This window comes from Myotis nattereri (genome assembly GCF_964212035.1).
Source record: "Myotis nattereri genome assembly, chromosome: 5".
NCBI classification, from domain to species: Eukaryota; Metazoa; Chordata; class Mammalia; order Chiroptera; family Vespertilionidae; genus Myotis; species Myotis nattereri.
Window position 1 is genome coordinate 14,583,196 of NC_138080.1, and position 72,089 is coordinate 14,655,284.

A 72,089-nucleotide genomic window follows, 5' to 3' on the forward strand; every position below is an offset into this window, starting at 1 on the left:
CTTGTTAATAGCAGTGATTTTGTCCCCTTTTAAAAGAATACTTATTGCGCTTGCTCTCACTCCTTGTTTCATTCCATTGGCTGGAACGGAAGCGATGGGAAAGGATGGTACCAAGTGCACAAACAAAGGGGCCTAGAGAGGAACGCCTCTTCCCATGGGTGCAAGAGGGAAAGACAAACGGGTCAGCGTAGTGGGAAGTGGGAAGGTGGAACACTGAAGGCCTTCCCATCGGATGGCTCATGTCTCTGCGGAGTGGGAGGCACGGTTGTCCTCTTAGGGATGTGGGTGTTGAGGTGGAGGAGGAGGCAATGGATGAGCAGCTTCCTCTGGGGAGGACTGCACGGGACTGTGTCCCCAGGATAAGAACCAGGCTTCAGCTAAGGTGAGAGGGTAAAAGGAACATCGTGAGAGAGGCTGGGTGTAGGGAGTGTGTTCTAAGAGGGCACTGTGGGAGTGTTTAGGAGCGAAGGGAGCCGGAGAAGTTTGGGTCATGGAGAGAAGGCTCGGAGCATTGTGGGCAGGAGAGCATTGGAGGGGCTAAGTGGTCAGGGAAGCGTCCACCTGGGGTCTGGCCGAGGATGACCGAGCTGTGAGGATGACTTTGTTGGTGCAAAGCTCCTGAAAGGAGGGGTGCCAGCGTCCTGTGACCCAGGCAAGTGTGGAGCTGAGAGTTGCCACAGTGAGAATTGATTGTCCTTCTAAGAGGGTCCTAATCCAGGAGAGTAGACAAATGGACCCCTCAGCACATGGTCAAGCTCAGCCGTGCCAGGGCGTCCAGTGCTGGCCAATGGGTGCGCTCACTACAGCCTGTCTCTGCTGTTGATCACAGCCCAAGTTCTAGACAAAATAGGAAAATCAAATACCCAAGAGCTCTGAGAAGTAAAGGGTAGCAGGTAGATTGGGAGGGAAGTCCAGAACTAAATGACTAGTATTACAATGTGTTTCTTAGGTTTTTTTTTCTGCCTTTAACCCCTGGTTTTGGCCTGAGGGTGGCCTGAGTGGCCAAACTGCACAGCAGGTCCCATTAGCAAAAACTGAGAAGAAAAAAAACCCACACCTTTTTCTGGCCATAAGACCAGGTAAAAGGCCACGTTCTGTGAGCCGGAATGTGTGGAAGAAACCCTCATGGTTTTCTCTTTTTCCCACCACTGCAGTGACAGCAGAGGCACAGACACAGAAAACTGAAGAAAGAAGCTGCTGTGATCCTAAGGTCAGAGCAAAAAGAAAGTGAGAAAAATCCCAGGTACTTTTTTGTCTTTTCTCCTGTCGGTTTGCCCCGAGGGCGGTCCAATCACTTGACGCACAGGAGTGGGTAGGTACCAAAACTCTCTGAGAAACCTATATTTCTGGGCAGAGGAAGAAGAACCAGAAGCTCATAGAGTCAGAGAGTGAGGGGTGGGTAATTCTGAAGAGCAGAGACCAGGAGAAGCGGCCACAATAATTTTGTGTATGAACCAACACAGATCCCACGATCGCCATTAAACCCCATGAGTGTGGAACAGACCCAAAGAAGTCCAGTAAAGTCTGTGAGAACAGAACTATGATATAAACTGCTGACCAAGTCCCAGGCTACACCCTGTCTGGAGCCAATTTACACAGCATAGCCAAGGTTTTGGACACCCAACTGCCACTGGACCAGCCTACCCATAGTAGGTGAAATAGAACTTGCAAGCTGAACATAATCAGGTTGCTTGCCTGCTGAAACAAAAATAAATAAATAAATAAATAAATACACTTTGTCCAGTGGATTTTAATAGGACTTAGATTCTCACAACATAATATTCAAAGTGTTCAGGATACAAACTAAAATTACTCAGCATTCCAACAACTAGGAAAATGCGGCCAATTCTTTTTTTTATGTTTTTATTGATTTCAGAGAGAGGAAAGGAGGGAGAGATAGAAACATCAATGAGGAGAGAGAACCATCAATCGGCTGTCTCCTGCATGCCCCCTACTGGGGACCAATTCCACAACCCTGGTATATGCCCTGATGGGGAATGGAACCATGATCTCCTAGTTCATGGGTTGATGCTCAACCACTGAGCCACACCAGCTGGACAAATGTAGCCAAATCTTTAAAAATAGACATTTAAAAGATGCCAACCCTGTGATAACCTAGATGTTGAAATGATTAGACAAAGACTTTAAAAGAGTATTATAACCAAACTCCATGAGATATAGGTATACATTTTTGACAAGAATGTAAAGATAGACATTCTCATAAGAGAGAAATGATTTTATAAAAGGTGAAAAATATAGAACTAAAAAATATGATATCTGAAATAAAGATTTCACTGGATGTGTTCAAAAGAAGAATGACAATGACAAAAAGAAAAGAAAGTGAGTGAACCTGAAGGTAGATCAATAGTAATTTTCCAATCTGAAAAACAGAGAGAAAAAGAACAAATAAATTAAGTTTTAGGGACTTCTGGGATGATATCAAAAGTTCTAACATTTGCCGAAACTGGTTTGGCTCAGTGGATAGAGCGTCGGCCTGTTGACTGAAAGGTCCCAGGTTTGATTCCAGTCGAGGGCATGTACCTTGGTTGTGGGCACATCCCCAGTGGGAGATGTGCAGGAGGCAGCTGATCGATGTTTCTCTCTCATCAATGTTTCTAACTCTCGATCTCTCTCCCTTCCTCTCTGTAAAAAATCAATAAAATATATTAAAAAAAAAAAGTTCTAACATTCATGTCATTGAAGTCCCTGATTGAGAGGAGATTGGTACGGAAACAATATTTGAAGAAATAAAGGTGAAAAACTTCCAAATTTTATGAAAGACATAGATTTACAAACTTAAAAATATTGGTGAGCCCCAGGCAAGAAAAACTCAACAAATCATAATCAAAATGACAAAAATCTTGAAAACATCTAGAGAAAAATGGCACATGACATATATGAGACACTAGTCCAATGACGGCAGACTTCTCATCAGGAACCATGGAGGCCAGAAGACAATGGACAGAACCTCTAAGATGCTGAAAGAGAATTTTCACCCCAAGCTTTATATCCTTTGAATATAGTCCCGGCAAAATAGAGACATTTTCAGATTAAGAAACGCTAATAATTTTTCACCAGAGGATCTGCTCTAAAGGAAATTTTAAAGGAAGCTCCTTAAGCTGAAGGGAAATGACAGCAAAGGGAAACCTAGGACTTCAGAATAAAGAAAGATGATGAGTAATAGAAAATAAAAAATCTGGATTAAAATAATAGATCATTTTTCTTGTCTCAAGTTCTTTAAAATATGTATGGTCACTGAGAGCAGAAAGTATTTTATATTGGTTAGTGCAACTGGAATTATCATACATTGCTGGTAGGAATGCAAAATGACAGCCATTTTAGAAAACTATTTGGCAGGTTCTTATAAAGTTAAACATTTACTTGCCATATAACCCAGCAATCCCATTTCTAAACATATATCCCTAGATCAATGAAAACTTAAGGTTACACAAAACTTGTATGCAGATGTTTAGAGAAGCTTTATTCATAATCATCAAAAGTTAGAAGCAACCTAAATGCCCTTCAATTGATGAATGGATAAACAAACTGTGGTACATCCATACAAAAGACAATCATCTACAAGTTATATGACATTCTGAAAAAGGCAAAACTATAGAGATAGACAACAATTTGTCAGGGATTAAGGGTGGAAAGATTACAAAAAGGCAACACAAGGAAATTTGGGGGAGGGATGTATATTCATAATGGTGATTGCATGACTAAGCGTTTCTCCAAACTCAGAACTAAACACCAAAAAAGCTCATTATTCTCTATGTAAATTTATAAATAAGATTTTTTTAAATTTAGCCATCTGTTCATTTTCTCAATTTAACATGTCCCTCCCTTAAGTCACTGTACATATTTCTAAAAACTGAATGCAAGTTAAACTCTCTTAAATTTAAATATTTAAAAATTCACCAAGGGAGCTTGCTTTTAAAAAGAATATTACTGTGAATTCTTTTGCAAAGTAAACTTGGTTAGTGCAGCTGACACTTGCTATTGTCCATGTAACCTGGAGTTTTGAATTTCATCTGTCTAAGGTAAAGTAAATATGCAACTCTGATGATTTTTCAGGATATTCTTTTTTGTTTTTTTGTTTGTTTGTTGACAGCTCTGACCAAGAGTAGGTAGGGTAAGTTATTCTCCCAACCTTTCCCAGTGCCATGACTGGAAGACAAAGAGTCAGAGATTCCTGGGCAGTTTGAGTGCCCAGAACCTGCCAGTGGGGAAAGTTCCCTGATTCAGAGAGAAGAGGACAATGGGAGGCGGGGCTGGGGCAACCGAGTGCACAAGGACATGCCCTTGGTTAGGCTGTGCAGGCAGCTAAAGGTCACTGGGGCCCCAGCCCTGTGGAGCCCCTGGCCATGTGCCTCCTCCCACCCTACCAGCCCCAGAACTCCCTGATGTCACGGCAAACAGCAGCGCCACGAGAAGGAGGAAGTTGCCTTTGTCTCCGCTTCGTGCTCAGTGATGTATGTCAGAGATGACACCTGTTCAACAAACCAGGCGAACGCTGTGTACCTTGTTCTGGCTGCTGTCTGGCTGCAGTTAGCTCAGGTGCTCTGCCCGCCAGTTTGCACATCCTGGTCACCTCTCCTCACGCCTCGCTTTCCCAAGCTGTGTTTCAGGGTCAGTAGTCTTTCAACAAAATCAGACAGCTCTGCTTTGCCCCTCCTAGGGAGGTGTTCCTCCTTTGCTCAGTAGCTTCCTGAAAACACAATGGGTGCAAATCTCATTGTTATCAGTCACGGAGCATAATAATAAATGCCTAGGGGACTCTCCTATAAAGCAAGCCCCTTGGACAAACTGCAGTTTTCTTTTGTAAAGGCGTTAATCCTCCCGCCTCATCTCACACTCACACACACACACACACACACACACACACACACACATTTGCCAGTTTCTCCAGCTACTAACGCCTCGCTGTACATGGTTGGTTTTGCTGGGGAGCGGTGAGGGGTCACTCTCCTGGCTCCTGCAATCGCCTGGGCTGTCCTGCAGGGATTCCAGGAGACACGACTGGAACTTAGGTGCTGGATAGCAAAACCACATCTGGGAGCTCCGTGCTCCTGGCAGGGAATGTCCTCTTCTTTCTGTGGCTCTTACTGCAGCTCCGCCCAGCAGCCGCACAGAAAAGGGCGGTGCCATAATTCCACATGAGGGGGATAGACTTGGAAAAGCATGCATTTGGTAAATCAGAAGAAATAGTTAGATTGCAATATGAAGGTCCTCTCATATTGCCCAAATACACCTTTCCTCTGGGCTCTCACTTCAACTGGAAGGGATCTATTAATACTGCTAGAAGTTCAAAGCCAAATGTAAGTCAAACTGAAATTGTTAACTGCCTTATTGCCGACCAGCCAAAGAGTGTCACTAATAAGGAAGAGCCCACGGCACCGGGCTCAGTCCCTCCCTCCTTCTCCCCGGAGCTCTCCCGGTGCTGCCTGACCTGCCTGCAGAGGAGCCGCAGGCCAGCGGGCTGATAACTAGCCCAGACCTGCCCCACCTGGCAGGCCCAGCGGCTCGGCCTCGAGGACTCCACAAAGGCACCAGCCACAGGAGCAGAACTGCTTCACAACTGTACAGGTCCGAGTCCCTATGCCCTCCTCCCGCAGCAAATCAAAAACGTTCAGTTTACCCACATCCATTAGGTCTACTGCTCAGAACCGCGGGCTGCCCCTCCGCAGGCAGACACGCTCTGGAGCTGACCAACGAGGCCAGGGGGGGCCATGGGAGGAGAAGCCTCTCCGAAGGGCCAGGAACCTCCCACGCTGAGCTCCTTCTCCAGCGTCACCCCTCAGTGTCCCCTCCTCCCCTGGGCAGTGCCCTGCCTGAACCGGCGGCTGGGCGTCTGGACACGCAGTCCTGCCCCATGGGTTAGGGTTGCCGGGGGTAGGGGGGGGCGGGGGAGGAGTGGAGGGGGGACCTTGACTTTCAGGTCACACCTGACACAGCCCAGTGACCTTCAGCTTCAGAGAAAGCCCCGACGAAGCAAGGGCCGCTGCTTTGATGAAACGCACACGAATCACAAGGCCTGGGCTGTGAGCACCTGTGCGCTTTCTCTGCAAATAGACGAAGCGCCTTCAGTGCAAAGATCGCAAAAGAAGAAAAAAAAGAGCAGTGCGAACGGTTTCCATTGTACTTTAGCATGATTTTGACTAAAACCTTGAGATCCCCTGCCCTGTGTTGTTTTAACTTGATGGCATTTTATCCATCCCTTCCCCCGATGCTCTCGTTGAAAGCTAAAACCCTCAGACCAGTTACATGGAAAAAACATCAGATGAGGAAATGACACACGAAGAACAACTGTCTTCCTTTGCTCACTGGGGCCGCAGCTGCGCCTGTCACATCTCTGGGCTGCAACAATAGAAGTGTTGGGGGGGGGGGGGTTCTTCCTTTTGTCCATTAGGTCCTTCAACAAGCAGGGCCAGACCAGAGGGTACCCTCTCTGCGCCCCCACCCCCCAATCTAGAAAGCAGAGATAGTAACGGTGCTGACACCACAAACGTGCTGCTGTTTGAAAAGATGCTTGGTAAACAGTAAAAAGCTACTCAGACGCCAGCCATGATTACAGCCGGCCTGGCTACGGCGGCCTCGCCTGCGGCCAGCCCTGGTGTGCGCAGCCAGACAGATCCTTCCCTTCTCTAAAATTCAGCTGAGGTTTTACACCTCTAAGGGCAGGTGTCCCGTATCGTCCTGTATCATTACTTACTGGTACATAGACACCGTGTGTCTTTTCTGCTGCCCCCCGTGACTCCAGCGCCTTGCCCTTCGCACTGTTACGGTTCACCGAGGCTGTTCTCAACGTTTCCCTGGAGAGAGCACGGGTTCCTGGGCTCGGCACTCAGGGCCCGGCCTGGTTGCGACCTGGCCCTACCCGCACTGACCCGCTGCCCTCCCTCTCCGCCCCCCTGGCCTGCGCACACGGCTCCCCGCACCCTCTGAGTGCTGTCCCCCCCCGGTTGGAACACACGCCCAATTTGACTTTCTCCATCTAACTCGCGCCATCACTTAGGGCCAGCTTCACTCCGCTCTCCTGTGAAACCCTCCGCAGGCCCCTTCCCACAGGCATCCCATAAGCGGCGCTGGTCCTGGGCGTCTGCTAGTGCCGCAGCACTGTGCACCGTGCAGGGGCCACAGTGGTGAGCCCACCGGAGCTGAGCCCCTCCCTCACAGAACCAGGGTCTCCCTGGAAATAATGGTCTGGAATGGAGACAGTTTGCCATGTGAGTTTTCCCTTTATTTCACCCACACACCTGGCTTGTCGCAGCTCGAAAGCTAAACCTTTGAGTGAGGCTCTTCGCACCCGCCAACTCACGAGCTAAATAACACGTGGCACATAATAAGCTTATGTCAAAACAGTGTGCGCCTCCACTCTTGGCTGTAGGACAAAAAAAAAGTGAGGAAGGTTCCAAAACTATGAAGGATATTCAACAAAATGATCAACTTAAAAATTAAAAATGCACCATCATATGCACCTTGATGACTGACAGGTACAAGAGGTTTAGTTCAAGGCTCCTAGACAAACACAAGTTAATGCACATTATTCTGGAAACATTTCCAACTGAGAAAAAAACAATCTGGTACCATAAGGGTCCAGAAGCTGAGGCGGACGTGGGCTTCCAGTTTGAAGGGTGAGAGATGAGGTGTGTGACTTGTGTATTCATGAAAATCAGATGCCACCTTGTGGCCAGACGTAGAAATACAGGAATTTCGCTGGCAAAAGAATTTATTGCTCTGGGAATCACTTACAGAATTACATTCCACGAAAACCATGCTCCATCCTAGTGGGGACAGTGCATTTCCACATTTACTCTCAGGACACTTCTTTTCTTTAACTTATGATGTCCTTACAGACATAATCCTTGATTCACACACATGCCACTTACAAGCCTCCTAAAGCCCGCCTTGTCTAATCCATAGGATTGGCTATCGCCTCACCCTAAATCCAGTGATTATTAACCTCTGAAAAACTCTCAGAAAAAAAATAACTTTTTGTTAAGCCTCACCCGATGGTATTTTTCCATTGATTTTTATGGTGAATAGAAGGGAGAGAGGGAGGAGAGAGAAAGAGAGAGAAATATCGATATGACAGACACATCACTTGGTTGCCTCCTGAGCAGGGCCGGGGATTGAACCTGCAACTCAGGCACATACCCTGGACCGGGAATTGAACCCATGACCTACTGAGCCACACCAGCCATGGCACTCTCAGAAACATTTTGACCTCTGAAGAGTGAAGATGGCATCACAGATATTTTCAAGGATATTAGGTGAAACACAATTTCTTTGCAGAAGCAAATAAATTTTCAGAGACAAGTGAATGCTAAAAGTTGTCTATATGAAGTAATTTAAAAATCTTTTATAATTTGTAATATTTATATTTTGTGAGAGCCTATGAATTAAACATTTCTATTTTACAATGTTTTAAAGCTGTTTACATTTCATAAAAATAATAATTAATTTTGAGAGTACTGGAAAGTTCAGAATTTCCCTCAGACTGAGACTTATTCAACCGGAAAAGTCAATAGAAACATAATCATGCCTTCCTGCAGATATTATCTATTTGGATTGACAGGTGACAAACATACATCCCAAGATTCATACTTTCAGCTGAATGCAACCAGGTGAGCCAACGTGGCAGCAAATCCTCTCCCTGATTGCATCTGTGTGAAATGTGGAGTAAAATAATGTGAAAATGTTCATGCGGCACTAGGCTTCTCAAGGCTCTAATGGGCACAGCTTTTTTTTTTTTTTTAAATATATTTTATTGATTTTTTTTTTTTTTTAAGAGAGAGGAAGGTAGAGGGACAGAGAGTTAGAAACATCGATGAGAGAGAAACATCCATCAGCTACCTCCTGCACACCCCCCACCGGGAACGTGCCCGCAACCCAGGTACCTTGACTGGTATCGAACCTGGGACCCTTCAGTCCCCAGGCCGACGCTCTATCCATTGAGCCAAACCGGCCAGGGCATGGGCACAGCTTTGTGGTGAGCATTTTCTATAATGAAAGTCCTCGACAACAGAAATCCCCAAGGACTCGGGGCAAGGTCCAAATTTCAACAGCCTGGGGCCCAAGACTGAAAACACCAGCAGCAGCCAGGTAGCCGAAGACCCAAGGGCTGGCAGCTTCCTGCGGTTCTTTCTTATCCTCTAGCACAGTGGCTCTCAACCTTCCTCATGCCGCGGCCCTTTAAGACAGTTCCTCATGTTGTGGTGACCCCCAACCATAAAATTATTTTCGTTGCTACTTCATAACTGTCATGTTGCTACTGTTATGAATCGTCATGTAAATATCTGATATGCAGGATGTATTTTCAGAGGCCTCCACCCACAGTAGCACATCTAGTCATCTTATCCATAGTTTCGTTTGTGAGCATAATAATGAAACTCTGTGGTCAGTTCACAATCTTTAGGCAGGGTAAGGGTCTGAGGGACAATTGTCCTGTATGACTCCCTCTCAAGCTCATGATATGAGTAAAACCTGGGTAAATTACACATTAAGGGGGTTCTTTAATGGAATTGAGTAGGCAGTGCTACTGGGAGGAGCAGCCAGGAAAAAAAAAATGATCTGGCCTGGCTGGTGTGGCTCAGTGGTTGAGCACCCACCTGTGAACAAGGAGGCCATGATTCAATTCCCAGTCAGGCCACATGCCCAGGTTGTGGGTTCGATCCCCAGTGGTGGATGTGCAGGAGGCCGCTGATCAATGATTCTCTGTCATCATTGATGTTTCTATCTCTCTCTCCCTCTCCCTCCCTCTCTCTGAAATCAATAAAAAATATATTTTAAAAAATAATGTTCTGAATGGAAAGACTGGACCAAATCCTGAGCCTATTATTCATTGTGGACGAAAAAATTCCTTCACACAAAACGGAACATGAGGTTGTAAGGCTCATGGTGTCCAGTGGAAGGTGACCAAAAGCACGGATTCATTTGTAAATGTTCTTCCTTTCTTACTGTCAAAATGGGTCTATTCCAACTTTCTATGTTGAAGAGATTATTTTGACATTGACTTAGATAAATAACAATCTGTTTATTGATGCTATCTTGAATTTTCACCTTGGCCTCTATAACAACTCTTTTAAGATCAGCCAGTTTCTGAAAGGCCAGTTTGCAAAGCATACCTTCTGTGAATACCAACACAAGGATCAGCTTTTTGTTGTTGGTTTAATGGTAATTTTTCTCTGGTCCATTTTACGCACTGAGCACACAGTGGATAAGTCAGCATGCCCAGGGGCCGGAGCACTAGCCCTGCAGGCCACCAGCTGGTTGGGTGGTCCTGAATGGTCTTGGGCATATCTTTTCACCTCTCTGGTCTATGTTTCCTCAACTGTGAAATGAAAGGGTTGGGCCAGAGGGCCTGTGCTAGTCCCTCCAGCTGGAACACCGATGATAATGTCCTATCCAGTCTCTAAGTCAGTCACGAAGGTAGCTTACATGCTTTGAACATGAGGTTAGGGAGAGAATCTTCACAGCCTTTCAGCCTGCCCGCCACAAAGAATCACTCATTGTGCTTTACTCCTCACTTCCTAAACTACTCTACAAATCCTGTATAATAAAAGCCTAATATGCTAAGTGTCCGGTCAGCCAGTAGGCCGTTCAACCAATCAAAGTGTAATATGCTAATAATATGCTAAGGCCACTCAACTGCTCACTATGATGTGCACTGACCACCAGGGGCAGATGCTCCGACCTATAGGTTAGCTTGCTGCTGGGGTCCGGCTGATCGGTGGGGTCCCTCGGCCTGGCCTGCGCCCTCTCGCAATCCAGGACCCCTCAGGGGATGTCAGAGAGCCAGTTTCGGCCCAAACCCGCAGGCCAGGCCAAGGGACCCCACTGGTGCATGAATTCGTGCACTGGGCCTCTAGTAAAATATAAAACTCCAGGAGGTTGGTAGAGGAAAATGATGGATATGGTTTGTAGTTGCTACATCTCTCTGCCTAAATTCGGAGTGAGGCCTGTTGACCTGGGCCCACACAGTGCCTGAAAGAAAACTGGTCAGACTGAGTGTCTGCAGCTGGGAGGTGTGATGGCAGCAAGGTCCTTACTTTCACGGTGCACACGTGTGGCTTTTCTGTGGCCCTTTTAATAGAAGAGTCTATGTGTCTAAACTACGTATATGCCTTAGTTTTTAGAACAGTTCTTGGTTCACAGTAACATTGAGAGGAAGGTACAGAGAGTTTCCACCCCCTGCCCCATGCATAGGCTCCCCCATTATCAACACCCCCCACCAGAGTGTACACTTGTTATAACTGATGAACCTACAGTAACACACCGTTATCACCTGGAGTCCATAGTTTACATCAGGGTTCACTCTTTGCGTAATACATTTTATTATGTGTAGTGACCCGTGTCCAGCATCATAGTATCATGCAGGGCAATTTCATTGGCCCCCCAAACCCTCCATGCTTTCCCTGATTGTATCTATTGCACCTATGTGTCTATATCTATTCATCCCTCCCTCTAACTCCTGGCAATCCTGGTTCAATTTGCTCTCTCCATAGCTCTGACTTTTCTGGAATGCTACATAGTCAGAATCATACAGTATGGAACCTATTAGATTGGCTTCTTTCACGTAGTAATATGCATTTAAAGTTCCCCTGTGTCTTCTCATGGCTTGCTAGCTCATTTCCTCTTAGTGCTGAAGTATATTCCACTGTCTGGATGTCCCACAGTTTATGTACCCACTTGCCTATGAAGGACATCTTGGTTGCTTCCAATTTTGGCAACTATGAGTAAAGCTTCTATAAACATAGTTTTCGACTCCTCTGGGTTGAAAGGCATGTGCTCACTGGATCATATGGTAAGAACATGCTGGTGTTGTAAGGAACCGTCACATTGTCTTCCAGAGCGGCAGCAGCATTTCCATTCCACCGGTGGTGAGCGCGAGCTCCTGCTGCTCACATCCTTGCCAGCGCGTGTGGTGTTAATGCTCTGGGTTGGGGCCGTTCTAGTAAGTGTGGAGTGATATCTCATGTTTTTAATTTGCATTATCCTGGTGACATATGATGTGGAGCATCTTTTCATGCACGTATCTGCCATCTGTGTATCTTCTTGGAGAGGCATCTGCTAAGTAAGGCCTTTGGCCTATCTTAAAATCAGATTATTTTCTTCTTGCCAAATTGTAATGGTTCTTTGTATATTTTGAATATTAGTCCTGTATCTGACAGGGCTTTTTGCATATATATATATGCCCGGTCTGTGGCTTATCTTTTCATTCTCATGACAGTGTCCTTTATAGAGCAGAAACTGTTTATTTTAATGAAGTCCAGCTTATCAATGATTTCTTTCCTAGATCATGCCTTTGATGTTGTATCTAAAAAGTCATTCATCGCCAAAACCAAGGTTGGCCATCTAGATTTCATCCATTGTTGTCTTCTAGTTTTATAATTTTGCATTTTACATTTAGGCCTATGATCCATTTAGAGTTTATTTTGGTGAAGGGGGTAAGGCTAGTGTCTGGAGTATTTGGCATGTGGATGTCCAATTGTTCCCGCACCATTGTATCGCTGTCAATTTCTCCCTTCAGATTCGTTAATATTTGTATTCTGGTGTTCCTATGTTAGGTGCATATGTATTTATAAACATTACATCATCTTGCGTGATTGAAACCTTTACCATTATGTACCGCCTCTCTTCATCTTTTATCACAGTCTGTTTTAAAGTCTATTTTTTCTAATATGAGTATAACTGCACCAGCCTTCTTTTCATTTGCATTTGCATAAGATCTTTTCCTCCCTTCACTTTCAGTCTGTGTGTCCTTGCTTCTGAAGTGAGTCTCTTACAGGCAGCATTTAAGGGTCTTATGCATCCATGATGCTGTCTCATACTGTTGCTCTTTTATTCCTTCACTCGTGGGTGGAGCTAAATTGGGCACTGGCATAGGTAGGGGAGCCTATTCCTACATTCGATGAACAATGAGGAGCCCTTAAAGGTTTTGAGCCAGTGAGCAACATGGTAAGCCCCTGAGGCACAAGGCAGGAGTCCGGAGTTGGGGGTGAGGGGGGAGTGGAGATCTGGGTGATCTCCAGTGGAGATCTGGGGGACATTTAGATCTGGAGCCCAGGAGGGAAGATGGGGTGCTACCTCCACATCTAGGAGTCACCTTTCCAGCTGAAGCTGCGAAGACAGATCAGCACCAAGAGGTGGGGATGACAGCAGGTGCACGGGCGGGACCTTCCTGAGCAGCCACCCTGCAGTGACCAGGAAGGAAGTGCAGCTGGTGGGGGGAGCCAAAGGGAGTCCCCACGGGCGGCCTGAAGGCGGAGAAATGGAAGCCAAGAAAGGGAGCAAGAGAGGGAGCTGCACCTGCCCAGGCAGAGTGAGGACTACGGGGAGGCCAGGGGTCTGCAGACAAGGCACCGCCTGCCACGCCTCCCAGACAGCCTGCTGTCATCCTGCCCTTCCGCCAGGCCCCCGCCGATCCATGTTGATTCTGCCTCTGCACTCATCGGTTGCACTTATTCTGTTCCAGTGTCCCTTGCCTTTCCCTTAGTCATCCTTCTTCTGGACAATCCCGCTGTGACACCAAATACCTGGCCTCCACTGCGTCCCTTCTCCACTCCACCCCGTCTGCTGCTGCCAGATGACTCTTCCCGAAGCTGAGCCCGGTCACGATGTCCTCTGCAGGAAGACCCCAATGGCTCCCCGTTGCCTATTAAAGGTCAGGCTCCTTGTGACGGCAGCCAAGCTCTTATCTACAGCTTGTCACCATCACGGAGACAAGTCTTCATGTTCCTGGGAGCAGTACTAGCCCTGCTCTACTGCCACCCAGTGGTCGTCTCTCTCTCGTGCAACACCGGGCTCCGAAAGAGCCCGGAGGCTAGCGCTTGTCTATTTCTGGGCATAGATTCCTACATTTGCGGATTTCCAGCCACAGCACGTTACTGAATGCGAAGCTCGGAAGGGATGCAGACCATCTGCTCCAGGGGCTGTGCGGGCGCGGCTCCAGCCCACCACTGGTGGGGACAGAGCCAGGAACGGATGGGCCAGCTTGGCAATGGTATCAGTTACTGTTCCACTTCTGATAGACTAACTGGAACTTAAGAAAACACAATCAGCTCGGAGGGTCTATGGCCGCGGTTCTCAACCTGTGGGTCGCGACCCCTTTGGGGGTCGAACGACCTTTTCACAGGGGTCACCTAAGACCATCGGAAAACACATATATAATTACATATTGTTTTTGTGATTAATCACTATGCTTTAATTATGTTCAATTTGTAACAATGAAAATACATCCTGCCTATCAGATATTTACATGACGATTCATAACAGTAGCAAAATTAGTTATGAAGTGGCAACGAAAATAATTTTATGGTTGGGGGTCACCACAACATGAGGAACTGCCTTAAAGGGTTGCGGCATTAGGAAGGTTGAGAACCACTGGCCTATGGGAAGGGCTGGGCTTACGGAGGACCCTCCAGGAGCTCTATGCCCACATGGGCCTCTCTGGTTCTAACTTCCCTTCCCTTAACTTCCTCTTCCCGTGGCTAAACGCCCCTCCATTGGGCATGTACTCCAGAGTGTGCCGCGGCTTGCCATGTCTGCGTGCACTGGGTTGCAACCCTTGCTTTTCCCTGAATAAAGCCTCTTGGTGAGGAAACACCTAGTCAACACTAACTTTCAGCGGACACTTCCATGGCAGCCTTCGCTGCATCTTGGTGGGCGAGATTTGATTGCCTCAAGGAAGTCTGGTCTTCCCGGGTGGCCTTGTGTCCGGCTGCAGGCCTGGAAGGGTGAGAACCCCACTTACACTTGCCTCTTTGCCCACAACACAGGCACAGCGCTCGGCTCACGGGAGGAACCAGATTTGGTGGCAGACTGACTTCGTGGGGCAGGCAGGGGACCATCTGCTGAATGCATGCACATTCACTGGGAGCAGGCGAGCCTCCCATACCTGCCCCCACCCCCCATGTGGAAGCAACTACAAGCCACAAGTCTGCTTTGAGAAGCACAAGATTGGTCTTCAGTAAATTGCCAAGCGGGAAATGTATCTCCAGCCTTCCTCACCCTCTGATCAGCCCCCTTCCCACCTCCTGGCACCTTGCCATGGGTTCCCAGGCCCTCAGTGAAGTAGGTGCTCTGGCCTCCAGAACCACGTGAAGAATCGAGAGTTGTCCTGGCTTCCCCGAGGGGTCTGAGACACCCCAGCCCCAGCCCTACTCCCTCCCCAGAAAAGGGTCGGTTCTCAGGTGTAAGCGGTGACCTTTAGGAAGCATGTGTGGATCCTGGCCACCCCCCTGCCTTCCACTCAGAGGGACTCTGACCCTCCACAGAGGGGTCATCAGTGTGCATGTGAGAGAAACAGGCATGAGCATTCCGTGCACAGGGCCTGTCACCCTCACGCTCCCACACTAGGGAGAACAGCTGCCACACTCCGTGCAGGGTGAGCACTGCCAGGACGCAATAACATGACCTCTGGCTGGCCGCCAGGGCACTCAGCTTCCATCTAGATAAAGGGTGGAAAGGGACCATTCTGTCAGCACCACAGACCCTGGTCCTTAGTGCACGAGACTGGCATGGGCACACCCCATAGATTCGTTTCTGCTCTCCACCCACTTTCCTCACACTCCGGGACTCCCACACTGAGCCCACAACACTTCAAAGACCAAGGCTTTATTTGTCTCTAGCTCCAGTGTTACAACTGTAGCAGCACATCAGAACCCCCACACATGAACACACATTTCTCCCCTTCAAACAGCGGGCAACAATTGAGGCAGGAACTACGATATTTACTACAGTAAACACCCTTATAACATTCATTGTGTCTAGCAGGTAGGAAGCAGCAGTACCTTTGCCTTTAACAGGCACAGTCGTCCTTAAATAAAGTTACTGGCATAACGAAGTGTTGGAGATGCAGCCTTCAGGGCACAGGGCTGGGAATAAGACATCAGCATTAAAGAAGGAAAGAAAAAGAAACCATACAAAAGGATGTGGGCCAGTAAATACCTAGATTTCACCCAAAATTTTAAAAATATAGTCATGGACTGGATTGTTATCCCATTTGAAAAAAATCCATGTTTTATTCAAAAATAAAACTGATGAACAAGTGGGTGAATCTCCAATCAAGGTCTGACACACACATGCGCACACTCGCTCAGAGCTGTGCATTGTACCAAGAGGCATTGGCTGCCTGCAGGTGCCACTCCAAAGACACTACCAACCAAGAGCAGGCCAGTTATGCTGAGTGGCCATCATGGGGGCGGGGAGGACACTTTCCTAGTTAGCCCTTCACAACCACAAAGTCACGATCAACAAGTGGACTGCTGTCGGCACAAGGCAACAGCACAAACTTTGAAGCTCAGGACGAGCCGGGGAATTAATTCCCACAAAATAAGCGATCACTTGTCTATGTGTAGTGCTCATGCAGCCCCAGGGAGACCCGGTGGGGAAGGCAGGACAGGTGGCGTCACCCCCACTTCTATGCGATCCACTACACAGTGGGGATCAGACCTCCCACCCGAGCCCAGAGCTCTGAACGCTCCCTCCATCTGCTCCTTGCCTCTCCCACCCTAAGGGGTTTTCCCAGAGAAGTAAACAGCTTCTTCTCTGAATAATAGCAAAAACAAAATCCTGTAAGGAGTAAGAAACATTGTGCAACAATGTGGTGAGTATAAGTGGACGAAAGGGGTGGTTGGGTAATTATTTTAGAATTTGATCTGTTCTTTCCATTCACAGAATTTAACAGAACATTGGACATGTTTAGAGAGTCGTAAACACTTGCCACAGCAACATGGTCGCCATGGGCTTTTGCACCCCAGGGGGGCAGATGCTGGTTAACCCTGAGCTGGGACAGGCCAGCAGCTGACCCCACCCAGGAGGATGGCCCACACATGGGATCTGCCAGCGCCCTCTCCTGTCCCTCATCTGAGACTCCCAGCGCAAGTGTCCCAAGATGAAAACTGTCCCAGCGCCGCCTGGGTTCTTCCCAGGAAGTTATGGGAGCCGGGTCTGTGCCTCAGTGAGCGGCTCAGCACTGACTGCCTGAGGCCAAGGGCCAAGGGCGAAGGCTGGACCAGGCCTGCAGGAATGAAGCACACTTGTGCTCTCCTCCCTTTAAAAAATCCGGGCTCTGAAAGGAGGCCATCAGCTCATCCCTTGCAAGTCTGGCAGCCAATGGAGAGCCGTGGCCAGAGGAACAGGCCCGCCCTCTCTCCGGGATAATCTGGCCCAGACTCACCATCGCAGAGAACAAGGTAGTTAGGCCTCGTGTTCTCCATTGATGAGGACCTACGGGGGCTGAAGGAGGCACCCGGACTTGTGCCTGAGGGTCTGGGCCTTGCTTCAGCGGCCGGGCCCGGCTGGAGGGCCTGCCGCCTGTCACTGCAGTGAGAGGCAAATGCCATATACTTGCTATGTGTTTTCAAATCCCTAAATCTGCACCGGGAAACAGATCAGGAGATTTAGTCAAAGCACAAACAAGAACACCAGAGGCGCCTGGGTTACCAGGGGGATGTGGAAAGAAGTCCTAGGAAATGGTGGGACTAATCCCAGCTGGTAGCCAGGCGCTGGCGTTTCACGGGCTTCCAAGTGCTGGCCCAGGGAGGCGCACGCTCCGTCCCCGGGAAGGAGCCTAGTCATTCTAATTCTGCCGGGGCCACTGTCCTTCAGGTGGTCCTGTCACCAGCACACGTGTGCGCCCACAGCAAAGGAGAATGTCCCAGGGCCCGGTCTCTGGTCCTGGAATTTCAAGGAAAGACAAAGGCTAAAGGCACATGAAGGGAATGAATGAATGAAAGGGAAAAAAAAATAGCTGAAAGATACATATTATTTGTGTGTTTTTTCAATGTACCTTCCCCCAACCCCCATAAAAAGAGAAATTCAAAAATATAAACATATTTATTATTTTACATTCAAGTGAAACTCCCATTTGGGGGCTCAACACAACTCTAGGCCACATTTAGCAATTTATTACTTGGGTGCCTTTTTATCTAACCCAATGGAAGAATTCCGCCCTCCATTTTTTAAAATCAGCTTTGTATTCCTAGCTGTCACACTTATCCATACACACACACACACAAATCCAAAAACCTCTACGTAGAAAAATAAAGAATAAACATTACCCATCCATTTTATACTGTGTACTAGAACTTTTATATACATAATGTGCTCTTTCTGCGTTCATGGTTTTCAGTCATGCACTTTCTTCCCCACTGTGTGACCTATGATTCGAGGGGCGGGGCCTGCCACAGTGAAGCAGGAAAGCTACATTCCTCGTAGGGGAGGAAATAGAAAGCAATTTCTCGCTTTCCTTCCAAAGTCTTTCCCCCCCTACTACCACCTCGGATGTCCCTGCGGACGGCCTCTGGTAGGCGGCTGTCCCATCCTCTCCTCTCTCCAAGGCGTCAGGGAACGGAAGGCCCCCCCTGAGAACACCCTGCAAAAATAATCCCGCTGTGAGGGCGCGGGAAGGGAAGCCGGCAGGGAAAACCTTTTAAAAATACAAGATTCTGGAATCGCTGCCCACAGCCTGTTCCTTTAGTACGGAGTTCGATTCTCCAGCTTGTGCTTGGTGAGGAAGTACTTGAAAAATTCGTAGACGGACCAGGAGATGGCAGTGGAGGGCATCTGGTAGACGATGCGGGCATGCATGCCCTTGAAGTAGCCTGGCAGGCCATTGAGCTGGTACACGGTCCGGAAGGCGTTGGCCATGCCCGTGAGCCGGCCGCTGATGTTGGCCAGGCTGAGGGCCATGTTCTCCTGAGTGTTGAGAAGGGTCTTACAGACGTCCAGGGGGGTGGTGGCGGCCGCGGCCAGGGCCCCGGCCAGCCCGCCGGAGAGGATGTGGGACTGTGGGTTGTAGCCCCGGTGGGGGTTGACCTGCTCCTGCAGGAACTCGTAGGTGATGAAGTGGATGGACTGGAAGGGAATGTTCATGGTCAGCTGCGTGGTATAGCTCCGGTAGAAGGCCCGCAGGCCTTCAGTCCTCCAGACCGTCCGCATGCAGCCGAGGGCCGACCGGTGTGGCGAGTTGTACATCTGCATGCGCTGTTTCACAACTGGAGGTGGGCCGCAGGGCGTGGTGGACAGGCAGGCAGGGGGCAGTGGGTTGGTTTGGCCCCACCCCGGGTCAGAGTGCAATGGGAAGCCAAGCCATAAAGAAAAACAAGCAAGTTTAGACACGCTGGTCACAGGTCAGAGCGCGCGCACAGCCCCAGCTGGAGACCAGAGAGGGCCAGCAGCAGGCGGGCCGCGCGCCCACCCCAAACCTGAACCCTGCCCCTGGCCCTCCGGCCCTCCTGTCTTCACCTCCTGGACACGTGTCCTGTCTCTCCTTTCCTGGTCTGTCTGACAGTGTCATTAGCTTCTGTGTCACAGTGCCCTGGGAAGACTCTAGAACAGTGATGGCGAACCTTTTGAGCTGGGTGTGTCAGCAATTTGAAAAACCCTAACTTAACTCTGGTGCCGGGTCACACATAGAAATGTTTTGATATTTGCAACCATAGTAAAACAAAGACTTAAGTTTTTGATATTTATTTTATATATTTAAATGCCATTTAACAAAGAAAAATCAACCAAAAAAATGAGTTCGCGTGTCACCTCGGACACGCGTGTCCTAGGTTCGCCATCACTGGTCTGGAATTATGCCAGCCCACTTCACTGACAACCTCCAGTGAAGGCCCCTGCTTGGTTCATACAAAAGTAGCTGAGGGTCAGAGGCCACGAGGCAAATGAGGGCCCACTGTGGTCCCTGAGGCTTGGAGTGGTAGTCATCCCACCCCTCGCCCAAATGAACACACAGTGTGCTTTTCTTTACTGTTAAAGGAATAAAGCCCGTCAATCAACACGATGTCAAGGAGAAGAGGTGGAGGCTGACACTGGTTTTCTGCTCCTTTGAGAAGCGAACAATTCTCGCCTGGTTGGCATGCGCTAGCTGGTCACTGACCAGGCCCCCACATGAATCGCCTTAAACTCACACAGAGAAGCCCACTTCCCAGTCGGACCGGTCATGTCCCTGAAGGACAGAACAAGTCCCTGTCTGCTAGGTCCGGGGAGGCAGCTGACTACAAGTAAGAAATTTTAAGCTTAAAAAACAAACCTGCAAGACAAGATTTAAAATGTTGACATTTCTCCCTTCTGGAAAGGGGTGGTTTTATGGGGGAGGGAGGGGGAGAGAGCCCCTCCTCTCGCGGAGCCTAACCCAACAGAAAGCAGGCCCAGCACCAGGTCCCAAAGCTCCTTGTTACTCCGACCAGTCGGCTAGGGCCACTGGGACACAGAAAAGGCTGACTCGAGTCTGCACAGCTGAGAGCTGTTGCTCAATGCTCCCAAAATTCAAAAGGAAAAAGAGATACGTGGGAGGAGATAGCTAAGCTAAAACAAAACGGCCAGATGTTCGCTTATGAACTCGAGTGATGCATACATGGGATTCAGAATACTCTCATCTCTACTCATGTAGGGCCTTTGACAGCCCGCCCCCACCCCCCCACCCCCCGCCCCAAAATGTGTCTAAGGTTGAGAAATGTTGACAAGGCCCAGAGGGCGTGTGTGTGTGTGTGTGTGTGTGTGTGTGTGTGTGTACAAAGATTTCAGACTAGTGCAAAAGGCACACCAGGAGGGCTTGTTAAAACTAATTCCCTGCTCCTACCCCCAGGTTCTGATAGAGTAGATGCGGATGGGATCTAAAATTTGCATTTCTAATACGCTCCCAGGAGATGCTGATGGCTGCTACTCCCCAGATCACACCCCTGAGTAGCTCTGTTTGAGAGAACAGGAATACCAGAAGCTCAAAAACTAGTGCCCCTTCTTGAGGCCTTTACTAAAATGTGGTAAAAAAAAAAAAAAAAAAAAAAAAAAAAAAAAAAAAGTATGTTCTTATTCTGCCTGGGGACCAGGAGTCCCCTTGCCCGACCTTCTGCCCCCACCCCCGCCACCGCTTTTCCTGCCCCTCTGACATCCCACTGCCACTCCCTGGGACCAGGAGACATTACCTTCTGCCGGGTTCATTACTGCATCGTGGAGCAGGGTGGCCATACTCCCAGCTATCCCTGCAAAACAAACTCCAGAAAATTACCCTCTGGGACCAGGCGCTCTGAGAAAGTTCCTGGAGCCTAAAATCAGACGGAACCCTGGGCACAGCTTTCTAAGAAGCAAAATTCACTACCAACTCCACCCAGGTGCGTGCTGACTCTTAAAGCCTTAACGTAATCATGGAAATACTAGAGTACAATGGGGAAGGAAGGTAAGAGGCACAGGTACGCAGGTTTTCATCCTGTAGAAATTCATTTTCTCTCTGGCAGTTAATCCTGGACAAAGGTTAGACCTGCTAACACTGGATGGTACCCAGAAAACACACCTCGGGGCTTTTCCCACCGTCTAGGTTTTAATGCTAGCTTGTCCCTCGCCTTGTCTACCCATGAACTCCCTCTACACATACGCTGGGGCAATCAGAGGAAACGACACCATGCACACGGCTGAGAGGCAGGAAACACCAGGAAAGAAATCTTTAAGAAAATGCCTTAATAAGACCTAGGGCAGTGGTCGGCAAACTCATTAGTCAACAGAGCCAAATATCAACAGTACAATGATTGGAATTTCTTTTGAGAGCCAAATTGTTTAAACTTAAACTATAAAGGTAGGTACACTGTTATTAACTTAATTAGGGTACTCCTAAGGCTTAGGAAGAGCCAGACTCAAGGGGCCAAAGAGCCGCATGTGGCTCTCGAGCCGCAGTTTGCCGACCACGGACCTAGGCAATAGAGCATGGGAAGAGGATGTCAGGAAGACCTGCCCCTGGTGGATTTTCAGGGTTAATTTGCAAAGATATGACTTGTCTCGGAGAGGGCCAATCATCTGCCTTCAAAAACCAGGAGTTTCAAAATCCTGGTTCAGGCCTGGGACTTTGCTTTTGGATTTGGGCTTCCTCCCTCTGTGGGTCACATGCCCAGTGATGAAGATGACAGCTGGAAGGTGAAAGGAATGAGGGACCCCAAGGTGAGGCTTCAGAAATATATGCCCACCCCCTCCCTCCACACACACTGCTGACTCTCCCCAGAAAGGTCAAAGTGCAATCAACCAGAGCACACACCACAGTGAAGCAGGCACAGCTGGGCAGACCCTGGCATAAACTGGGCACCGTTTGGCATAACTTGGCATAAACTGGGCACCATCAAACCGCAGTCAAGGGGTCCAGTGACCAAGGAGCTACACCATTACTTAGGCAGTTTCAGCAAAAGGAGAGCCTTGAACTCAGGGATGGCCTCAGAGGAGGCTCTTCATGACCATCTCAATAAACGCAACTCATGCCCAATTTTTAAAAAGCAGAACAAATGTCTGCACACCAGCTAGATACAGTTATTACTACCAAGGTTGGCTGATGGGAAGGACACTTGGGGTTCTGCACAGAAAAGAGAAAGGGGAAAAATTGTTGCTGGTCACATCTACCTCTCCATTGTTGAACAATTAATTTTGTTAAAATAAGAGCACCGTGCACTGCCATCCACAGTCCCATTCCATACCCACACAGAAACCAAACGAGCCAAACCCCACAGGAGAAGCAAAACCACCACTCAGTGGGCCCGGTGAGACATGTCTAGGTAAGAGCTGCCCTCCAAACCCAAGCCCCCACCCAACTCCCAAACAACAAAAGAGAACTATTCCAGCCCTTGATCGCAGAGAGATGCAACTCAAACAAACAGAAGAGAGTGGGGGTGAAATTCCCAAACCCCCAGAAGCTTAAGGTGGGAAAGGCCGTCTGCGCTGGAGCAAATCCTTTGTCAGCCATAAAACTTCTTGACCTTTTAAAGCTTAGTTACATCTTGACGTTGCAGAGACCTGTTGAACCAGTTTTTAAATAGTCTCAAAGAAGCTGTCCAGACAACTTTTTTTTTTGGAATCCAGCATTCAAAAGTTTTGTGTCTATTCGGGGTGTGTTTCCTAGATCTGATCATGAATGGCTTTTGAATGTGTCAAAAACAAAAACAAAACAAAAAAGTGAAAAGCCCACACAACAATGAAAACGGAAACACCTCTGTCACCAATCTCCCCAGCCTTCAGAAAGCGAAGAAGGGGAACGGGAAAAAGCATGTGTGCACGTGTGCGTGTGCTTGGGGGTGTGCGCGCACACACACGGCGCTAGAGTTCTTTATTCACAAGCAAGCGTGGCGGAGACGAGGCCTCAGGCTGCTGGGTCACAGGGAGAAGAACCCTGGGGAAGGGTCTGTTGAGGACAGAACTTTCTAACTGCAGACAAACGCTTTCAAATACCATTGGCTATGTGGCTGTTTCCATGGTGGTGGAAAACGGCATTTAAAGTCCTTTTCATTTTCTCATAGCAGCCAAAATACATGGCATGGGCCGGCCCTGCGCCCATGACCATCACGTTGAGCCCTCGCAAGGGCCTCCAGAAGCCTTCAGTCCGTACGATTTTCTTGAGGGCTCCGTAGATGCTTGTGTACTGGGCTTTGGGATCTGGATTCAAACTCTGCATTCGTGTCTGGGGGAGGGCAACAAAACAAGAAAAGAGGGGCATTAGTGAGGGCGGTCAAGAGGGACCCAGAGAGAGTGAGAGAAAACAGTCCATTTTTATCGTTTCACAGAATCTCTTGGTGAAGAAAACATGGGTTCTCTCCTTCCTGGATTGCTCACGGCTCATCTCTCCTCCCTCCCAGACATCTACACATTCACATGGGTTTCATTACACCCGGCCAAGCGGGTAAGGATGAGAGACAGGAGATAAGACTAGGAAGACCTGCCCTGCCACTGGCAAGCTGTGTGACCTTTGACGCGTCCCTTAACCTCTTTGGACCTTGGGAATCCTTTATTAAAAAAAAAAAAATAGCCCTGGCCAGTGTGGCTCAGTTGGTTGAGCATCATCTCATGCACCGAGAGGTCGCTGGATCAATTCCCCATCAGGGCACATGCCAGGGTTGCTGCCAGCTCGATCCCCAATAGGGAGTGTGTAGAAGGCAGCCGATCGATGTTTCTCTCTCATCGATGTTTCTCTCTGCCTCTCCCTTCCTCTCTCTCTAAAATAAATAAAAAATATATATTTTTAAAGTAGTCATGGGAATATAAAGTATAGCATAGGGAATAGAGTCAATAATATTGTAACAGCCCAGCTGGAGCGGCTCAGTGGTTGAGCGTCAACCTATGAACCAGGAGGTCACGGTTCAATTCCTGGTCTGGCACATACTGGGGTCGTGGGTTCAATCCCAGTAGGGGTCGTGCAGGAGGCAACCGATCAATGATGTTTCTCTCTCATCACTGATGTTTCTATCCCTCTCTTCCTCTCTCCTTCTCTTTTCTGAAATCAATAAAATTATATGCTTAAATAATAATATTATAATAACTATGTAAGGTGCCAGGTGGGTACTAGAATTATCAGGGAGAACAATTCATCCTATCTAATAATAGACAAACATGGTAATTAACCGTACCCCCGACACGCTTCCCACTGGCTAATCAGCGAGATATGCAAATTAACTGCCAACCAAGATGGCGGCCGGCAGCCAGGCAGCTGAAGCGAACAGGAGGCTTGCTTGCTCCAGTGATGGATGAAGCCAAGGACCGCAACAGTGTTACAATTATAGAACCCAAACAAACCCAGATACCTGCTTTCAGCAGCAGAGGTCTCAGAGCTAGAGCCAAGCCTCAGAGCTAAAGCCAGCTCTCAGCTCCAGCTGACAGCCATAGAAAGTAAATAAAGCCCAGAATTTTAAAAAAAGAAAAAAAGGAGAGGTTGGGAGCTTCAGTCACCCGCCAGCCTGAAAACGGCCCTCAGCCCCTCACCCAGACTGGCCAGGCACCCCAGTGGGGACCCCCACCCTGAAGGGGGTGTGACCAGCTGCAAACAGCCATCATCCCCTCATCCAGGCTGACTAGGCACCCAAGCAGGACCCCCACCCTGATCCGGGACACCCTTCAGGGCAAACCAGCCAGCCCCCACCTGTGCACCAGGCCTCTAACCTATATAGTAAAAGGGTAATATGCAAACTGACCCTAACAGCAGAAAGACTGGGAATGACTGGTCACTATGACACACACTGACCACCAGGGGGCAGATGCTCAATGCAGGAGCTGCCCTCTGGTGGTCAGGCGCTCTCACATGGGAGGAGCTCTGCTCAGCCACAAGCCAGGCTGATGGCTGCCAGTACAGCGGTGGTGGTGGGAGCCTCTCCTGCCTCCTCAGCAGCACTAAGGATGTCCGACTGCAGTTTAGGCCTGCTCCCTGCTAGAAAGTGGACATCCCCCGAGGGCTGCCGGGCTGCCAGAAGGATGTCTGATTGCCATCTTAGGCCCAACCCCCCTGGGAGCAGGCCTAAGCCCTGAGGGGTCCCAGACTGTGAGAGGGCACAGGCCGGGCTGAGGGACCTCCCCTTCCCCCCTCCCCCGAGTGCACAAATTTTTGTGCACTGGGCCTTTAGTAAATTATATAAATCTCTAATCACTACCCTGTATACCTGAAACTAATACCATATTGAATGTCAAATGTAATTGATAAATTAAAAACAAAACAGGATTTTCATGACCGTAAGTGAAACAATACATGTGAAAATCTTCAATAAACTCGGAGACCTAGGGAAACATGAGAACTGGGTTTTGCCCTGGCAGGCGGGGCTCAGATGGGCATTCTCCCAGGCACCAAAAGGTCACTGGTTCAATTCCTGGTCAGAGCACATGCCTGGGTTGTGGGCTCGATCCCCAGTAGGGGCGTATGGGAGGCAGCCAATCGATGTTTTTCTTCTCTCTCTTCCCCTCTATCTAAAATCAATAAAAACATGTTTTCAAAGAAACTAAGTATCATTATTATTATCCTGTTGTTCCCACTCCGGTTCTCGTTTTCTGTGTCCTCACTTATCTGAGACCTCCACGTTCTGAAAGCTCCTGTTCAATCCCTACCATGAAATCTCCCCGGCTTCTAGAGCCCGTCTGGCATTTTTGCCATATGCATTTTGCTGTAAGCATCTTTGCCACAATCATTTTTGCAGCACAACTAATTGGCCACAAGGCAATTTTGCTGTAAAAAATAATAAAAAATTAAAAAGGGGCATAAAAAGGGACACAATGAAACATGAAAAATTAAAAGGACTTTATTGCACAAAATGAAAATACATCATCTTCCACATCTTCCAAGTTTATCTGCTTGCTGATTCTTCTCGTATGACATCACACTTTTTCTTTTTCCGCAACAATTTCTTCCTTCAAGTCTGTTTCCAGCGAAAGAACCGGTAATGCTCTCGAAGACTGTTGTGTTGTGAATCAGTAGCCACGGCTCTGGTATTCACAAAGCTTGATAAACTTTTGGTGTTGACGGGTGTGAGGGCTGACTGTGGTCCCCAAAGGATTTGTAAACTGATGCGTGAACCGTTTTCTAGAATAGGATGAAATCTGGCTCCCCAGGTAGTTTTGTAATCTGCTTTCTACATACTTGTTATCATCCACTATTTTAAGGCCACCACGACTGCTCGTCACTGTATAGACCATTACGAAAACTGAGATTATGTAATACACAAAGGGGAGTAACTGTGAGAACTTCGTTTATGGAGAAATGAAACCAAACTCACAACTAGGTTAAACGCACGATGTCTGCCAAATTGTAAGCCAAACTATCAACTAGTCATTTTTATCTTTTCCAGTGAAATTGTAAACCTTAGGGCAAAAATGCTTATGGTGAAAATACCTAGAACCCCCCTCAGTTCCTCTAAATACCTTTTACATCTCATCCTTATAAGATAGCACCTACATATACATGGTGCTGTTCCTAAATTTTTAACAGGTATGTAGTCTGGACTCCTGGAGGCAGAGATGGGCTCTCCCATCTCTGTTTGTGCCATCATGCTCCCCAGGCACCAGAGTGGATGCGATGGTTAATCTTATCCGTCAACCTGGTGAGTCCATGTTACCCGCACTGGCACCAGATATGGTCAAACGCGAGGCTAGGTGTTGCTATGATGGTACTTTTTGGATGAGCTTCACATGTAAATCAGTAGACTTTAAGAAAAACTCCATCGTGTGGGTGGGCCTCATCTTATCCTTCGAAGGCCTGAAGAGGAAAATACTGATGTCCTCCAAGGAAGAAAGAATGCTGCCTCCAGACAGTCCTTGAACTTGAGCTGCAACATCAACTCTTCCCTGGGTCTCCGGCCAACCTGCCCTGCAGATTTTGGACCGGCCAGTCTCCATCGTCACTCAGTTAGGAGAACCACTAAAGAAAGACCGCTCCCAGACCTAGCACTTTCTGGTAATGACCTCCATCTGGTCTGTGCAATAAGAGAGTCACCTCTGGTTATGTGAGGAGGAGTGGCGAGGGGTGCCTGGGGAGGGCAGTGTGTGTGGAGGGGGCGGAGGCAGACAGCCGTGGGGCACCTGGTGCCAAGGCTCCAGAGCCAGTCGAGTCAACGCCATCTATCTGAATTCTAGCTCTGAGACTCGGCTGGTTCCTTAACTTGGGGGCATAAAGTAACCCCAGAGAGCCACTGGCATGCAATAGCCTGGGAAACACCTGCTGTGGACGGGCAGTCAACAATGCCCAAACCTCTCCTGCCCCCCTTCAGGGATGTGAAGAACTCTCCCTTACAAAGCTGCTCGCATCAACTTACAGAGGAAATTTCTGATTAAGTTCTCACCTCCCCTTTTTAAAACTAGGGGTGAGGCAGTGGGAGGAGTAAATATTACTGAACCCAAAATGCACCATCCTCCTATAGGAAAGAGAGAAAAAAACGGAGCATCTTTGCATACCCCATGGACTTCTCCATCCTCGGGGGCTGGTCCACTCAAGGCAGGCCACATTTAATGACACATGCCGAGAACAGAGAGAGACCCAGCCAAGGCCCCTCGGGCCCATCACAGCCATGGTTTGGGGGCGGAGCCTCCTCAGTCCTACAGCACCTTTGTTTCTTCAACCTGCCGGCAGGGGGCACCCACTTGGGTCGGGCACCAGGACACAGAGAGGAAAAGTCAAGGGGGAAACAAGCAAAGTGTGTGATAAGGGGAGAATGACACAGACTGTTCAGGGTGCCCAAAAGGAACTCAGAGAGACCAGGTTGCACCCTTACAGTCATGGTGCCTTTCAGCAGAGAGGCTGAGAGAAGCTGGAGGCGGCCAGGTAAGAAGTGAGGCAGAAGAGGCCGGAGCCAGAAAGGAAACCATCAGTTTAGTTTCTCTTTTTCCCGTTCAATGACTCTGCCAGTAAAACACTCAACTGAGACCAGAGACCAGTAAAAAACACACCTGTGGACCGGAGACGAAGAAAAAGTCACGGTGGCGAGAGACAACCCAAGTGTTTATCAATGGATGGACAAATGGATAAGCAAAATGTGGTCCATCCATACCATGACCTATTACTCAGCCTGGAAAAGGAAGGCCAATCTGACACCTGCTACAACATGGGTGAGCTTGGAGGACATGATGCTAAGTAAAATAAGCCAGTAACAAAACGCAAATGGTGTATGATTCCACTTATGAGGAACTTATAGTCAAATTCATCTGGACAAAGAGTAGAATGGTGGTTACCAGGGGCTTAGGGGAGGAGGGGAGGGCAGTTAGTGTTTAAAGGGGACACAGTTGCCCGGTCTGGGGTCTCAGTTGTTTAGAGCATCATCCCAATACACCAAGGTTGTGAGTTTGATCCCTGATCGGGGCACATACAAGAATCAACCAAGAAATGTATCAGTAACTGAAACAACAAATTGATGCTTCTTGTTCTCTCTCTAAAAATCAATCAATAATTTTTTTTTTTAATTTAAAGGAAACAGAGTTTTGGTTTTGCAACTTGTAGAGTTCTGCAGATGGATAGTGGTAATGGTAGGCCAACAATGTGAATGTATTTAGGGCCGCTGAACTGCACACTTTAAAATGGTTAAGATGGTTCCTATGCTATTATGTGCATTTTACCACAATTTTTTAAAAAATCAGGGAGAAGGTGAGAAAAAGGGAAAATACAATGAATGAAGTAGGATGCATGGAGGGAGGGCAGAGCTTAAAAAACAACAACACAATAACAAACCAAAAACGGAAACAGAGAATTTCACAATCCACCTTTCCGGTCCTGGGTTTCAGTTCCTGCTCAAGGCCTTGCTACATGGCTCTCCATTTCCTCATAATAACCTCCCGCTCTGCATTTTAATTCTCCCTTCTTAGAAACTCAGGATGCACATCGGTGTATTCAAGGCCCTGGAAGCCCTTCAGGAAAGCCGCCTGTTGAACTCGGTGTCACCAGGCACGCCTGAAACGTCTGTCTTTGGCGATGGAAGCCCTGGCGCTCTGAATAACCAGCTCTGCCCGCAGAGCGCACCTGAGAACACGCGGCTGTAGCCAACGGGCCCTGGAAGCAGGGAGTGCACAACCAGCTGCAGGTGTCAGAGGACCCCCGGCAGCCCCTGCAGCGTGGGCAGCCTGGGGGACAGGACCCGAGAAGGTAGTGGAAATAGCAGGAGGAGCCCCCTGCTGCGTGCTGTCACGCTACCCCCACACTGCTAACTGCCGTCGGCCCTAAAGGGGCAGGTAGAGAAAAGGGCCTTGGCCCGGAAACCAGGAAACCTGGGCCTCTGGCCTGGTTCTGCCACTCACTGTGTGACCTGAGCAAGCCCCTCAGGCGCTGCTACAGGAGGTGCCACGTCAATGATACCAACTCTGTACCTGCACTGGCCTGGCCAGCACGGACTGAGGGGTGGCCAGGCCCCTTGCTCAGTAACTCCCCCAAGAAGACAAGACAGGACCAGCTTGCCTGGCTGGCCCATCCTCTCACTGATGGGGGCGGGGTGGGGGAGGGAGAGGGGGGGCGAGTGGGGAAACAGGGAGAGTGGAAAATACGCTGCTGTCCCAGGTGAGCTGGCAGGATCAGATGACGCGAGCTGCGAGGGCCCTGGGCACAGAGCACATCTAGCTCAGCACCTGCCTTTTCAGATGCGACACTGGGACCCGAGCGGGAAAACCCGTGCCCAAGATCGTGCCAGGAGAAGATAAATACAGTATCTGCCCACTGATCCATCCCAAAGCACCTGCTGAGACCCTACTCTGAGGAGGTGAATGGGGAGACGGGCAGGGGTGGGGGCTCCCGGTTCCTGGCGCAAGCGAGTGAACAAACATCACAGCTCAGCGAGGGACACAGCTCCCACCCAGGGACCAGGGCTGCACCCCAGAGGCCAGCCAGGAATTTGTTCCTTTCTTTCTCCCAGAGAAAGGAATGCAAGTTCAGGTACCTAGAAAGAGCTAGAGAAACACCAACTAATGTTAGCATCTGCCACCAGTGTCTGCTTCAAAATGAGAAATCAAATTGCTAAGTTGAAGTTTATCCCACCCGCCAGCTGTCCACAAGTAGCACTATCACTAAGTTGAACCGTAGTAAAATCTCTAAGCCAAGGGCAGGCCCAATCCCAGCCCCCTTCCCACGGTCGCAGGCCTCACCCATAACTCCGTGGCTGGCAGCTCTCCCGTGGCCCGTTCACCGTGGCACTGTGTGCTCGCTGCTCTGTGGTCTGCTGATGACACCCCAGCTCCCACCCACAACCACCAAGGACAGAGCGCGCTGGGCCTGAGAGCCCATTCCCACGCAGGCCTCACTGGCCGAGATGCCACCATGGATCGCAGCTAAGCTGGGAGGAAGAGCATCTGGGGCACAGTGACCTGTGGGGAGAGGACCGCCTTCCAGAGCAAAGCCACAGACCTCACTGAGGGCTTGGAAAGCCTTGTCTCACGTTCCAGAAGCCTTGGAGGCACACAAACCACACCGGGAGAACCAGGCTCAGTAAAACTTTCAGCACTCCGAGTCCAAATCTGAGACTTCACGCCCAGCCCTTTGGAAACACATGCAGAAGCATCCAAAACGAGGCATCAGCACACCATCAGCATCACCCCCCCAACACACGCTCCAGCAACAGAGCCATGCGGAACCCTCTGAGGGAGCCGGGCCCTCACAGCGCGCTGAGGCTCATCAAAGTGTATTCCCAAGTTCAGATTTCCAATCACGTCTCTTTACATCTCCCAAACGGGCAAAAGTGTGCACAAAGAAAACATACTTTGTCTCTTTCCTTTAATCAAAAGGAAAACTTGATCCTCTTGAAGTTCAGGAATCAGCGAGAGAGAAAAATGACTCGCCGAAAGCAGTCCTTGCCTCCCCCCGCAATAAAAGGGGTGGGGGGAGTGATTACATTTCGGAAGCAGGTGGCAGGTGTGCACAGAGTTCCAGGCCTGGCCCTTCCCAAAGCCCCTGTTGAGAACCATCATTTTAGAGTGAGCAATGGGCCAGCTCCTGAGAAAATTGGGCAGAAGACCGGAAGAGAGAAAGATGACAGGTGGCAGCTAAATCCTATGAGCACCAAGTTTCCTGTCTCCTCTAGGAATCCCAGACTCCCCTCAGTTTCCACGTCACACTGATGTCGGGAGGGTGGGAGGAAGTGGCACAACACGTGAGAACAAACCACCAAGGCTGTGCAGCCTTCTCACTTGTGTCCCACGGGCCCGGCGTCAGAAGTCGCATTCGCCCTCTGAGCAGACCAGCCACTCCAACGTTCTGTCACCTGCCCCCCCGAGGTGCGGGCCTGGACCGCAAGGGGTCACACCTGCCATGAACACTCTCCACGCACAATTCTGAAGCCTTCAGGGCTCCTTAGGGGCACTGCTGTCTCTAGGGACAAAATGACAAAGTGAAGAGCCTTCGTCACAAATTTGGTAAAAAATACAAATTCCATCCAGACAACCAAAACCAAGTTCCTCGATCCCCCAGGGAAGAAGCCCAGCGCAGTACCAACCACCACCCCTCCTGGGACCAGGGCACAGTGGGAGGAGTCAGACCCCATCCCAGCCAGCCCAGGAGGGGGGCAGCAGAGGGGCCATTTGAGCTGCACCTAGACAGAGGGAAGACACGGCAACAGATGTGGACCGGAGCTGCCATCAAATACTACTGGACTTTTGGACTATGTGTATGTGTTACTTTAGAGCCCGGAAAAGGCCGAGAGGGCAGGGAGAGGAAGAGAACAACTCCGGCTGAGGGGGGATGTGAGGTGCTGGGGGGCCTGGGAAACGGGAAAGGGTTGAGGGAGGGATGTGCACGGGACGCAGAGGTGAGGTACGGATGCACGGGGAGCCCCGGACTCAGGAGGGTGGCTGAGCATGAGATGGTCGATACATATCTGCTGGGAGAAAGGCAGGTTGTGGCTGGACTATGGGAGGCCCCGCATAACTTGCTAGGGCGTTTGGAATTTCTTGTATAGTCAAGTGTTTTCCACATTACGTATTGCAAAGGACACTGGGAGCCATAGAGAGCGGCACAGGAAGCAAGACTGAGGGGCTCCCCTGCCCCTGGGAGGAGGGAGCTGCCTCTGCAGCAGAAGCCCTCCCCATGGGTCTCCTTTCAGGCTGCCCACTCTCTTCAAAGCCGTGGCTGCCTGCACGGCCACGGTAACGGCACAGGCCACTGCAGGCTGCATCCCCACCGGGGACACCAGCCGCTCCCCACCCTGCTACTCTCCCCTTCTCTAGAAAATTCTACAGCAGGAGGAAGAAGAGATTAAAGAATCTGTGCCTGGCTCGGGCCCAATGTACCCAGGACACACTCAGTTTGCGGCCCGCCCAAAGGATTAAATTATTTCTGCTCTACAAGTGGGCAAATGCCCAAGATCCCAGGCAACAGGCTCGTGTTTCATGGGTGGGATTGGTGACCTCACTGGGAGCCAGAGGACGCGGAGGACTGGGCTGGGGGGGAAGCCAGAACCAGTGGCCGGCACTCCTACCTACCTTGCCTGGCTCTAGCAAGATGAGCAGGGGCTGGGGTCCCGCAACTCAAAATGGTGTGGTCCTAGGCCAGTGATGGCGAACCTTTTGAGCTCGGCGTGTCAGCATTTTGAAAAACCCTAACTTAACTCTGGTGCCGTGTCACATATAGAAACTTTTGATATTTGCAACCATAGTAAAACAAAGACATATTTATTTTATATATTTAAATGCCATTTAACAAAGAAAATATCAACCAAAAAAACGAGTTCGTGTGTCAGAGGTGTCATAGGTTCACCATCACCGTCCTAGGCAAACCAACTTGCTTCTCGGAGACCCAATGCCTCTATTCACAAAACAGTTCAAATGAAAACAGCCATGTTAGCAGCTAACTATCCCCATTTACAAACTAGGAAACTGAAGCACAGAGGCACTGAGCGACTTGCCCCGCAGGTCACAGATGCAGACAGAACTGGAAGCCAGGCGGCTGGCTCCAGGGGCATGCCCTTAACCACAAGGCAACAACCTCTCACCACAGGGTGGACTGGAAGGGCTCACAGGTGAACTCCAACTTCCTCTAAGACACCAAGGCATGTATACCCCACTCCTGGTGGAAGAGGGAGTAGGCTTGACTGTGTCCGTCACCCGTCCTCACTGGTGCAGTGTATGCAGCTCCTGGCGGGGTCTATGTGCACCCTGCAAGCGGGTGTACTCACAGGCAGTCACAAGCACAGTCCCATGGAGGACACTCAGCTTCACTGTTTCCCAATCCTGGTCGTGGGCCTGGCCATTGGCCCCAAATGGAACTGGCTGGTTCAACACAAACCCATTCTCTCTCCTTCAAAGGTGCTTGAGCCATTGGCCCACCCAGATGGAAACCTTTTGCCCATCGATGAAAGCCTGGCACTCCATCGGTATTCAAAGGCCAAGACGGAATATTTCAACAGCCAAGCTGCTTTGACTCACTGCTAGTCACCTGGCCTCCCAGGGCCACCCTGGCTTGGCTCCCTTGTCCATATCATTGGCTCATGAACACCTCACCTACCAGTAAGCACGAGATGTCAGAGGCAGAACTGGAGAAACAACTCACTCTCAAAAACAGTTTATTTTCCTGGTAGATAGGTAAACTCACTAAAGCACCATAACGCCACATAGAAAAACAAACTTTTAACACAAGAAGCCACCCAGAAGTGCCCTAGACGCATGTGCAGCCCCGAGCACCAGGAACCTACCGCATGCAAAACAGAATCCAGGAATGTTCCAAGACTCTCAACACAACAGCTACGGTCCCTGCTCCCTACTTCAGCCGGCAGCTCTGCCACCATCTGTCTTGCATGGTAGGGCTCCCTACAGGCTTTTGTTTGATTTTAGAGTTCTGCCACCCTCTTAGCCTCTTCACCCCAACTTTGCTCTGCTAGTGAGGAAACCTTTATGTAACTTGTCCAAGCTCCCAGAGCTGGTCACAGAGCCAGGATCCTAGTGCACTCCATCTCCCAGACCCCGCCCATCTGACCATCAACCATATTTTGCTGAAAATCCCAATCGCAGACTCTCAAAGAAACTGCATTCAACCACCCATCCACCCAATGCTGACACAGTTCCTGGGCTTTGCACTTCATCCATTTGCTTGACAATTACATACTGAGTTTCTGGTCCATGCCCGAGGCCGGTTTAGGACCTGAGGACACAAACATGGCCCCTGTCCTCAACCGCCTCACAATAAAAATCCTATTATATTTTTTAACTGGATGCACTTGGGGAAGTAACTGAACTCTGAACTTCCGCTCCCTCGCCTGTAAAAACTCCTCCCTCACACGCCAACTGCAACAGATGAATTAGACAACGTAAGCACATCAATCACCTAGTGCAGTAGAGTAGGTGCTCAATACACATTCGTCATCATTGTGATTCTTTCTAGGCGGACTGAGTATGTCCCCTAAAGCACCACCTATGTAATCGAATGGCTGTGAAATCTTAAGAACCACCACGAAAACTAGCTTGATGCTGCCTGGAAAGTGTGGGTGCTCTCCCCTGCCTGCTGATACATGGCCATTCGACACAAAGGCTCTCCTGTCAGGTTTGCTCTGAACCGTTAGAGTACAGAAGAGGACAGGCCACAACCCACACAACAGACCCCAGGGTTCCAGAAGGAAGCTACCCGCCACAAGGCGCTGCTGTTTGGGACCCCAGGCCGCAGTTCCTACAACCTCACAAGGCAGGGACGGGAATGAGAGCGAACCCCCACTCCCTCTGACCAGAACGAGGCTGGGCCTCAGAGGCCAGGAGGTCTCCAGCCTTCACAGTGACAAAGAACAGGCCCTGGGGCCCCACCTTCAGCTTCAACCCAGCTCTGCTGCTTCCTCCTCCCACCAACACCTTACCCAGGTTATTCGATCTCTCTGGGCCATAATTGTGCCCATCTCCCCAAGTCTCAGTGAGGATTAAAGGCAATAATGAATGAAAGGCCCTTTGCCTGAGGGCTGGTATACAGCTGCTGTTGCTTTTCTTTAGGCTTTTTTTTTTTTTTTTTTTTAATAAACAGTGAATTCCTAGGACGATGTCACATTTACTCTAATTCCTTCATAAAACTCGCCTTCCCTAAGGATTGGCCCTGGTTGGGAGCAAACCCACCAGCAATCATTGCTCACAGACTGGCCACCTGAGTCGCTGTCAGGACTGCCTGCACAGCCCCTTAGTTCCCTGCCCCTTTTGACAGAAGAGAAACCGAGGCCCAGAGAAGAGAGGGGATTTGTGAAGGGACTCCCCCCGCACTCCCCCACACCCAAGGGCACCTTTCTTCCCTCTCCATTTCCATATGAAAGGACCTGGTGCTTACACTAATCCTGGTTATGTAACAAGGTAACTTAGAGAGCAAGAGAGGTAGGGAAATCACCAGTGTCAAGTTTACCTAGGCACAAAGCGTCCAAGATGACCGGGCTACAGAAGCTGGCTCACCTGGTCTGACTGCTCAGAGCCAAGGGCAGCTCTGCGGACCTTGAACTGGTGCTAAGTCTGAGGCTGCGGCCAGGACCTTAAATACCAAGGTTCCCCGACACTGCTGACTGGCACCCATTCCCACGAGGTCACCGCCGTGTAGAAGGCCCTCCCCCCTTGTTCAAGGACTCACTGGCCTCTAAACTGCAGAAAACAGCCAGATGGGGCCAAGCTGAGCTACAGGACCAGGCACGGGGAGCCCTCTGTGGATTCTGCTCCCTCCCCTTGCTCCAGCCACCCCCACAGGTCCATGTGGCACCGCACAACACAGATGTTCCCACCGAGTGTGCATCACTTTCCCAACAGGACGATCCCCCCAAGCATGCACCTACATGTATGTGAGCATGACAGACGGAGAGCCCTGTTCTAGGAGTCAGAAGACCCAAACTGCCGTCAGCTCTGCCTCCAGATCCCTACGGAGCCTGGAGTAAGCCTATCACCTGCCTAGGCATCAACAGGATTCCCACCAGCAGGTAAACCCAAGAGGGCAGGGACTTCTTCTGTTTTGTTTACCCAACTCCGACAATGGTAAATTCTTGTCGAATAAATAAATGGAGTTCATAGACTGTCTCAATTGACCTCTAGCATTCTCAACCTATGAAACCGGAAAAGAATCCTTTGAAAATCAGTTTTATTTAGGGGGAGGTAGGCCTACATAACTACAATTTTTAAACGCCTGTATAAAAAAAACTTCCAGGAGAAACTGGAACCCTTGTACGGAGGAAATGTAAAATGGTGCAACCCTATGGAAAACAGTATGGAGGTTCCTAAAACTATTAAATACAGAATTACCATACGATCCAGCAATCCCACTGCTAGGTATATAGCCAAAAGAATTGAAAGTAGGGACTCAAAGAGATACTTGTACACCCATGATCATAGCAGCATTATTCACAAAAGTCAAAGGTGAAAGCAACCCAAGTGTTCATCCATGGGTGAGTGGATAAATGCGGTATATATGTAGAATGGACTATTATTCAGCCTCAAAAAGGAGGGAAATTCTGAAACATGCTATAACACAGATAGGCCTTAAGAACATTACGTAATAAGGCAGACGCTATCCCAAAAGCCAAGAATTGTATGATTCCACTTACGTAAGGTACATATAGGAGTCAAATTCATAGCAAGTTAGAATGATGGTTGCCAGGGACTGGGGTCAGGGGGCAATAGGGAATTATTGTTTAATGGGCACAGAGTTTCAGTTTGAGAAGATAAAAAAGTTCTGGAGATTGGTTGCACGGCAACATAAATGTACTTCACACTACTGATCTGTATGCTTAGAAAAGGTTAAGACAGTGAATTTTATGTTCGGTGTATTTCATCCTAATTTTTTAATCCTAAATCTAATCAACAGCTTATTCCACATGCATTGCATAGTTTGAAATCCTGCCACAATCACATAACTCCCTCAGGTTTCCTTATCTCCTCGGCTTTTGTTTGTCTGTTTTGGCGAAGGCAGCCAGGGGCCCCAGATGTGCAGTGTGACCCCGGACGCAGCAGTATTCCTGGCTCCAGAGCCTTCCTCGGAAGGAAGCACCTGGAGGTCAGCCCAGGGGCTCTTGGTCGGAAGGCAGAGCTTTAACGGAAAGCAGAAACGCTTAAGAGGCACTTTGAATCCTTGCCCTTTCCCACACACTGACCCCTGGCCCCAATGATACACACTGGCCTGAACCACCCCAAAAGGTGTTTTCTCAGAATCAGTACTCCAGCTGCTCAGGCGTGGAGGTAGCTGCCGAAAACCAGCCAAATGGGAGAGGCTTGGGGCTGATGCGGTGGCTCCAAGGACCACTTTACTGCCAGAGCCAAGTAGCTGGGTGCTAGGGACGACGGCGCCCCTGGAATCCGCCCCGGACAGGCCCAGGGAGCTGGGCACCTCAGAAGCCCTAAGCACCACTGGTTCTCAAGTCAAGTGTGGTTCTGCAGCTTCTGCAAGACCGGCTTCCACGCCCTTCACCGAAGCCGCACCTTCTAAAGCATGCCCCACTATTAGCCTATTAGCCACAGGGAAAAAAGACTTCTCAAAGCAGCCCTGTCGCCAGCCTTCTATTGCTCATTCCTCTACTTATAATTATATCAGGTGACGTGGCTGCAGGCCTGTCTCCCATGAAAGTCTGAGAGACACAAAGGAAGGACGGCCCGAGCCCCAGCACTGTGCCTTGACTAAGACAAGAACCCCTCCAATTGTCAAGGACTCAGACATGCACTAAATTTCACCCACAGGCAACACAAAGCAAGCACTTCAAGCCCCTTCTCCAAACAGCTACCGACCTGATGCAGATCTGTGTTCCAAAGCTGATGCACCTCCCCATTTTCCGGGTCTACCACCCAGGGTACAGCCAAGGGCATAAGCCCCCTCAAAGCCAGCTCCAGGGTTCAGGGAACACTGGAGATCTAAGTAGGTGTCCGGGGTAAATTTCCCAGACATTACCGAAGCCAGACTTCCCACAAACACAACTACTCACTTCTCTCCATAATGCTGGACAATTTACATGTAGGCGGGGCCAGGTCACAGCTGGAGGGGACATTCTCCCACTTCCCTCACACACCTGTCATACCAGACAATAACAAGAAAGACGATAAAGTACCAGAAACACCAGGCCTGATGTTCTCAGGGTCTGGGGGGGAAAGACTCAAAAGGAAGCACCTTGGAGACTTACCTTTCAGCCTCTGGAATCCACTTGCCTGCACAAATATTCCCAGTACGAATTATTTCATGAGCTTTGTGGGGCGTCACTTTTAAGTTTTACTGGATGCCAAAGGAATGGCAGGAACCCTCAATCCAGGGTGAGACTTCATGCTGACTCAAACCCTCGCCCTGGAAACAAGAGCTCGGATGCACGATTTAATGCGCAGCCGCCTGAGGAAGGGTTTCTAGAAGGAAGGCCGGGGATGAGCGTGAGTGGCCGGGCTGCAGCAGCCTCAAGTTGGTACAACAGGGTCGTGCTACCAGAACGTTCTCCCTGCTCCATAAATGTCAGATGAGCAGAACAGGCATGGGGTCCTTGCCTTCAAGGAGTGTCTAGACCAGGGGGTGGGAAGAATAAGCCAAAAATCACACAAATAAATACACACTTGCGTCCTGAAGCAAAGTGGGAGGTGAAGGTGCTGTGGAGCAAAGGCAGGGGACCCAGACCGGTTAGATCTGGGGAGGGGTCCGGGAGGTGACTCTGGAATGGAGACCTGCGGGCTGGGGAAGCCAGGCAGGTGAAGCACGGAGAAAAGGGCTGCCTAGGGCACAGGTAGTGGCAGGTGAGACGGGACAGAGGCCCCCCGAGAAGGCTGCTGAGCACCAGGAGATGAGTGCCCACGCTGAGCACTGAACACCATGGCACAGGAGGGTCATTTTGGTCCTTCGAGCTGTGTGCCATCTGCCTGGTCCTGACCTCCTGCCGTGGATTCACGAATGGAGGAGAAGGTAGGGGGGAAGGAATGAGGCGGATGAAACAGGAGGGTTCTCACTGTGAAATCTAAACTGTGTGGAGCAGTAGCATTCCTGTCACTATGGGGAAGAGGCTGCTGCAAGCCTTCCCCACCCTCCACTCCCACCACCACTACCCCAAAACACTCAGGCCTGTGGGCTAACCCCATCTGTGCTGCTGGCAACACTGGAGGCCTGAGCCATGCGCCAACCCCCTCGATGACTCAGCTTCCTGGTAGTGAACTTATAAAAGGTCCCGTCAGGAAGGAGTCAGGGAGCTATAAACGGCCTTCTAGAAGCATCAGCTCCACGGCTCCCCTCGATTCCAGGGTGGGGCTGTGGCCCGTCAGCATTTCTGGAATTGCCTGAATGAATGGTTTGCAGTCCTTAAGTGTTGTAGTTGGAGGTTTCAAAAAACTAAACACACGGTAACTTCTAGTCAGGCTCTTAGGGTGTAGGGTCCCCAAATGGTATATCAGCAGCTGGGTCCTCTCCCTGCTCCTCCGCCCAGGGTAGAATTCTAGGGATCTTCCTAGCTTCCTCCTCAAAAAAAAACAAAACAAAAAAAAAAACAAACCCACAAACAAGCACGTGCTTGTAAGTCTATACTCTACATTCAGAGTCATCGTACTTATGTCTGGAAGGGCTCCATTATGTCTCCTGAATCAACGTCATCCTGCCCCATGGGACAATAAGGAATGGAAATTTTGGAACTGGGAACTTTCGAGGAGACCCTTCACTCTTGCCATTCTACAGATGAAGAAACTGAGGCTCAGACGAATGACGTGCCTCCCAGGACACTCAGCTGGCAGGCCTCTGGTTACCTTAACCTAATTACCATTCGCCCTTAAATGCAAACATAAATGTTACGTGTGGGCACACACAGAAGGGACCTGCGTTGGCCTTGCTTCTCCCAGTTTCGCTCGCTGCCCTCCCCTCACCCGGGGCCCCCATTTCTGGGCTGACAAAGCTTCTCCCGTCCCTAAACTCCGGCTGCTCAGAGAGCACAGGTCTGCTTCGTCTCAAGCAGCTTCTGGTAATGAGGGCCCAGGTCTGTGGCAACTCTGAGGTTTTAGGATCTGCAGGAGAATTTCAGAAGCTTCTTACAACTGGATGACCGGGAAATACAAAAGACCCTCGGAAGGAACACTAGGAAGCTTATTAAAACAACTCTGTCTCTGGCTCAGGGAAAGCACCTGGCCAGCCGCTCTCAGAAGCCGCGGCAGGAAGGACACTAATTCCCGGGATAGATGGGCCCGTGGCCACCGAAAACTGAACCAACTGGTGCCCCATCACGACAAACTGCGGCTTCAGCTGCTTCTCTGCCGTCTTTCAAAACGTGAAAGTTTTTGTTTTTGTTTTTTTTGGAAGCAAAGAAGGAGCTACGCGTCATTTCAACTTGTCGATATATTCCCAGTTGTTATTATATTGTTTTTACAATGAAAAGTCATTTCTGAAGCTGATATTCTCGAAGCTCCAATGGCTAACTAGAAATCTTCAGTCATTTTCAAAGTGAGTTCGTTTAATGCGTCACCCTTCCTGGCCTGTGTAGTAAATAATGTACATTAATTCAGTGACTGAGAAGCCAAAACACAAGGGGGTAAAAATGCAAACCCAATTACACTACAGGAGAGCTGCTAGTCTCACATACAGGTTAGGTTCTTCGCCCTTTCACTGGGCCCCTCTCCCTGCAGGGCGTTTTCTGTGGCGGAACTTCAACCAGATCAAATCTTTGTTTGTGTTCTGTTTTGTCTGGGTAACAGCTCAGCATTGTCTAACGACACTGAAAAAGGCCCACACATGTCCTCCTGGCAAACAGACTTAGCAACAGAGACCGCCTGTGCCAGGGAATCCACCGACACAGAAGCCGAGGGCTGGCCTCGGGGTCACCGGCTCTTGCCCAGGTCACCAGACTGGCTGTTTGGAGATAACAGGACTCAGCTTCCAGAAGCTGCAAGATCCAGGAGCATCTGTCCAAACCCTGGACGGATACAGACACCGGGAGAAAAATCTTAGGGCCCAGTTTCAGGCCTTTATCAGAATCAGTGGAGACTGATGGACAAGCCCAGGGACCCGAAGCTCTGCATCTCATAGGAGGTGCCACCAGAGGGGGGGAGGGGGGGGAAGGAAAGAGAGGGCGGGGAAACAGCTCCGCTGCACATTCTTTTAAAAGGTGACAAGGAATGATACACAAACCCGAGTGTCCAGAACAGCCAGCTCTGTCACCTACACTTCCCATCAAGTCTCTCTCCTCAACCTGTAACCTGTGATGTGGGCTGGCAGGGGTCAGTAGGCAACACCTAAACCTCCACAGATCACGTGGCTGCATTTAACTTTTTTAGCCACTTACCTGGCAGCTGCTCCAGCTGGCATGTGCCACTGATGTCACCCATTAATTAAGAATGATTTATGAGCAGAAAGGCCTCTGACATCACAGCTTTCCTCCCACCCTCCGCTGGCCTTCGGCTGCCAGTGAAAGTTCCCACCCAGGGCAGGGCGGGCTTCCCTGGATGCCACCAGATAGTCCTTTGGTGGCCAAACCGGAAATGAAGATTTCAGAACAGGTGGAAGAAGAAATTTCAGAAAAGGAGGGCAGGTCCCACCTGGAGGCCCCTATGTGGTGACCCCAAACCACAAAATCTTTCTCAGCTGTTTCTGTGGTCAGGAGGCTCACAGCAGAACCCCAAAAGTCAGACTGTCAGGGGCAGTGCAGTTACCCTAACGACAGCCAGGCACCTTGGGGACAGGCCGTGGGTATGAACATCGACGTCTGCTTCAGTCTGGGTCTGGACAGGGAGGTGGGCCCTTTCTGGACGCCTTCCTATGAGGTTCAGTTCCCTGCGGACAGGCGAGACCTCAGAGGCGTCAACCTCCTGGCTCCCTCATGCCCAGTACATGTGGTCACATCCCCACTGAACCCCACTCCCTGATTAACTGAGTTATTCAATGGAGACCAGGGCTCAGGTTGCATTTTTGCAAATACCTTTCCTCTCGGCCTCAGTAGAGACATGTCTGTGAACCAGGCTAACACAAGCCAAGATCTAGCAAACAAGCCGTGGAGACAGTGGCTAAGGAAAGACCGTCTTGGTTCTTGAGTCACGCACCCTGGGCCCACCTCCCCACTCACACACTTACACAAACATGGGCACCTTCCCCTCCTCTCCAGCCTGACTTCTCAGATCTGATCATCAGACAGCCATTGCTCCTTTAATCCGGCTCCCGCCAGCCCCGGGTCACCCGTGGGACATCCTCTATTGCAGGGGAGGGAGCACCGCGAGTCACAGGCAGAGCCACTGTGCGCCCGGCCCCAGTGAGTCTGGCTGGCCCCGCAGGCTGCCACACCCACCCTGCACCTTCCTTGCCAGCTGCCAGGCCCGGGCCAAGGCCAGAGGCCAGCAAAAAATCCTCCATGTGGGCAGCATAAGGAAAGGGGACCAGGGACCCCAAGACAAAGGCATCTGTGTCCTTCCTCCTTCCTCTCTTACTTCACTGTGTCAGCATCATGAGCAAACAAGGAAAACAGAGACGGGAGGGACCGTGGTGGGAACGTCCCCAGCCTCACCTGCCTGGTACTCAAAAGGGCAGACTCCTTTATAAAGTAGAAGTGCACCTCTGAGATCATAACCCTACAGAGATGACTGGGCCCTAACTGCCTGGCACACTGCTGTCCTCCGTGAGGGCAGCCTGGTCCCTCACTGGCCTTCATCACGGTGGCTGTATGCAGCTCCCCCCACCGCCGGGCCAACATGATCAATTTTAAATGCATTTCTGAGCACGCCCGCATATAATTACCTCGTTACCCAGCTAAAGAGGCAGCAGCAGACGGCCACCCTGGTCTTTACCAACAGATGGGAGCCGCTGTGTAAGGAGAGAGGTTAAGTGCCCGAGGCCACGCAGCTGCAGTGAATCCTACCGCAGTCCCTGGGGCCGGAGCCTGTATTTTCCCTTCCAACGAGCTAACCTCACCCCTTTAACAGGATCCACTTTGATAATAAATACCGTGACCTGGCACCTACAGGGAGCTTTATAATTTTTAAACTGTGTTCACCCCAAACCCGGTTGCAATTTCTTCCTGGATTCAGTAAGTGGACCTGAGAGGTGGCAAGACAGGCACTGTGACTCTTCCCTATTTAAGAAGAGAAAATTGCAGCCCTAACAGTCCAAGGAGCTTGATTTAGCAGTGCTCTTCCCAAAAGGTCATCTTTATGCTGTGATCTGGAAAGGAATCCTCAGGCCAGTCCAAACTCAAATCACTATATCGAGTCCAATTTTGACCCCTGACAAATTGAGAAGGTGCCATAGGAAAGAAGCCAGACAAGACCAAAAACAGCTGTGGCAATAACTGTTTGTCACCATCCCTTTGCCCTCAATAGTGGAGTATTTGACCAAGAAACTCCTACCCATATGTGAGAGCCCCAAGTTCCATGCCCTACTCTAATTTCCTGCTGGCACTCCTTCCACTCCAAATCCTCCTTCTCAAGAATGCAGCTGGGGCCCCATTATCTTCTCTCTCAGAATGCAGATCAAGGGCTCTGCCGTCATTAATATCTAACTTGGCACCCCAGCTCCTCACTCGCTTGCTCTCACCTAATTCCCTTCCTCGATTCTCCCCCTTCAACATGGGTATAGAAGAAAGAGGCCTGAATTCCAACACATGTTATTATGCTAAAGCTCAATTTTCTCACCTATGAAATGAGGGACAATACATGCCTTTTCCCACCTCCAAAGGAGAACTAAGAGGATCGAATGACAGTATAGGTTGAAACAATACAAAAATATTGCAATATACAATTGCAACAGCAACATAGAAGCAAACCCAGGCATTCAAGTAATATGACTTTTAGAAATATCATTTAGAAATGATACAAGCTAATATTATTTGAGTGCTTACCATGTAACTGGCACTATTCTTAACATCCTAGGAGTGTCATAAATAATTCCCATAGCAACAGGTGGGTAGTGTTATTATCCCCATTTCACAGATGAGAAAAATAAGGCACAGAGAGGTTTCATAACTTGACCCGGTGCCACTCCAGGCAGTCTGGCCCCAGCACCTGAGGCTGCTAACCTGAACTGTCCTTTTTCTAATTAATTAGAGGCCCGATACATGGATTTGTGCACCAGTGGGGTCCCTCTGCCAGGCCTGTGCCCTCTCGAAATCCAGGACCCCTTGGGGAATGTCAGACTGCCGGTTTGGGCCCAATCCCCGCAGGCCAGGCTGAGGGACCCCATTGGTGCACAAATTTGTGCACCAGGCCTCCAGTATGCATATAAGATCTTTGGTTAATCTCTTCCTACCCTCCCCACTCCCCCCTTCCCTCTGAGATTCATCAGTCTGTTCCATGCCTGTGCACTGAGAATCTGCCTCCTGGTGGTCAGTGCACATCATAGCTACTGGTCAAACAGTCACTTAGGCTTTTATATATATACTAGAGGCCCGGTGCACAAAAATTTGTGCACTTGGGGGAAGGGAGGGGGTCCCTCAGACCGGCCTGTGCCCTCTTGCAGTCTGGGACCCCTCGGGAGATAACGACCAGCTGGCTTAGGCCTGCTCCCGGGTGGCAGAGGGCAGGCCCAATCCCTAGGTGCAGCCCCTGGTCGGGCTCAGAGCAGGGCTGATTGGGGAGTTGGGGCACCTTCCCCTGTCATGCACAGAGCAGGGCAGATTGGGAGGTTGCGATGCCACCCTCAGTCACGCTCAGGGTAGGGCCAATTGGGGGGTTGGGGCACCGCCCCGTCACACTCAAGGCAGGGTCGATGGGGAGGTTGCGGCGCCACCCCCTGTCACGCACAGAGCAGGGTCCATCAGGGGGGTTGGGGCTCCATACCCTGTCATGCACAGAGCAGGGTCAATCAGGGGGTTGGGGAGCTCCCCCTGTCATGCACAGAGCAGGGCCGATCAGGGGGTTGAGGAGCTCCCCCCGTCACTCACAGAGTAGGGCCAATAGGGGAGTTGGGGCACTGCCCCCTGTCACACTCAGGGCAGGGCGGATCAGGGGGTTGGAGCACCGCCCTCTATCACCCACAGAGCAGGGCCGATCAGGGGGTTCGGGCGCCGCCACTGTCACACTCAGGGCAGGGCAGATGGGGAGGTTATGACTCTACCCCATCACACACAGATCAGTGCCCATGGGGGGGGGGGGATTGGGGCGCCGCCCTGTATCACCCACAGAGCAGGGCCGATCAGGTGGTTGGGGCGCCGCCACTGTCACACTCTGGGCAGGGCCAATGGGGAGGTTATGACTCTACCCCATCACACACAGAGCAGGGCCCATAGGGGATGGGGGGGGGGGGGGTCCCGCCCCCTGTCACACACAGAGCTGCAGGGCGATCAAGGGGTTTGGGTGCTGCCCCCTGTCACACTGATCCCGGTGCCAGGAGGCCTCGCAGCTCCGCTGATACTGGTGCTGGGAGGCATATTACCCTTTTACTATATAGAATAGAGGCCTGGTGCATGGGTGGGGCCGGCTGGTTTGCCCTGAAGGGTGTCCTGGATCAGGGTGGGGGTCCCCACTGGGGTGCCTGGCCAGTCTGGCTGAGGGGCTGATGGCTGTTTTCAGGCTGGGACTGAAGCTCCCAACCGCTCCGTTTTTTCTTTTTTTTTTTTTTTTATTCTGGGCCAGCTTTAGCTCTGAGGCCTCGGCTGCTGAAAACAGGTTTCTGGCCTTTGTTTACTGTCTGTATTTGATACAATGTTGCGGTCCGGCTGGCTGAAGCTCCCACTGAGTAAAGCAGGTTTCTGGGGGTTTTTTAGCTTCTTTATTCGCAACATAGTTGCTGAGAGTTGCAGCTGAGAGGCCTGCAAGTCAGGCAGGGAACATTGGAGTTCTCCGTCACTGAAGCAAGCAAGCCTCCCTGTTCGCATCAGCTGCCTGGCTGCCGGCCACCATCTTGGCTGCCAGTTAATTTGCATATCTCGGCCCTACTCTGTGAGTGACAGGGGCATTAGCCAATGGGAAGGGTAGCAGAGTGACATGTTTCTCTTTTATTAGTGTAGATAGACTAGAGGCCCAGAGCATGAATTCATGCACGAGGGGGGGAGGGGGTCTCTCAGCCCAGATTGCGAGAGGGCACAGGCCAGGCCAAGGGATCCCCACCAGTGCCCAATCGGGGCCAGGGAGGGACGCGGGATGTTACCAGAGAGGGACCACAGGAGGACTCCAGGGAATGTCTGGCCCATCTCGTTCAGTCCCAATTGGCCAGACCCCAGCAGCAAGCTAACCTACTGGTCGGAGCATCTGCCCCCTGGTAGTCAGTGCATGTCATAGCAACTGGTTGACCGGTCGACTGTCTGCCCCTTGGTGGTCAGTGCACATCATAACGAGCGGTTGAGGGGTCTTAGCATGTCATTAGCTAAGACATATTATGCTTTGGTTGGTTGAATGGCTGACCGGACACTTAGCATATTAGGCTTTTACTATATAGGATAAGCATAATGCCTCCGATTCGATCGGTCCTTAGCTGAGCATGTTAAGGTTTACAAAAGCCACCCATGTATGTAAACCCACCTGAGTTTCTCAACAGGTAGGTAAACAAATGATGTTATTCTAGGAGACAGCAGCCCAGAGAACTAACTCGTCCAAGGATTCAAAACCAGTTAATGGTGGAACTTGGACTTAAATTCATGGGCTTTCCCCCCGTGCCCCCACTTTGGAGCCCTTTCTACAGGCCTCCACACCAGCACCAGCCCGATACTCATACACCCTGCCCCTGCCCCTGCCCACAGGAGCACCTCCAATGTAGCCCTGCGGCCACGCCAGGGTACAAAGGCTGTGACCACAATGAGAGATCAGATCAGGGGCTTTAGCCAGCCAGACCACAGGGCACCACAGCTTTTGAGTCTCCTACTGGATGTGTCCAATGGATCCAGAGGCTGGCGGCCCCAGAGGAAGTCCTCTCAGTGACACGAAGCTGCAGCCCCAAATGGACCCACGATGGCCAGACTTTCCCTAAACCTATTATGCAACCATGTTCTGGGATTTCGCTAAATTTCAACATATTCTATTTTCTCTTCGGAGAGAAAGCATGAATGTGAGACCATAACACCTTGCAGGAACCAGACAACGGCCCTTCCCACTTGTCTGGGGTTCCTGGTAGGATAGGAAATGTTTTCAAATCTGTCTTCTATGAGCCAATTGTGGCTTCCAGAATGACTAACAACCTCGGGAGTGAGGAACGGTGGGGGGAGGGCGGGTGTACAACTGAGGGCCACTGTTTGTTACAGGGCAAGGAGCCAGCTCAAGAGTGGCCGGCAGAGAAGCCCGGAGTGATGCTCCTGACAGGCGCCAGGCCTTCAAGAAGGCAGCCTGAGCACCCCCGAGTCCAGGCACCCCAGACCTTGTGCCCATTTGAAAGTTAAGATCAAGTTGGGCCAATCTTCTCTTTAAAGGATCTAATTATAGGGAGCACGCTCTGGGAACAGGGGCTTATCTTTGTTGCCTGGCGTCCAGCACAGAGCCTGCAGGGAGGGGCCGGCACATGGGGATGAATGAAGTGGGTGGCCAGGTGAACCCGCAGTCTCACTGGGATGTAACTGTGAAGTGGGTGGCCAGGTGAACCCACAGTCTCACTGGGATGTAACTGTGACTTGCGGGACAAACGAAAGAGCAGAGAAAGTCTCTTTGTGGCCAAGACACATGAAATCAACAAAAACAACACAAAATAAAAGGGAGCATTTGTTTAATAGCAGTTTTAACAGCTCTCTTCTTCACATCCCTTGAAAACAACAGTGTCTTCACTCATTCACCCACCACCCACAGGTACCTGTGTCTCACTCAGGTGGACACGCTGTGTATGTGTGTGTGGGTGTGTCTGGGTCTCTGTGAGTGCCACGTGAGGTAGTTCAGGATTTATTATGAAAGCAGCAGGGACAGGTAGGGGAATATTAAGGGGGACCCCACCCGCTGTGAACTGCGGACATGGGGCTGCTCCTTGGCCCCCTGTCCCAGGAGGCTCTGCTACCCCCTGAGGAAGGGCCTGGATTTTCCTTGAGCAGGATCCCAGTTTGGTAATAAACACCAATGGAACTGGCACCTACACAGAGCCTTATACTGTTTTTTAATATATATTTTTATTGATTTCAGCGAGGAAGGCAGGAGAGAGAGATGGAAACATCAATGATGAGAAAGAATCAATGATCGGCCACCTCCTGCATGCCCTCTACTGGGGATGGAGCCTGCAACCCGGGCATGTGCCCTGATGAGGAATCAAACTGTAACCTCCCGGTTCATAGGTCGAAGCTCAACCACTGAGCCACACGGGCCAGTCCTTTATACTCTTCAAACAGAAGAAAGGTGTGTTCATTGCAAACCAGGCTGCATTTTTCCCAGGTGCAGTAAGTGGGCAGGATGGGCATTGTTAATCTACTCCAGAAATTTTTAACCTTTTTCATCTCTGGCACATATAAACTAATTACTGAAATTCTGCAGCACATCAAAAAATATAGTTTTTGCCAATCTGACAAAATGATGGGTATAATTTTGATTCATTCATACCAGACAGCTATTGTTGTATTGGCTGTTGTCATTTTTTTTATCTGACAATCTAAGGGAAAAGAGGTCAGTGCCCCTGACTAAATAGTCAGGTAGTGCATGTTTTAAAAATTCCTGCGGCGCACCGATTGAAAATCACTGTTCTACCCTATTTAAGAAGAGAAAGCTGCAGGTCTCCGGGAAGCTGGAGGGCTGTGAGGTGGGAGTGAGCAGGGCTGGCTGCGGAGGATCTGCGGTAACTCAGTACACAAACACTTCACTGAGCAACTTACTATGTGCCCGCTCCTGTTCCTGGCAATGAGAACGAGAGAGCACAGAATTCCTGCCCACGGAGAGCTTGCATGTGAATGAGGGGAGACAGACCATAAACAATACAAATAATATGACAGATATAAGTAAAACATGTAAATAATGTAAATAATATAGATATCAATGAAATACTAGTACATAAGCAATATAAATAATAAATATAAGTAAATGGTACGATATTTTTGAAGGTAATAAATGCTGTGGAGAAGATAAAAGCAGGGCCAGACCCTAGGGAAGTGTGGGTGAGGGGCAGGTGGACTCAGCTGTGACTCGGGTGGTCAGGGAAGTTGTCAATGTAAAGGAGACCACAGTGTCCCCTGAACCAAGGTCATAGCAGTGGGGACAGGGAGACAACAACGAACTGAAGAGGTGTTACAGGATGCAGGAATGGCCAGGTCTAGGAAGCATGTGGTGGGGAGCAGGAAGGGGGCCGGGCAGAGAAAAAATGAAGAGGAACCAAGTTTCTGAGACGGGCCTGGGCCGAGAGGAGGTGAGGGCGTCCACACTGGACACACCGAGGCCAAGGAGCCCAGGAGGCTGCCAAGTGGACATGTCTGCGAGGCAACTGGATACCCAGCTCCTGGAGACACTGGACCACAGACACGGATCTGCAAGTTATCAGGACCCAGGCGAAAACCGAGACGAGTCCTGGGGGGAAAAAGAGAGTGGAGGGCAGCATTCTGCAGCAGGCCAGCGGCTGCACAGGGGCCAGCAATAGCCAGACCCAAAGGGGATGCCAAGAGCTCAGGGTCACAGGGTCACGAGGCACCCCTCACGGAGAGATGGCTGCAGCAGGGGCTGGCAGCAATCCTGGGGATCGCTAGCGGCCTCCTGAGGTTTCAGTGGAGTGTGTGTGTGTGTGTGGGGGGGGGGGGGGCCCACAAAGCCAGTGACCTGGAAGGGGGTGACAAAGTAAGGGAGTAGAGACCAAGTGTCAATGATCCTTTTATAACATCTATTATTTTAAGGAGAAAAAAATAAATAAAAAAAAGAGCAACAAGAGTTTATCTGCTCCCAGGAAGAAAGAGGGTGGCACTTGGGGCCCACGGGCTTAAGGTAAGATGTCTATGGTTTGTGAATTTTACATGGGACAGGCCTGGACCTGGATAAATGATTTCAAGAAGGAACCAATGCGGGGGAGGCTAAAGATACTGGAACTGGGTTACTCAAGAGAGAGATGACCAAAATAACTACAGCTGTGGGCCTTCCCCGAGAACGCAGGCTCCAGACACTGCAGCGAGAGCTCTGCATGTGCCGCACGCAACTTCCAACAGCCCTGGAAGGCAGGTGTCGGTGTCCACGTCCCGCTCCGCACACAAGAAACCTGCGCCTAGAGAGGTCACGCAGCGCGCCCCGGGGTGCAGCCAGGATTCCATTCCAGCGTGAGGGTGGTTCCCACACAGCCCTTCCCTGCCCCCTCTGAGTCACCCAAGAGGAAGAAAGGACCCTCGTTACCTTTCGGAGGAGGGGCAGGGGACAGAGGGCGAGCTGGAAGGCAGTGACAAGAAGATGACTTTGATTGCGGCCCCGGCTCCTCTGTGAACGAGGAAGCAAGATGCCATGCAGAGGCTGGAAAAGTGGAGGGGTGGGGGCCGCTCACCGAGCAGAGCCTGGTCTGCAGCAGCTGCCGGGGAGGACGGAAGTGGCCTGACCACACACTTGGAAGGACAGGCTGTGGGCCCAGAGGCATGGACACACGGAGAGTCACTGTGGCCGTGGCTTTCTCCTGTACCCAGACAGTCTGTCCAGAACCGGCCAGTCTGGGTCGGCCAGTGTTAGAAGAACCAGAGACAAAGAAACTGAAGGCCCAGTGGCAGCAGTGACGGCCAGGGTCAGGCGAGATGAGGAAGACGGACAGGATGGGAGGGGGAGACCTAGCATGACCGTGAGGAAGCTATGGCCAGCCTGTGAGATGTCCCCGTTTAGGATTCCAGAGGCGGAAGGTTCTGAATTAGGGGCAGGCCCCAGCAGGTAAGACCATCAACCTGAGCTGAGGGGTGTCAAGAACAGAGGGATGTGAATGGTGGGGAACAAGAGGACATGTTCTCAGGGCGAGGACGGGATTTGTGGAGAAGCAGTCTGTGAGCCAACACCACAGTGCGCAGAGAATGAGGAAGAGGGACTGCACGCTGATGATGATGATGAAGATGACAATGCAGATGACGAAGATGACAGCCACCCTGGGACAGCAGTACCACCTTTTCCCCTTTTCACAGATGGGAAAACTGGGCACAGAGAGGTGAAGAAACCTAAGTGGGAACGGGGTCCCGGTCCAAGCAGTCTGACTCAGGTCCCTGCTCTAATCATTCTACTATCCTGCCCCTCAGCATGAGAAATCTGGCTGCAGTCTCAGGGGAGGAGATGACAAGAGACAGAGAGTGGCTGATGCTGGTGAAAGTGGCTGGCAGGAGCCTCAGAGGGGAAGGAGAGGTGCATAGGAGAGAAGGAAATGACACCCCCACCCCTCTCTGAGACCCGGAGGTACCTGGGTTTGTACTGATGGGAACCACCTTTACTTGGATTTCTATCAGGACAGGGAGACGGAAGGACCACTCAGCATAGAGGTGAGGGAGTTGGTTATAAGAACTCCCACAGGTACAGTGGAAAACAAAGGAAGAAGGAAGGGAACCTTGGATCCCGGGAGAGAGAGCAGGAAGAAAATGAGTACCTGCATTTCACAGGTAAGGGAATTCGATCTCAGGAAAGCTAAATGTCCTGCCCGACCAGGAAGTCAAAGACTGGGTTCTGAGGTCCCCAAGATAGTTCTCTGAGGGTGAGAAATCTCAGCTCTGAAGGCTAGAGGGAAGGATTACAGTTAAACAAAGAGAAAGTGATTAGACACACCTCTCCTATGAAAAATGTCCCCTGTGAGCATTCAGGGTGGAGGTGGGGAGGGGCGGGCAGGCAGGCTGTGGGAGAAGCAGGGCTCCCCAGGCGCCTGGAGTGCTCCAGCAAACATGTCTGTGGTCAGCACCCATGGGACCAGACAACTGGCAGAAGATGCAGAACACACACACAGAAAATTCTTTGAGAGGGAAAGGCTGGGTACTAGGAAAAGACCCGGGACATTCTAGGGTTCAAAAGACATTCACAGGCTTCATTCAACACAAGCAAGCCCTTCACCCGGTGGGTCAAGGAAAGGCAGCCCTCCTAAAGTGGGAAGGGGGCCAAGAGCCCCAGCCTGTCCGAAAGGGGAAGTGGGACTGAAGTCCTGAGACTGGTCACTGCTCCAAAGAGCACGGAGTGGATGAGAGGGCCACAGGTGGCTAAAATGTGCCCAAGTGGAAACCAGGAAAGGGATGGGAAGTATACACAGAGCACCACTCTCCCTCCCACGTGACAGCCCCCAACATCCACGTGCACACCCCTGCCTGGTCGCAGTCACTTAAATCCCCCCATTAAGCCATGTGCCTCTCCCTATGGGTGAGTTGAAGTCACCTGAGACCACGTTCGCTGCCCACTGAAATGCTAGGGGCTTCCCTCTAAGCCCTCTGCCCAGCCTCCCCCTCCCCCATTTCCAGGAAGAGGGAGCCAGCAGCAAGCAGGAAAGTGGCCGCTCGTGGGGCCAAGTGCTGACGCTGGGACTGGGTAAGATCCCCACCCCCACGACCTCAGCAGCAGGCCTTCGGGCTTAGGTGCCACACTGGGTCCCAGCCTGCCGCCTGGGAGTTCATGACACAAAGACGAAGACAAAAGCTCCAGAACATTCCTTTTCTGACTCCCTGCCCCTCCCACATCCACCTTTTAGAAAGGTCAGAAGAGGAGGGGAGGAATCTGAAGACAAGGCTGGGGAAGAGAGACAGAAAAATCACTATAATTTTACTGCAAGAACTACAGCAATTTGGGATCTCACACCCTTTTGAAGTTCAAGGGCATCCACCACACGGTACTTTGTTTGGGAAGCAATGAAATGGGTGGGCGGGCACTCTGGCAGCTGCCTTCACCATCCTGAGCACCTTCCTACCAGCCGACCACAAGCTGAGGGATGCTGGGCCATCCTGGCACCTGCCTGGCTCAGAGCTGAGCAGGGCCGGCTACAGCCCTCTCCTCCACTCCCCCCAGCCCTGCCCCCCCCCCCGCCGCCCCCCGCCCCCGAGGCCAACCCACGGCTTCCAAATGGTTCAGCACCCACAGCCCCTGGAAAGAACACTGTCAACCACCCATCCGCGCCCTGGCTGGGAAGGAAGGCTCTTCTTAGCAGAGTTCAGGGCAGCAGTTTCCCTGACAAGCAAAGCAAGAGAAGGGCTGTGAAAGGGTCAGCGGAAGTTCCCTCGCTTCAAATCTTTCCTGTTTCCTCTCACCCCTGCTTTCCCCACCACAGGACACAGCATGGTCTACAAGTGGTGTGCCTAATCTGGTTGGAATTTCCTCCTCCACCCACCTGGCATTCTCCCCGCAGTCATGAGCACTCCCGACCAGGGGTTCTCACATCCACCCCACGTGCTGGGCTAGGCCACCTCGCTACTTGGCACTCTGGCACTTGCCACTTCGGAGCACCAGGAAGAAGGCCATGGAAACCCTGCTGCAAACGCCAGGTGGGGAGGAGCAAGTAGCTGCTAACCATTTGGAGAAGCCCAAAGCCCTAAGGAGTGGAGTGGCCGCGCTCTCTCCCTCGTGCCACCACCGTGGGGACTCAGAGCTGATGGGAGAAAACAGGCAGCCCAGAGTCCCGGGAGCCTGGCCCTTCGCAGATTAGTGAACACTCACATCCCACCACCGTGAAACGAGGAGAGGACACGGAAGGGGCGGGAAAGTTGCCGAAGGTCTTCCGACACCCATTTAGTAATCGCAGGCTGATGCCAGCGGGAGCCCAGGGATTAGTATCATCGGGTTCAGGGTCACTCATGTTTTGGCCATAACCCCCGGCCAAAAGAGCACTTTACACAGCCACTCAGGAACACACACACACACACACACACACACACACACACACCAGAGTTTCATGGAGCAACACTTCCTGCATGCCATGCACGCTTATACCCTGTCCTCACCCATCTGTCATTTTTAAAATGTTGATCCTGCTAATGGGTCACCTCCCAAAGTTGAAAAAACACAGGGGTGGGATGGGAATAGTATTGAATATTACAATTTTAAGCATCAGCGAGGCTAGACTTCCGGACCTATAACCATAAAACCAAGCAGTTTGCTTAAGCTCTATAGTCCACACTATCTGGGACAGAAACATTGAAAAAAGCAGGCCCACCCACCACTCATTTAACTTCACAACATCAACGTGAAAAATCAAAGAAAATGCCTTAGAAAAAAACAAATTTTTCTTCCAAGATGCAATTTACGTTGATGTGGCTTCAGTCGACATAGTTATCTGAAATTTCAAGTAACATAAAAGAGGACAATGGGTGCTCTGTGTTTACAGAAAGGGGGGGGGGGTAAGGTTAAAAATGGGGAGAAATACTGAACTGGTCCCCAGCCCCCATTTTATTTACGAGTGACAAAACTAAGAGACAGAACAGCGCCTAAGGCATGAAGCAAGTGAGGGGCAGGGCTTGAAATCCAACCCCGGGCTCCTGACTCAATTACTCACAGTCTCCATTATCCAAAATATTTAAAAACACAGTCAAGGTCTCAAGTGAAGCTTTGCCATGACTGAAGCGTGGAGAGGCCCTGATAACTCACGGTCGGCGCAGACAACCATGCTGATCTTGGCAGACCTTGGCACTCCGCGCAGCCTCACTGGGGTCCCGCAAGGGGCTCACACACTTAACTCTCTCTGTGCCTCTTCTCAGAGAAGAATTAAGCCTTGCTACCCCTTCCAAAAATGTAGCAAAAAAATGAGAGGTGCTTTAAAACCAAACCTGCATGCTTAGAAACAGAAGAACCCCTATGGGTCATTTATTCAGGGTCAGAGTTAGAATCCCAGAACTCAGGAGACCTTACTCATTAGCTGACCCAAGCCTTCATTTTACAGTCAAGCCCCATCAGGTAACAGCCAAACCAGCTCCTTCTTCACACACTATATGAACCCGTCCACTGGTGAAAACTGCCACAGAAAGTTACACAAAATACCAGCCTCTAAGGGGCAGGAGGAGGGGTAGGGAGGAAACTAAACACAGATCACACAATTTTAATACATGAGACGAATGTCTCTTTACAGTGTCCAAGGGAGCTCAAAAGGCATGACTGTTTTTCCACTGATCCTAAAGGTAAGCTGAAATGATGCTCTGAACCAAACCCGGGGCACAGAGGCCTCGAAGTGGTACGGTTCCTTGCGGCAACATTCATCTCCCCGCCCCAGTGGGTCTTGGGGCCTGCTCAGATGACATCTCCCTGCTCCTAACTTTCCCTACACTCTGTCCAAGGCACTTGAGACAACAGCTTCAAATATGGGGAATTTTATTACATGGGAGGGATTCTTCCCTATACAAATGCCACCTGGTTTCTGTCCAGGGTGTTTGCCGGAGGAGCTCTGTAAGCCTAGGAGACAAGCCCTCCCCCACCCGCTCCGTCACCCTGGCAGGCAGGACCATTCCTCTAACTCCCCGCGGGGACACTGAAGGGGCAGAAAGGGTGATGGCTCAGGCCCAGTGGCACAGACTCTCACCTTACCATGAAAACCCATGCCATCTCTCACTGGACCTGTGCCTCTCCAGCCATGGACTGCCAGCTCTGAGAGCCGCCCAGGGCAGGGAAACCCTCTGAGTTAGACGTTCTGGCCTTCACAGGGCTCACGTGGGGCCAGCATCAGCAATAAGATACAGCCGGGAAGGGGGGGAGGGAGGACTCTGTGGGCCTGCCATTCAAGGTAACTGCCACCTAGAGAGGCCCCCAATCTCCCAAAGCACAGTGGGGCTGGAATCAGAGGATGAAAGTGGGCAAGTTAATCAGGTCACCTCTCTGTGCCTCGGTCTCTCCATCGGCTCAGCGCCAGGGCTGCTGTATGAATTAGATGAGTTATGCCTGCACAAATGCAGTGTGTCAGTAGTAGCATTACTCCCCTGCACTAGTCTATCCCCGAGGCATGGCGTGTCCTGAACACACTGACAGCAGCCCTCTGTCAGACAGACAGTATCTCCCTGGCTAAAGCTGCCTCCTTACAGGAACGCGTTAAAAACTACCTGGCGAAGTGTCGGGCAAACTGAGCGCCTATTACACAACCCACAGCCAAGGGCTGCGTAGCACACCCTCTCCCCACCTGCCGGCCTCCCTGACACAAGAAAGAGAAGGCAAATGTCACTGCAGGTCTCGCTGCCTCCCTGCGGCTCCGCTGCCCCAACTCCAGGGGAAGAGTAGAACCACTAAGGGGAGGGGATCAGCAGGGCACCGCCGAACCGGCACCCCCAAGAGAGCCGCCAAGACCCAAGAGAACCACTGCCACTCCCTAGACCCCCAAAACACCCGGGGAGCAGAAACCACACGCCGGGGCCGGCGGGCGTCCACACGCCGGGACGGGAAGGCACGCGGCCCGTCGGGAGACACGTTTCTCAGCGCGGGCGTGGTGAGCGCTCCCGGCGGCCAGCTCCCTCGGAAACGGCGCACGTGTGGGCGGCCCCGGGCTCCTCGCGCGGGCGGCGCGCTCCTCTCGCTGCGCCTCGGACACCGGGCGCGCCAGCGGGAGCCGCGAGGAGCCAGGACTCTCACACCCTCGGGTCGCGTGGGCAGGGCAGGCGTGGAGACCGTGCAAAGCTGCACCGATCGCGTCCCTCGGGGACCCCGCACGCACGCGCGCGCTCTCCTCTGCTCGCTCGTCCCTCAGGTCTCCTCGCGCCTCACCTTCACTGAGTCTACCGGGTACATGACCATGTGCTCCATGATCCCGGCCATCGCTCCGGCTGTCATGTGGGTGGATAAGGAGGCGCTGGTCGGCAGGTTCTCATAGTCCTCCGACCCGGCGTCCTTGCCGCCGCCGCCATCTCGGCAGTCCCCATCCATCCTGCGCCCCACAGCCTGGCTCCCCATGCCGCCGCAGCGCAGCTCCATCCGCCAGCTCCACCGCCGCGGGAGGCTGCAGGAGGTGGGCAGGGAGGGGGAGGGGGGGAAAACTTCACTTCTTAAAGTGGGAACCACCTCCCGGGTGCTACGGCGCCTGACGCCATGGCGGGCTGGGGTGGAGCGGAGGGGCCCGAGACACCAATCACTGGAAAAGAAGAGGCCCGCGGCGGCCGCGCCATTGGTGTGCGGGCCAGTGAGGACCCGCCTCCCTGTGTGACGTCACTGTCCAGTGCAAATTTCCAAGCAACCGGAGGGGGGCGAGAAGAGACGTTGGGGAGTCCCGGGAAGTTGTACCACCTCAAGGCTGGTGCTGCCTCCCTTGGGGCAGGCAGTGGGGGCGGTCCCTGGAGAGGGTCCGCCTGGCCACAGAGGCGCTATGCATAGGGTTGCAGGGGGAGCAGGAACACAGGCTCAGGGGAAATGGCCCCCAGAGCCCAGGGTTTTGCAAACAGTACTGTTCAGCAAGCTTTGGCATTCCTCAGGCCTGGAGGTGACTGCAAATGTCGCTTAAGGAAGCAATTATGGTGGCTGGATGGGGAAGGGAGTGGCGTTGGAGAATTGAGGACATGCTGCGTCATAGCAGCGATGCACCTACTTTTGTGCAACACAAGGGGACAGAGTTGAAACTCAAGGTCCTGTGATAGGCTGCTTGGTAGGGGAGATTACCCATATATTTGAAATGTTTTCTCTCACTGCAAACACATCATAATAGAACTAAGTTTATTCCTCCCCTTATTCTCACACAGAGGCTAAATCCACCCTGCCCTGGACTAACCAAGACAATAAGGAGTAACCAAGATGGATCCCTTCTGGGCAGGCACCTCCAGCCCATTTTCCTTGGAGCTGACATGCCTAGAAGGTGGTTAGAGGCTTGCTCCCATGGAAGGGCTGCAAAGTGTCTGAGAGTAACATCTTGCAGCCTTGCATCTACCTGCCTGTCTTCTAAGACTCTGGTCTCCTAGTTCTTAAGTTCATTCTTTATTTTAACCTAAATAGCACTGTCTTGCTCCATCTGTGGGAAGGGAAAGGAATCAGAAAGTGGAGGAGTGACCTGTTTATGGACGTCTCCGTGAAAGCATGACATTTGCAAGTCTAAATGTATGTGTTCCGGGCTAAAGATTTGACTCCAGCTGATCAACTTCTCCCTCACCAGACACCTTATCCAGAGGCAGCTTCTGGTCAGGAAAGCTGGGCTCTGAGATAGGAAAGGGAGGAGACCCTGGAGATGCTGTGCCCACACCCCAGTCCCAAGGTTCAAGCTACAGCAACCCTGGCGGCTCTCGGGGAATTGAGATACAGTGATGTGAGCATTGTCAGTAGAGGCTTCAAGGCCAAGGGCCCCCATTGCCCCATTTTTGGGAGCTGCCAATAGTGGCTCCCAAAGTGAGTGCTAAGGATGTGATGGAAGCATGCTCTGTGTTCAGTGTTTAGAGAGAAGAATTTCCCTGCTATTGCCAAGGGTGATTTTTAAGAAACATTGATCAAAAGCTGTTGATATTCGTTTACAAATGGATACCCCTTACTTAACCAGTACACATTAACCCATTGTCCAGTTTCTGGAAATGTGACACAAAAGTCTGAAAATGCATGAAGCTCTTCTTCAAAGCATTATTTGTAGCCATAAATAATTGGAAATGACCTAAATGTTCAACTAGAGAGGAATGGCTAAGTAAATGATGGCACATGTAGTAATGAAATATTATGGGCCCATTAAAAATTGTGGTCACATTATGCAGCATGGGAAATGGTGATGATGCATGTTAGGTAAAAAAAACAAAACAAGATTTTATAGATATTACATCCACAAAAATGTAAATATGCATATCAAAAGAGTGAAGTGGTTATAGTGATAGTGATATAGGATTACAGATTACTATTTTTATTATATTTTTCATACTTAAATAATACCTGTGTCATTTTCACAATTTAAAAAAATGAAAGTGAATCATTATTTTTTGGATATAATCTCCCAATGCATGAGAAACCTTCTGGACTTTGCCATGGTGATGTTGGTGGAGAAAAGTCATCCTTGGGATGGTTAAGAGGACTCTCAGCATATATGAACATGCCCATTAATCTTCAGAGATATAGATTTTTAATTTTTTATTGAATAAATGTTAACCCAGAACCATTTAAAAAATATTTGAAATAGTTATTAAAAGCAGTATTTTTACCTCACCATATAAAGTACGTATAGTGGCCTGGCACTCAGCATCCATTTAAACTCCTCCTTATACTGCAGTTGCTAGAAAATTTTAAACTACAATTCTCTGACTCCTTTGCAGCTAGGACTCTAGAGTGAATTATATTCTGCCAATTAGATGAACTAGAGAGCTCTGGGAGGTGGAAGGGAGACAGAGGCCACCTTCCTGCTGCTTTCATCTTCCATTGCCTTGCATGGTCATAGACATTTGGGTTGGGAGCAGTTGGGGTAGGCAGTAGCTTCTCTATTGCAACAGCTTTGCAGTGTCTGGTCTCCAGGTGCATAGTTGCTGCAAGGCAGTGTAGCAGGGGGATGGCAACAGTGATGGCAGCATCCTCCTGAGCCCTGCACCATAGCTTCAGTAGATGGCCTTTCTCACCTAGGTGGCGGAGGTTCCCTTTAAGAAGCCAGTTTGGACCTGGGAGTTATCCCTGAAGGCCCAGCAAAGGGTCGGCTCCTCGCCCATTCTAATAATATCGTGTATAGAAGACAAAGCCTGCTTAGAGACAGGTGGCATCCCAGACACTATAACCAAGTGTTTTGACCACACTGCCAACAAGGAAGGAGCACAGCAGTGGGGACCCCGGAGCACAGCAGTGATCCTCTCCTGTGGGATGGGCCATAGACTCAGAATGACTTGTTGGTTCCACCAAAGTCTTACGTAAAGTTCCTGAACGTTGAAATTCTGAAAATGTCATGATATTGCCCTAGCCCTACCGGGAACCAAGCTCCACATAGAAAGAGGAAGCCACGGAGGGTGTCTGGTGAAGAGCACTTGACTTGGAGTCATGGGCCCTTCAAGCCCTGCTTCTACCATTTACTAGCTGTGTGGCTCTGGCCAATTTGGTTGGCATGCTCCCTCCTCTGTTGACCATGGGCACTGATACTTAACACATGGTGAATGAAATATAGAGAAAAGCAGACTAAAATCTTATGAGGAATTATATATAATTTGGGGGTATTGGAAGAAAAGAGGACGGAAAGGAGTTATGGGTACAGAGGGAGGAGGCTCAGGCTTCTCCAAAATCCTACTTTTTTCACTGTCATTCCTCTAGACCTGACATCTGCCTGCCCACACAGATACCTTAACACCCTACCCAGATGTAGCCAGTGCTGTGTCTCCGCTGGGGCCCCGCCAGTGCTCTACCAGAGAGGAGGCCCGTTCCATGGAGCAGCTGCAGCGGGTGATGGCTCCTGGAGCCCCATGTGGTGTGGCCCCAGGGTGGAGCGTGTGCTTTCCATCTTTGTTTTTGTCAATGTACGCCATCCACATCCCCATTAATTTTAAGCCAACTTTATATGTTGAGCCAGCGCCTCTGGACATGCAGGTCCCTCCCCCATATACAGATCTGTCCTGTAATCACAGAATCCCTTGATTTCCCAAGGATGGCACTGCGTTTCTTAAAAGTTTAGACTTAGGCATGAGTCTCCCATTGAGAAAGAAGAAATGGAGATAAAAATCTAGCCATACTCAGGATCCCCAGACCAAATAAGGAGAGGGTGGGAGAGAGCCATCAGAGCCAGAGAACCCAGTTCGGTCTCACTTTACCAGGTGTTGTTTACGAAGGGCACTGACTGGCCAGGATCAGAGCTGGGGTGTGAGAGAAGTGTTGACCTGCCCTGCCTCCTAAGAGCCTGGCAGGCTCGTGCTTCCGCAGACACCACTGCTGAATCCAGTCGTCCCATGTGATGTGGACCGGGTCCCACTGCTGTGAGACCATCCTCTGGCTCCTGTGCCATCCTCCTTGGCAGCTGCCCCGTATACCTTTACTGAAGAGACCCAACAGTGCCCAGCCAGTGTGGCTCAGTGGTTGAGCACCCACCTATGAACCAGAAGGTCATGGTCATATGCCCTGACCGGGTGTGGGCTCGATCCCCAGTAGGGAGCGTTCAGGAGGCAGCCGATCTATGATTCTCTCTCATCATTGATGCCATATATCTCTATCTCTATCTCTATCTCTATCTCTATCTCTATCTCTATCTCTCTCTCTCTCTCTCTCTCTCTCTCTCTATCTCTATCTCTATCTCTATCTCTATCTCTATCTCTATCTCTATATATACCAACAGTTCCAGCTGCCCCCTCATCACCCCAGGGGCCACACTGTCTCTGTGCTATTCTCATGTCCACTCTCATTCAAGAGTCCAGCCCCTACTGGATGGCTCAAAGCCTGAGAGGACAGAGGAAGTAGGAGAGGAGAGCTGAGGTCCCAGTGGAGGCAAAGGATTGGCTAAATTCTGGGTAGGGTGTGACATATCTGTGTGTTTGCAGGGGTTGGCCTTGGGCCATCCTTAGCCACCCACCCCAAGAGCTTACATCTATCATTTTCTGCTCTCCTCACCTTTTCCCACAAATATATTCAATTCTCTACAGCCTAATACAATCCCTTTTCCCAGCTGCACACCTGAAGCTATGGTCCTACTTCTCTCCTGGTTCTGAAGTCCCTGAAAGAACAATCTCCCCGCCAATCTCTCCTTACTCACAATGCACTCATTCCCCAAGGCTCGGTCTGGTAGTTTCTAACCCCTGCACTTTTTCAAAGGAGCTCTTGAAAAGGTCGCCCATGACATGAATGCTAAGTCAGCCCCCTCTCCCAGTGTGACCTCTTGACCTCTGCCTCCTCAGGAATTCCTCCCTCACTTTTGCTCTCTTCCTGCCCTCCCCACATGCCCCTTCACTACCTCTCCTTCCTCTCTACAGCCTGTCCTCAGAGTTCCTCTCTTGGCTGCTCTTTCTTTGGATCTCTCTTTCTTTCCCACATTCCCGTCACCAGCCCTGGTTCTGTTTCAAATCCTGACCTTCCTCTGCATCCCAGCCCCACATTTTCATGTGCCTCCTAGACAGCTCTGCCTGAATACTCCACCTGAACCTAAAGCTTAGAAAGTGTATTCGTGTCCTGGGGCTGCCATCACAAAAGACCACAAAATGGGTGGCCTAAACCCGTGGTTGGCAAACTGCGGCTCGCAAGCCACATGCGGCTCTTTGGCCCCTTGAGTGTGGCTCTTCCTAAGCCTTAGGAGTACCCTAATTAAGTTAATAACAATGTACCTACCTATATAGTTTAAGGTTAAAAAATTTGGCTCTCAAAAGAAATTTCAATCGTTGTACTGTTGATATTTGTCTCTGTTGACTAATGAGTTTGCCAACCACTGGCCTAAACCAATAGACATATACTCTCTTGTGTTTTTTGAGGCTTGATGTTCAAGATCAAGGTGTCGATAGGGCCATACTCCCTTCAAAGGCTCTCAGGGGAGGATCTTCCCCTGCCTCTTCCTACCTTCTGGTGGCTCCTCGCAATCCTTAGCTGGCAGGTGCACCACTCCCACCTTGACCTCTGTTGTCATATGGCCTTCTTCCTGTGTGTCTCTGTGTTTGTGTCCATATTTCCCTCCTCTTAGAAGAACACTTGTCATACTAGATTAGGGGCCCACACTACGCCTGTATGACCTTATCTTAATTTCATTATATCTGCAAAGACCCTATTTCCAAATAAGGTCACATTCACAGGTTTCGCGCAGACCTGAATTTGGAGGGACACTCGAACTCAGTACAGTGAGGCAGAGAAGCAAGAACTTCCAACAAGAGTGCAGGTAGCCTGAGTGCCAGTGCTGTCGAATATCTCTGCGAAAGGAGGGGTTGGAACCAATGGCGTGCAAGGCCCCCCCCAGCTCTATCTTTCTAATCTAAAACTGAATTCACAATCTTTCCTCATAATTGGTAATTCCTTCTAATGCCACTTTTTTTTCTGTATTTACCTCTGTTTTATCAGGCAGCCAGCTAGAGAGCTTAAAGTCATTCCTGCTTCTCAGATCCTATTAGCATGTATAGATCCGGCCTTGGAGAGAACATCATTTATAGCTATAGTGACTATATCCTTTATCCAAACGGGGGTGCTTTTGAGAGGAAAAAGGGGCATTGTGAGTAATTACACCAGGACAGATGTATAAACTGAAACTGTCTTGGGAAAACTAGGACAAATGGTCATACTACTTATAGCCAGTCCTTACTTTCCATCCCCAAACCATGTCCCTAAACCTTTACCTGTCCCTCCCTACATCCTCTTCTAGGGGAGGGCTCTCCATGTCTCCATATGCCAAAATGGTACTCATTTCTCAGCTCAGATGGTTCCCCTTCCATGAAGCCTTCCCTTACACAAGATGTAAGCGGAACCCTGTCACTCTTTCATGCGTCCTTCACAGCCCTCACAATCTGCCACCTTATACTACAGTTCTAGTAACCATGTCTTTCCCACCCCATTGCACTCTAAGTTCCTTGAAAACCTAAGTTGTGTAAATAACATTTATTAAAGGAGTAAGAGAGCGAGCAAGAGACTGAGAACCTATTTGAAGAAATAATGACTGAAACTTCCCTAACCTGGTGAAAAAAAAAAGACATGCATGTACATCGACAGAGTCCCAAACAAGACGGACCCAAAGAGGCCCACACCAACACACATCATAATTTAAATGCAGAAGAGAGAATCTTGAAAGCAGCAAGAGCAAAGCAGTTAGTTACCTACAACAGAGCTCCCATAAGACTTTTAGCTAATTTCTCAATAGAAACTTGGCAGGCTAGAAGGGATTGGTACAAAATATTCAAAGTGATGAATAGCAAGGACCTACAACCAAGATTACTCTACCAAGCAAAGCTCTCATTTATACTTGAAGGACAGATAAAGAGCTTCCCAGACAAGAAAAAGCTAAAGGAGTTCATACTACCAAATCAATATTACAAGAAATGTCAAAAGGTCTTCTTTAAGAAGAAGAAAATATATAAAAATATTAATAATAAAATGGCAATAAATATATACCTATCAACAATTACTTTATTTTTTTAAAGAGGGTGTGTGTTTTTGTTTGGTTTTTTGTTTGTTTTTTACAGAAAGGAAGGGAGAGGGCTAGAGAGTTAGAAACATCGATGAGAGAGAAACATGGATCAGCTGCCTCTTGCACACTCCCTACTGAGGATGTGCCCACAACCAAGGTACGTGCCCTTGACCAGAATCGAACCTTAGACCCTTTAGTCCACAGGCCGACGCTCTATCCACTGAGCCAAACTGGTTAGGGCTCAACAATTACTTTAAATGCAAATGGGTTAAGTCCTACAAACACAAGATATAGTATGGCTGAATGGATAAGAAAACAAGATGTATATATATGCTGTCTACAAGAAACTCACTTCAGATCAAAAGATACACACAGACTGAAAGCAAAGGGATGGAAAATGTTATTTTATGGAAAAGGACACAAACAAACAAAAAAGCTGGGGTAACAATACGTATACCAGACAAAATAGACTTTAAAACAAAAGCTATAGCAGGAGTCAGAGAAGGACCCAGCAATTCTACCTCTCATTATTTATTGGAGGAAACCTAAAACACTAAATCAAAAATATATATGCATTCATTTGTCTTTTGCAGCATTATTTACAATAGTCAAGATTCAGAAGCAACTTAAGTGTCCATCAACAGATGAATGGAGAAAGAAGAAGTGGTGCATGTAAACAATAGAATATGATTCAGCCATAAAAGAGAGTAAATCTTGCCATCTACAACAGCATGGATGGGCCTAGAGGATGTTGTGCTGAGTGAAGTAAGTCAGACAGCGAAAGGCAAATGTCAGATTCTTTCACTTACATGTGGAATCTAAAAAACAAAATAAATAACAAGCACAATAGAAACAGACTCATAGATACAGAGTACATTTTGAGGGTTGCCAGATGGGAGGGGGGTTGGGAGGATGGGTGAAAAAAAGGTGAAGGGATTAAGAAGTATAAATTAGTAGTCACAGACTAGTCATAGGGTTTTGAAGTACAGCATAGGGAATATAGTCAATTATATTATAATAACTGCATGGTGTCAGGTGGGTGCTAGATTTGTCAGGGTGATCACTTTGTAAGCTATATAAATGTCTAATCACTGGATTGTACACCTGAAACTTACGTACATCGACTGTAATTTAAAAATAAAAAAAGATTTTTTAAAAAGGAGTAAGAGCTTCCTTCGAAAGAGCTCTGTATTCCAATAGCATTATTTTATTATAATAATATAATATATTATGGCAGACATGCATAATCTCTGGGAAGTTAAACCATGTTGTGCCTTAGATCCTGAAACTCTGGACACAGTGCATGGAGAAGAGAGAAATAAGTGACATTTTATTTCCTTTCAAAGAGCATGTCGCAAATGCTAAATTAGGGTATAACTTTTCTTAGGAATATAGAGTTGCAAAGCCCAGGAACTGGAAAAGACCTAGAATATGATACAGTCTGTAAATCCCATCTCACAGGTGAGCAAAAGAGGTCCAAGAGGTAGGGTAACTTGTCCAAGGACACAAAAGTGGCAGAGGTGGAATAAAAGAACACAACAGATTTTATTCAGTACTCTTTCCTTCACCTACCTTTGAAATAAACTCAAGGGTGATAACACTCCTTTATTGCTGTCATTAGTTATATCTCAGATGCCTGCTCTATAAAAATCAATAGTCATCAATTATCCACCTTGGCCAGGTTTGCCTAACACAGCTTGTTAGCACAGGTGAGTTTTACACTGAGCTCTAAGCATCATTAATAAGCGTCTGTTGATCATGATCCTTCAAACGGCATAGTGGCCATAGTTCCAATGCTCCCCTCAGCATGGGAAAGACGCTCTTTAGGAAAATGGAGATGATTAGCATAAAAGTAAAAGGCATGTGCTTTGGAGACAGGCCAGGATTCAATAACTTTCAAGATTGGCCTTGTCAGAAGCAGCTCTCTGTGATTGGGAGCACCAGCTGTTGTGAGGTTCCTTTTAGGCTTCCTGTCTGCTTTCCCTGTCCATGGCATCCTATTATGCATGGGATGTCGCTCAGATGTGCACCTCAGCTTCAGGTACCTTGGAGGTGCCAAGGGTCATGATCGAACAAAGCAAAGGGTGAGTTAGCAGTGGGAGCCTCTCAGGTGAGGGAGAAGGGTTTACCCAGTTCCACGGTTCCTTCAGAATAAATGGCAGCAGGGAGCAACCAGATCTTCTCCCTCCCTCAGGCTCCTGGGCTTCATGCCCAGCTACTGTGTTAGGAGATGGGCACCAATACCCAAAGCCCTCGACATGGTTATGCTAGAATAGGCTGGACATACCTCTTCCCTAAGTTAAAGGACCAGGCTATGGGAAAATCCTGACACATACAAACTGTGAAGTTTTTAACTATGCTTTGTTAATTACCAGAGTCCCACTTGATGTAAGAAATACATCCTTCTCAACTTAGCCCAAATGTGGTAATTCGCAAAGCCTATCTATGTAGCAGTATGCTACATAGCCGTTTGTGCCATGAAATATGCCTACCCTGGACAGGTTATCAAAAACCAGGGTGTTTGGTCAACGTAATCAGAAGTAGTTTTAGTCTGGTTTTTAAAACTAACCAGCACTGGCACAATCAATTTGGAAAACAGTCTGACACTATTTACTAAAGCTGAACACACACATCACCTTTGACCCAGCAATTCTACTCCTAATGTATGCCCAGCAGGAATGCATACTTTGTGTGCCAAAAGACATGTGCAAAAATGCGCATGGCAGCACAACATGCCCAAAATGGAAACCACCCAAAACGTCCATCAATAACAGAATGCACACCAAGACATATTATAATTAAAATGCCAAGGGCAAAGGACAAAGAGAGAATCTTATAAGCAGCAAGAGAAAAACAGTTAGTGATGAATAGCAAGAACCTACAACCAAGATTACTCTACCCAATAAAGCTATCATTTAGAATTGAAGGTCAGATAAAGAGTTTCACAGACAAGAAAATGCTAAAGGAGCTCATCACCACCAAACCAGGATTATATAAAATGCTGAAGGGCATTCTTTAAGAAGAGGAAGAAGAAGAAAAAGGTAAAGATAATTATGAACAACAAAGTGACAACAAATACATATCTATCAACAAGTGAATCTAAAAATTAAGTCAATAAAAAATCTGATGAAAAGATTAAACTTGTGAATATAATAGAAGCAGGGGCATAGAAAGGGAGTGGACTGATAATTCTTGGGGGGGAGGGGGTGTGAGGGGTGCGGGAAGAGATTGGACAAAAATCTTATACCTATGAATGAGGACAGTGGCGGGGGGTAAGGGCATGGAGTGGGGTGGGAACCAGGTGGAGGGGAGCTATGGGAGGGAAAAAGAGGAACATCTGTAATAATCTGAACAATAAAGATTTATTTTTAAAAAATAACAGAATGCATAAATATAGTACACAATGGAAGGTTATGTAGCAATGAGAATACATGATAGCCAAGACAACTCAAGGGGACAACATGATGAACCCCACACACATAATATTGGTCAAAAGAAGCCAGACACAAAATATAGGGAAAATATAATTCTATTTATTTATTTATTCATTCATTCATTCATTTAGAGAGAATGAAAGAGAGAAAGAGAAACATTTATGTGGGAGAGACACGTGGATAGATTGCCTCTCGTACATGCCCCAAGCAGGGATCGAACCTGCAACCTAAGTATATGCCCTAACTGGGAATCAAACCCGTGACCCTCTGGTGCACAGGATGATGCTCCAACCAATTAAGTCACACTGGCCAGGGAAAAATATAACTCTTTTTATATAAAGTTCAAAAACAGATAAAACTATGTGTTAGTGTTAGAAATTGGCATAGTGATTACGCTGTGACAGCAGGAAACATGAGGGACCTCTAGGTTCTGGTTATGTTCTGTTTTTTCACCTGGGTACTGGTTACACAGGTATGTTCACTTTGTGGAAATTCACAAGATTTCTACGCTTTTCCACATGTATGTCAAACTTAATTATACTAGTAAATGTAGAAATATTTATATATTTTGGAGGGAAAATATGACATCTCCTCATGTATTGATGAGACTTATAGATGACAGATCCAGAACTAAAATACCCCACTCATCCTCTTGCCTCCCTCCTCATGAAGATAAGAGTAAGGTGTCTGGGAACCAGGCCTATGGAAGACTCATTGAAGAACTCTTCCTCCCCCAACACTTTATTTTTTATTTATTTTTAATATTTGTATTGATCTTTAGAGAGAGAGGAAGGGAAAGGGAGAGAAACATCAATGTGAGAATGAAACATCAATTGGCTGCTTCCTGCATGCTCCCTACCGGGGATGGAGCCCAAAACCTGGGTATTTGCCTTGACCAGGAATCAAACCAGCAACTCTTTGATGCATAGGAGGATGCCCAACTAACTGAGCCACGCTGGCTACCTCCGCCCCCCCCCCCCCCAATGCTTTAGAATTGAATCTAGGGGCCACCACTCCTATCTCTCCATCATTACCCCTAGTTAGGAACAGAGGAACCCTCAAGTCCCCAGCACACATCTATACTCCTCCTTGCTAGCCCAAGCTACTCGTTCTTCAAGGAGCATCCAGCCTCAAGGAGTTCCCACTGCCCTTGGAACAAAGCCGCACTCTCCAAAGCCGGATCCCCTAGGCCCTGCATAGTCTGACCCCCACCTGTCTTATCCAACTCGTCTTCCTCCCTCTCCAAGTCTCTTGCACACCAGGTTCCAGCTCATGTTTTGTCTGGCTCCCTCCTCGCGGCTCTGTACTTGCTGTCTCCCTTCCTGGGACGTACAGGGCCTGGTCTTCCCATAGTGGCTTCTTGTCTTTCAAATATCAGCTCTGTGCCACTTCGTCAGAGAAAACCAACTAAACCAGTACCCCATCATTCAAAAAGATTTTTTAGCATCCAGTGCTTTCTTAAAGTATCTTTTGGTTTATTTTATTCTCTCTCTCTCTCTCTCTCTCTCTCTCTCTCTCTCTCTCTCTCACACACACACACACACACACACACACACACACACACACACACACACACTGTAAGCTTCAAGAGAATAGACATTGGGTGTCATATCTTCCTAGCTGTGTCTCCAGTGCCTAGGACCATGCCTGGTACAGAGTTGGCTGTCACAAAAGAGATAAAAAAGAATAAATAAAATGTCACTTCTTCAAGGAAGCCTTCCCTGATCCCAACAGTGCACACACATCTCTCTCCACTGAACCTATCTAGATTGTGTGTGCTACATCACCCACATGACAGTTGTCAGGTACTACCATGTACTGTGGTTAGTTTCAGTACATGCTCTGGCCCCCTTCCTAGGGCTTAAATCCCTAGAGAGCAGAGTCCCTGGATTATACTCCTTGCTATCCCCAGAAGCTAGCACAGGTTCCTGCACATGGCAGGAGTGCAATAAACCCGTGTTCAATCAATTGAGGAAGCAGAGCATAGGATAAAAGATGAACTTTGAAGTCAGAAGTCCTGACTTACTACTTCCTACCTGGCTAAAAATTACTTAGAATCTCTGAGTCGAGTTTCTCAGTTATAAAATGGCCACAGGAATTCTTCACAGGATTAAAAGAGAAGTTGTAAAATCTATACTAGTATTTGTGTGTATGTGTGTGTGTGTTTTTTTAATATCCATTCCCCTTAGTGTTTGACAAATGTTTGTCGCCTCTTACTATAGCCATGAACATATTTCATAACATATTTATATTCACCAAAGGTTTCTGCCTCTTAAGGAGCAGTTAATTCTGACTTTTCAAGTGTTCTCTTTATTCCCCACAGAAAAAATACGCAAGTATGTATATAAAATCGGAGCACAAACACAACTTGCTCGATTTAATTTCAATGTTATAGGGAAAAGGACCTATTCAAATTCTCACCGTTAGTTTCACATCCACAAAAGCAACTTCAAGAGCAATAGCAACCTCTCAGAATGGGTGAGTTTGGTACCATACAGGATATTGCTATTTAGCCCATTTATTCGGGTAGAAATATGGTGTAGCTCCTCTGTTCCCTGGCCACAGCGTGCCCGCTGAGTCCCCGTGTCGCTCCGTTCCCAAAGCTGGTGGCCAAGTCATAGTAAACGACAGTTGTGTAACTCTGGAGAATGTTCAAGCACCGTCACAATCTTATCTCGCCCGATCCTTAGGGCTGTTAGTGAGTAAGATGGAGCAACGCGGGCTGTGTGATATTATCTGACAGTTGGCCTGATTTGTAGCTGTGACCCAAGGTTGATTAATGGGGCGAATATCAGCAGGAAAGGAGGTGTGACACAGGCCTCTGTCCTTGACCAGGTTCATGTCAACGATATATATTTTTTACCAGCTACTGGGAAAAACCATGGAATGCAGATTTATCAACCTCTTAGAAGACAAAATACTAGGAGGAGCAGCTTCTTGGAATGCTAAAAGTCAAGGTTTTTTGTTGTTGTTTTTTTAAATCTCTAAAGACAAAATCTTACCCTTAAATGCTGGATGTGCGAAACAGGGGAGAGCCCTCCTGAAGTGGGGCGACCTCACAGGACACTGTAGCTGGTTCTAAGCTTAGCATAAGCTCCAGCTCCAGGCCTTCTTCCCTGGGAAGCTGCTACTGTCCTTCCAGGCCCCATTTAGATGCACCCGCTCTGGGAAGCCATCCTGACTCACATGTTTGCTTTCTGTTGTTCAAGCCAGAAGCCCTGGAGTCATCCCGACATCCTCATTGTCATTCACATAGAACACGGAATATCTCAAAAATCACGTCACCTCACCCCAACCGGTTTGGCTCAGTGGACAGAGCATTGGCCTGAGGACCAAAGGGTCCTGGGTTCAATTCTGGTCAAGGACAGGACTCCTCTCCAGCTCAGGCGCTGTCAGAGCTCGTGCAGGAGGCAACCAATCAGTGTGTGTCTCTCATAGCTTTGTCCCCAGACAGATATTTCTCTCTGTCTTTCCATCTCTTTCTCACTCTCCCTAAAAATCAATGGAAAAATATCCTCGAGTGAGGATTAATAATTAAAAAAACAATGTCACCTCTACCACCCAGTAGGATGGTAAATATAGTTGCATTTATTATTTATTAACATATAACTTTATTATGCATAGTTTTATTTATGCCTTTATTTCCCTTCAATAGAACGTCAGCTTTTGAAGAGAGATCTTTGCTTTTTCCACTGCTACTTCCCAGAATCTATAACAGCAACTAACACATGGTAGGAACCTAATAAGTACTCATTTTTCATGAATGAATGAGTGAATAAATGAGGGTGAGTTAAACGCCCCCCTTTCGAACTCCCCTATCACCCTGTAAATCTCTCATCATAAGACTTAATACACTGTAGTGTAATTAGGATTCATTTCCACTTAAAGAGCTATCCTTTAATTATATGTTTGCCCATGAATACATTCTGGTTGTCATGTAATGGTTTACTTACAGCCCTTTCACTAGACTGTAAACCACAAAGCCCCGTAGCTGGTCTGCCTGGCGCGGTGTCGTGCACAGAGAGTAGCACGCCGGTGGAGTGCCAGGCACTCTGCTAATGCTTCTACATGCACCACTCATTTCACCTCCCAACAACCCAATGAGGCTGGCTCTAGTATTATTTCTGTTTCATGGATGAGGAGACAGGCTCTGAGAAGTTAGGGTACGTGCCCAATGGCACCTAGTGAGGGGTGGATGCTGGAGTCTGACCTAGGATGTCTGGCGCCAGAGATCAGGCTCTAAGCCACTACACTGAATTGCCTCACCTTTACACGGAGCCCAATAAAATGTGTTCAATAAATGAATCAATGAAATATGGCTGCCAAAAAAACAGGCACCGTGTTCTTAGGCTGTGTTAATGAAGGGTTGAGATAAGAGAGGGTGTAGTCCCAGAGTGGACTTCAGGTCAGTTCCGTTTAGAATAATTCATATTTAAAAGGAGATCAGTAAATTAAAGTAGGTCTAAAAACCTACCAATGGCAAAGAGTCTGGACATTATGGATTCAGGACCTCTCTTCGAATCCAGGGATTCCTGTGGGAAAGGGGCCAGTTAGATACTGTGGGTCCCAAGGGCAGGGCTGGGCAAACTGGGGTAGGTCATAGGAAGGCAGGTTTCAGCTCACTGTGTGAAGGAACTATCAGTTACAAATATTCAAAAACTGAGGGTCCATCAACAGATGAAACAGATAAACAAAATGTGGTCAACACTTACGATGGAATATTACTCTGCCTTAAAAAGGAAGAGCATTCTGACACATGCTATAATGTAGATGAATCTTAAAGACATGATTTTAAGTGAAAGGATCCATTCACAAAA

The 72,089-nt window shown here is 49.3% G+C and overlaps 1 protein-coding gene across 2 annotated transcripts; it reads right to left on the minus strand.

Annotated features, from left to right (window-relative positions):
- Positions 1 to 15,610: 15,610 nt before the first annotated feature.
- On the minus strand, positions 15,611 to 56,799 carry SLC25A37 (solute carrier family 25 member 37; the record flags this gene model as incomplete). Of its 2 annotated transcripts, XM_081091123.1 has the most annotated exons (4): positions 15,611 to 19,001; positions 20,934 to 20,990; positions 23,209 to 23,437; positions 56,593 to 56,799. In XM_081091123.1, 4 exons carry the CDS (start codon positions 56,797 to 56,799, stop codon positions 18,481 to 18,483), a joined length of 1,014 nt encoding a protein of 337 aa, XP_080947249.1. In that variant the 3' UTR covers positions 15,611 to 18,480. The 2 variants fall into 2 exon arrangements, with proteins under 2 accessions (XP_080947249.1, XP_080947248.1); XM_081091122.1 differs by lacking the exons at positions 23,209 to 23,437; positions 56,593 to 56,799 and adding an exon at positions 22,740 to 22,863.
- Positions 56,800 to 72,089: the final 15,290 nt, after the last annotated feature.